The 72089-nt window shown below is 40.9% G+C and overlaps 4 protein-coding genes across 6 annotated transcripts in view; all 4 read left to right on the forward strand.

Annotated features, from left to right (window-relative positions):
- The first annotated feature begins 5349 nt into the window (after positions 1-5349).
- LOC133632712 (actin, cytoplasmic 1-like) lies at positions 5350-18874 on the forward strand. Its single transcript, XM_062025318.1, has 9 exons — positions 5350-5436; positions 7735-7859; positions 7925-8053; positions 8118-8228; positions 8294-8378; positions 8440-8601; positions 17142-17333; positions 17398-17579; positions 18538-18874. The coding sequence occupies exons 2-9, from the start codon at positions 7737-7739 to the stop codon at positions 18679-18681; spliced, it is 1128 nt and encodes a 375-aa protein (XP_061881302.1). The 5' UTR covers positions 5350-5436; positions 7735-7736; the 3' UTR covers positions 18682-18874.
- A 3158-nt stretch (positions 18875-22032) lies between these two features.
- On the forward strand, positions 22033-27191 carry LOC133631950 (uncharacterized). Of its 3 annotated transcripts, none has more exons than XM_062024154.1 (4): positions 22033-22108; positions 22215-22272; positions 25801-26757; positions 26816-27191. In XM_062024154.1, the coding sequence occupies exons 3-4, from the start codon at positions 25826-25828 to the stop codon at positions 27057-27059; spliced, it is 1176 nt and encodes a 391-aa protein (XP_061880138.1). In that variant the 5' UTR covers positions 22033-22108; positions 22215-22272; positions 25801-25825; the 3' UTR covers positions 27060-27191. The 3 variants fall into 3 exon arrangements, with proteins under 3 accessions (XP_061880138.1, XP_061880137.1, XP_061880136.1); XM_062024153.1 differs by having other exon boundaries at positions 22048-22107; positions 22195-22272; XM_062024152.1 differs by lacking the exon at positions 22033-22108 and having other exon boundaries at positions 22115-22272.
- Positions 27192-46920: 19729 nt separating this feature from the next.
- On the forward strand, positions 46921-47770 carry ier3 (immediate early response 3). Its single transcript, XM_062024155.1, has one exon. The coding sequence runs from the start codon at positions 46973-46975 to the stop codon at positions 47477-47479; it is 507 nt and encodes a 168-aa protein (XP_061880139.1). The 5' UTR covers positions 46921-46972; the 3' UTR covers positions 47480-47770.
- Positions 47771-68342: 20572 nt separating this feature from the next.
- LOC133632713 (discoidin domain-containing receptor 2-like) overlaps positions 68343-72089 on the forward strand; it is a 32136-nt gene continuing 28389 nt past the window's right edge. Inside the window, exons 1-2 of the mRNA XM_062025319.1 lie at positions 68343-68572; positions 71438-71524. Of these exons, the coding sequence (XP_061881303.1) occupies positions 71461-71524 (64 nt within the window). The 5' untranslated portion in view covers positions 68343-68572; positions 71438-71460. The remainder of the gene's footprint in view (positions 68573-71437; positions 71525-72089) is intronic.

Here is a 72089-nt window from a genome sequence, read left to right on the forward strand (position 1 = left end):
CTTTGCATGAGTCCATCTTAGATGATCTCGGGCCCAGAGAAGCCGGCGGAGTTTCTGGGTGTTGTTGATAAATGGCTTTGGCTTTGCATAGTAGAGCTTTAACTTGCACTTACAGATGTAGCGACCAACTGTATTTAGTGACAGTGGTTTTCTGGAGTGTTCCTGAGCCCATGTGGTGATATCCTTTACAGATTGATGTCGCTTTTTGATACAGTGCCGTCTGAGGGATGGAAGGTCACGCTCATTCAATGTTGGTTTCCGGCCATGCTGCTTACCTGCAGTGATTTCTCCACATTCTCTGAACCTTTTGATGATATTATGGAGCGTAGATGGTGAAATCCCTACATTTCTTGCAATTGCACTTTGAGAAACTTTGTTCTTAAACTGTTCAACAATTTGCTCACGCAGTTGTGGACAAAGTGGTGTACCTCGCCCCATCCTTTCTTGAGAAATATATATACATATATATATATATATATATATATATATATATATATATATATATATATATATTCTGCTTTAGCATTTTATTTTGGTGTTCTTTATAAAGTAAAAATGGCCCCTGCATACTTTGACTTTTCAACATGTGGCCCTTGGGGAAAGAAGTTTGGACTAAGATGTAAGGTATTGAAAAAAAAACCTTGTTTTTTGGTTGTTGTTGTTTTTTTACATAAAAAATGTGTATATAAAATACAATAAATGAGGAAATAGAAAAGAAAGGGGCGTGCACAATATTACGAGGGCGGGACTTACCTTTTCACCTGGTTATAGATTTTTTAACAAAATGATTTTCATGGCAATAGTCATTTATTGACAGCCCCTAAGTAGGAGGGAATATGTGGTGCTGCCCCCGACTCTGAATAGTACATGCGAGTGTAATAAGTACACCTCTGCTGGATCTGCATGAAGCTTAAAGACAAGGAATATAGTTGGAAGAAGAAGTCTTCTTGGTCGCTACTTGAGAAGCTTCTGGAAGGTTGCTGCGTGTCCGGGGGCCTCGGATCAGACACGTCTCAACCAGCTGGAGAATGTGGACTATGTTCTCTCCCTGCAGCCTCAGGCCCAGTCAGACCGGATCCCAGCGAGTCTACCAGAAGACACTTTGTGCCCCAGCTGTCAATCACCTAGCAGTGCTTTTTTAGCTGTGACCATGGACCCTCATGCCCAGGTGTGACCATGGACCCTCATGCCCAGGTGTGACCATGGACCCTCATGCCCAGGTGTGACCATGGACCCTCTGGTTAAGTCAACCAGACTCATGCCCAGGTGTGACCGTGGACCCTCTGGTTAAGTCCACTAGACTCATGCCCAGGTGTGACCATGGACCCTCTGGTTAAGTCAACCAGACTCATGCCCAGGTGTGACCGTGGACCCTCTGGTTAAGTCCACTAGACTCATGCCCAGGTGTGACCATGGACCCTCTGGTTAAGTCAACCAGACTCATGCCCAGGTGTGACCGTGGACCCTCTGGTTAAGTCAACCAGACTCATGCCCAGGTGTGACCGTGGACCCTCTGGTTAAGTCAACCAGACTCATGCCCAGGTGTGACCGTGGACCCTCTGGTTAAGTCAACCAGACTCATGCCCAGGTGTGACCGTGGACCCTCTGGTTAAGTCAACCAGACTCATGCCCAGGTGTGACCATGGACCCTCTGGTTAAGTCAACCAGACTCATGCCCAGGTGTGACCGTGGACCCTCTGGTTAAGTCAACCAGACTCATGCCCAGGTGTGACCGTGGACCCTCTGGTTAAGTCAACCAGACTCATGCCCAGGTGTGACCGTGGACCCTCTGGTTAAGTCAACCAGACTCATGCCCAGGTGTGACCGTGGACCCTCTGGTTAAGTCAACCAGACTCATGCCCAGGTGTGACCGTGGACCCTCTGGTTAAGTCAACCAGACTCATGCCCAGGTGTGACCGTGGACCCTCTGGTTAAGTCAACCAGACTCATGCCCAGGTGTGACCGTGGACCCTCTGGTTAAGTCAACCAGACTCATGCCCAGGTGTGACCGTGGACCCTCTGGTTAAGTCAACCAGACTCATGCCCAGGTGTGACCGTGGACCCTCTGGTTAAGTCAACCAGACTCATGCCCAGGTGTGACCATGGACCCTCTGGTTAAGTCAACCAGACTCATGCCCAGGTGTGACCGTGGACCCTCTGGTTAAGTCAACCAGACTCATGCCCAGGTGTGACCGTGGACCCTCTGGTTAAGTCAACCAGACTCATGCCCAGGTGTGACCATGGACCCTCTGGTTAAGTCAACCAGACTCATGCCCAGGTGTGACCGTGGACCCTCTGGTTAAGTCAACCAGACTCATGCCCAGGTGTGACCAAACATATTGCTGGGTATTGTGACCAAACAGCTCACTTTTTGTTTCATCTGACCACAGAACTTTCCTCCAGGTCTTATCTTTGTCCATGTGATGTCACATTGTCTTAGGAGACCCTACACCTAGGACCTGTTTGTCTTAGGAGACCCTACACCTAGGACCTGTTTGTCTTAGGAGACCCTACACCTAGGACCTGTTTGTCATAGGAGACCCTACACCTAGGACCTGTTTGTCTTAGGAGACCCTACACCTAGGACCTGTTTGTCATAGGAGACCCTACACCTAGGACCTGTTTGTCTTAGGAGACCCTACACCTAGGACCTGTTTGTCTTAGGAGACCCTACACCTAGGACCTGTTTGTCTTAGGAGACCCTACACCTAGGACCTGTTTGTCATAGGAGACCCTACACCTAGGACCTGTTTGTCATAGGAGACCCTACACCTAGGACCTGTTTGTCTTAGGAGACCCTACACCTAAGACCTGTTTGTCTTAGGAGACCCTACACCTAGGACCTGTTTGTCTTAGGAGACCCTAGCAGGGGGCCTAGAATCCCCCGGACAACAACATCACAGAAACTCACACAGGAGATGTATTTATTGTTTTATTTTGAAAACAAAATGGAGTTTCATCAAATCATTTTATTAATCAAAAATATTTATTTATTTAGCTTTTAGAAGAAAATGAAACATTTTTATTCATTATTTTACTTTTTACACAATAAGTTTAATAATTATTTAAACAACAAGGTAATTATTTTATTTTTTAACCGAAGACGTCTGTTGAATACAACATATTTATTATCATCTTATCTTTTAATACAACATATTTAATAATGATCTATTTTAGTTTGAAAAACAACAAGTTAATTATTTCATTGTTAAATACAACATGTGTGTTAAATACAACATATTTATCATTATTTTATTTCTTAATACATATATGTATTTTTGATAAAAAAATATCTAAATACTGTTTTAGTAATACAATATATTTATTATGAAAGTTTTTATTTGTATTCATTATTTTAGTTTTGTATACATTATATTTTATTTTAGATGTTTTTATACAAATTGTTAATTCTTTCATTTTGTATATATATATATATATATATATATATATATATATATATATACTTTTTAATACAACATATTTATTAATTATTTATTTCAAGTTTTATTACAATAAGTTAATTATTTCATTGTTAAATACAACATGTATGTTGAATACAACATATTTATTATTATTTTATTTCTTAACACAACATATTTAATAATGATCTATTTTATTTTTAAAAACAACAAGTTAATTATTTTATTGTTAAATACAACATATTTATCATTATTTTATTTCTTAATACATATATGTATTTTTGATTAAAAAAAATATCTAAATACTGTTTTAGTAATACAATATATTTATTATGAAAGTTTTTATTTGTATTCATTATTTTAGTTTTGTATACATTATATTTCATTTTAGATGTTTTTATACAAATTGTTAATTCTTTCATTTTGTATATATATATATATATATATATATATATACTTTTTAATACAACATATTTATTAATTATTTATTTCAAGTTTTATTACAATAAGTTAATTATTTCATTGTTGAATACAACATGTATGTTGAATACAACATATTTATTATTATTTTATTTCTTAACACAACATATTTAATAATGATCTATTTTATTTTTAAAAACAACAAGTTAATTATTTTATTGTTAAATACAACATATTTATCATTATTTTATTTCTTAATACATATATGTATTTTTGATAAAAAAAATATCTAAATACTGTTTTAGTAATACAATATATTTATTATGAAAGTTTTTATTTGTATTCATTATTTTAGTTTTGTATACATTATATTTCATTTTAGATGTTTTTATACAAATTGTTAATTCTTTCATTTTGTATATAAATATAAATATATATATATATATATATATATATATATATATATATATATATATATATATATATATATATATATATATATATATATACTTTTTAATACAACATATTTATGAATTATTTATTTCATGTTTTATTACAATAAGTTAATTATTTCATTGTTAAATACAACATGTATGTTGAATACAACATATTTATTATTGTTTTATTTCTCAATACAACATATTTAATAATGATCTATTTTATGTTTTAATCCAACATGCTAATTATTGTATTGTCAAATACAACATGTATGTTGAATAAAACATGTTTGTTATTATTTGAATCTTTTATGCAACATATTTAATAATGATGTATTCTATATTTTATACATGCTAATTATTTTATTTTTAAAGGGAACACATGTGTTGAGTACAACATGGATGATCATTATTTGATGTCCAAAGTGAACGTGTGTGTGTGTGTCTGTGTGTGTCTGTGTGTGTGTGTGTGTGTGTGTGTGTGTGTGTGTGTGTGTGTGTGTGTGTGTGTGTGTGTGTGTGTGTGTGTGTGTGTGTTATTGGGAGAGTGTGTGAAAATGTGGAAGAACTGGTTGTCAGTGAACCCCCCAGTTGACCTGGTTCTGTGACTTCCTGGCGTCCCCTCAGGACTCTGATCCTACAAAATAAAAGTCCCATACATACATCATTGTGACCTGCAGAGACAGGAAGTGAGCACACGGAGGTCAGAGGTCAGTTGATTATTCCCTTTCTGCTTGTCGTTTCTTGGTCAGGCCGCTCATTTGCATACGGCCCAGAAATGCTGGCCTCCCATTGGCTGTTGGCTCCACGACAACAACAACACACACAGGAAGTGCACTTTTTCACATTTGGCAACGCAACTCGCCCCAGGAGCTTCTTGGCGGTATGTGAAGTACACACACACACACACACACACACACACACACACACACACACACACACACACACACACACACACACACACACACACACACACACACACACACACACACACGCCCACACACACTAATTGGAGGAGGGGCTCCCAGGTGTTGAGAGAGGTGCACCAATCAGAGAGGATGTTACCTTTTATGGACAACACCTGTGTCACACATGTCAATAAAACCAAAGCTGCGCTGCCACATTCCCACTCAGCTGCACCCAGACGCTCACCTGCACAGGTAAGACCTTTCCGCGGTCACTTCATTAGGGACAGCCGACTCAGCCAACACCCACTTCTTGGTGGCCATTTTGGCAAAATAGTTATTGTTGATATAAGATGGTATGGACTTACATTACCCTTCCTTACACCGTGTGTGTGTGTAGGTGTGTGTAAGTGTGTAGGTGTGTGTGTGTGTGCGTGTGCGTGTGCAAGATGGCCGCCTCCTGTATGTAGATCTACTTGAACAATGTTGCAACAATCCTGACTCAAGGAAACTAAAACGACATTATCCTTCTTTATTCAATACTTATTTCATCTTTGCTTTACAAACTTATTCATTGATGCACAGACACTTGAGAGTATGACATTTAACATATATATATATATATATATATATATATATATATATATATATATATATATATATATATATATATATAATTATTTAAATGAGCAATTTTTTAAAAAATTAGTCAGCCTTGTTTCATTTTTTTTGTTTAATTTAATTATTTAATTTGCCTTCATTTGATTCATTAAAAAAAAAAAATTGCTATAATGAATTCAACAAGCAAATGTATTCAAACAAATGCAATAAAAAAGTGCATGAACATTAATAATTATTTTTATTAGCAATCAGTGTTTTATTATTTTAATTTGGTGAGTGTTGCCATCAATAAGTACTTGTTGTATGTATTGTATTTTTGTGGGTAAAAAGATTATTGATGATATATTGTAATAAGACCGGTATGTTGTATAAAGTACTGATAATGATCAAAGAAAAATATTTGAGGTCTAAAATAAGTTTCACTTCCTGCCACTCCTTTTTTGGAGATGGAAAAAAAGCCATGATGTGTTTTCACTGTGAAATATTACTTCTACTTTGCTTAATGTTATCAAGATTAATGTATTTATTTTGATTTGCTTTTTAACATGTCAAAAAATAAACTGCTATTTTAGAAAATAAGTTGGTTTGAATTCTGCCTGGTGACACTAAGTTTTAGTAGCCCAGCTTTAACTGCAGAATATTGAGAATTATTTTTTTTTTTTAAATGCTAAGCTAGCAAATTATTTAGTTTAAAAAAAAAAGGAATAGAATAAAGAAGAAAATTTAATACAAAGAATTAAGCCATTTTTTTTTAATAATGTGCATACAATTAGCCAAAATGAGCCAGTAAATGTGGCAATTAATTAAAAATAAATAAATAAACAAGCGAATTATTTTATAAAGTAATTCATTTTCACTAAAAGGATCCTCTGATACAAAAATATTTATTTTATGATGAAACAAGTGCAGAAAATATGCTAATTTAATTCTGGAAGTTGAGCATTTAAATGCATAAAATGTGCTTCTTCCTACTCCTTTTCGGGCGTGTAAAGAAATGAAAATGTGATTCATCTTTGTTTGGAATTAATCAAATTTTTAATGAAAAATTACAACAAATTAGTGGATTTTAAAAACGCAAAAAAGCAGCTAATTATGTTTTAGATAATATTGAAGAAATATAGATCCTATTTGATACAAAATTAACAAGCCAATTTCTTTAATAACTAAATAACAAAAAATTGCCAATTTTATTTTAGAAATCTACACAAACACATAAAATAAACAAGCAAATTGGTTATTTTGAAAAATGGAATAAAGAGCCAATTACTTCACTTAAAATGATCCTATTTGATACAAAAATAAAAAACAAGCCATTTTTTATTTTGTAACTAATAAAATAAAATGAGTGCATAAAATGTGCCAATTTCAATCGAAAAATTGTGTTCATTAAATACATAAAATCATTTTTTATTAAATATTTAGAAAAATAAAGATACTATTTGATAAAACATTTTATAACAAATAAAATAAAATGAGTATATAAAGTTGCCAATTAAATACAAACTTTTTATGAAAAAAACTGAAATTATTTTACAAAAAATAACAAAGGCACCAATTTATTTTAGTAAACTAAATCAAATAACGATCCTATTTGATGCTAAAATAAACAAACACATTTCTTTATAATATAACAAATAAAATAAGTGCAAAAAATGTGCTAATTTCAATTTAAAAAATGTGTGCATTAAATATAGAATTTTTCTTTATTAAAAATTTTGAAAGAATAAATGTGCCTCTACTTTGTTTTAGAAAAATAAAGATCCTATTTGATAGAAAAATGTAAGTTTATTTTCTTATGACAAATAAAATGAGCTGATTTCCATTAAATACATAAATGTAAATAAACTGGACGAGCTAATTTCCTATTCTGAAAGAGTGACAGTCCATTAAATGTGGGCGGGGCTTGCAATCATTTGAACTTTGACCTTCCAGAGATGGAAGACGACGTGGCTGCCCTGGTGGTGGACAATGGCTCCGGCATGTGCAAGGCCGGTTTTGCCGGGGACGACGCCCCCCGCGCGGTCTTCCCCTCCATTGTGGGCCGCCCCAGGCATCAGGTAGGTAGGTGGGCGGGGCCGGCGGGGAGAAGGCGTGACGGCGTGTGTGTGTGTGTGTGTCGCAGGGCGTGATGGTGGGCATGGGCCAGAAGGACTCCTACGTGGGCGACGAGGCTCAGAGCAAGAGGGGCATCCTGTCCCTCAAGTACCCCATCGAGCACGGCATCGTCACCAACTGGGACGACATGGAGAAGGTGAGCGCCTGGGCGGGTGGGGCGCCTTTTAGGGGCGGGGCTTACCCACTGTGTTGTGGCTTAGATCTGGCATCACACCTTCTACAACGAGCTGCGCGTGGCCCCCGAGGAGCACCCCGTCCTGCTGACCGAGGCGCCGCTCAACCCTAAGGCCAACCGGGAGAAGATGACGCAGGTGAGTTTCTCGGCCCCGCCCACCACGCCCCCCCCCCCCCCCCGCTGACCTGCGCCGCCTTGCAGATCATGTTCGAGACCTTCAACACGCCCGCCATGTACGTGGCCATCCAGGCCGTCCTCTCGCTGTACGCGTCTGGTCGCACCACAGGTGAGCCGCCGTCCCCAGCGGCGGGTCCGTGCGGCGTGCTAACGTGCTAATGTGCTAACAGGCATCGTGATGGACTCCGGCGACGGTGTTAGCCACACGGTGCCAATCTACGAGGGCTACGCTCTTCCCCACGCCATCCTGCGTCTGGACCTGGCGGGCAGAGACCTGACGGACTACATGATGAAGATCCTGACCGAGCGCGGCTACAGCTTCACCACCACCGGTACCGCCCACTTCCTGCCCAGCACGCCTTCATACCACCTTCGTGCAACGTCCTTTGAAACACGCTTTCAAACAACGATGCAAAATAGTTGTCAGTTCAGACAACGTTGGTGGTGGGGAAATGAACACAACTGTCAGAAGCCAACGTTGATTAAACGTCATTAAGCATGTTTCAATGTTAGTGTTCAGTTGACCAAAATTAAATGTCGTCATTAAGCATGTTTCAATGTTAGTGTTCAGTTGACCAAAATTAAATGTCGTCATTAAGCATGTTTCAATGTTAGCGTTCAGTTGACCAAAATTAAATGTCGTCATTAAGCATTTTTCAATGTTAGGGTTCAGTTAACCAAAATTAAATGTCGTCATTAAGCATGTTTCAATGTTAGCGTTCAGTTGACCAAAATTAAATGTCATTAAGCATGTTTCAATGTAAGGTTTGAGTTGACCAAAATTAAATGTCGTCATTAAGCATGTTTCAATGTTAGCTTTCAGTTGGCCAATATTAAATGTCGTCATTAAGCATGTTTCAATGTTAGCTTTCAGTTGACCAAAATTAAATGTCGTCATTAAGCATGTTTCAATGTAAGGTTTGAGTTGACCAACATTAAATGTCGTCATTAAGCATGTTTCAATGTTAGCTTTCAGTTGACCAAAATTAAATGTCGTCATTAAGCATTTTTCAATGTTAGGGTTCAGTTAACCAAAATTAAATGTCGTCATTAAGCATGTTTCAATGTTAGCGTTCAGTTGACCAAAATTAAATGTCATTAAGCATGTTTCAATGTAAGGTTTGAGTTGACCAAAATTAAATGTCGTCATTAAGCATGTTTCAATGTTAGCTTTCAGTTGGCCAATATTAAATGTCGTCATTAAGCATGTTTCAATGTTAGCTTTCAGTTGACCAAAATTAAATGTCGTCATTAAGCATGTTTCAATGTAAGGTTTGAGTTGACCAACATTAAATGTCGTCATTAAGCATGTTTCAATGTTAGCTTTCAGTTGACCAAAATTAAATGTCGTCATTAAGCATGTTTCAATGTTAGCTTTCAGTTGACCAAAATTAAATGTCGTCATTAAGCATGTTTCAATGTAAGGTTTGAGTTGACCAAAATTAAATGTCGTCATTAAGCATGTTTCAATGTTAGCGTTCAGTTGACCAAAATTAAATGTCATTAAGCATGTTTCAATGTAAGGTTTGAGTTGACCAAAATTAAATGTCGTCATTAAGCATGTTTCAATGTTAGCTTTCAGTTGGCCAATATTAAATGTCGTCATTAAGCATGTTTCAATGTTAGCTTTCAGTTGACCAAAATTAAATGTCGTCATTAAGCATGTTTCAATGTAAGGTTTGAGTTGACCAACATTAAATGTCGTCATTAAGCATGTTTCAATGTTAGCTTTCAGTTGACCAACATTAAATGTCGTCATTAAGCATGTTTCAATGTTAGCTTTCAGTTGACCAAAATTAAATGTCGTCATTAAGCATTTTTCAATGTTAGGGTTCAGTTAACCAAAATTAAATGTCGTCATTAAGCATGTTTCAATGTTAGCGTTCAGTTGACCAAAATTAAATGTCATTAAGCATGTTTCAATGTAAGGTTTGAGTTGACCAAAATTAAATGTCGTCATTAAGCATGTTTCAATGTTAGCTTTCAGTTGGCCAATATTAAATGTCGTCATTAAGCATGTTTCAATGTTAGCTTTCAGTTGACCAAAATTAAATGTCGTCATTAAGCATGTTTCAATGTAAGGTTTGAGTTGACCAACATTAAATGTCGTCATTAAGCATGTTTCAATGTTAGCTTTCAGTTGACCAAAATTAAATGTCGTCATTAAGCATGTTTCAATGTTAGCTTTCAGTTGACCAAAATTAAATGTCGTCATTAAGCATGTTTCAATGTAAGGTTTGAGTTGACCAAAATTAAATGTCGTCATTAAGCATGTTTCAATGTAAGGTTTGAGTTGACCAAAATTAAATGTCGTCATTAAGCATGTTTCAATGTTAGCTTTCAGATGACCAAAATTAAATGTCGTCATTAAGCATGTTTCAATGTTAGCTTTCAGTTGACCAAAATTAAATGTCGTCATTAAGCATGTTTCAATGTAAGGTTTGAGTTGACCAACATTAAATGTCGTCATTAAGCATGTTTCAATGTTAGCTTTCAGTTGACCAAAATTAAATGTCGTCATTAAGCATTTTTCAATGTTAGGGTTCAGTTAACCAAAATTAAATGTCGTCATTAAGCATGTTTCAATGTTAGCGTTCAGTTGACCAAAATTAAATGTCATTAAGCATGTTTCAATGTAAGGTTTGAGTTGACCAAAATTAAATGTCGTCATTAAGCATGTTTCAATGTTAGCTTTCAGTTGGCCAATATTAAATGTCGTCATTAAGCATGTTTCAATGTTAGCTTTCAGTTGACCAAAATTAAATGTCGTCATTAAGCATGTTTCAATGTAAGGTTTGAGTTGACCAACATTAAATGTCGTCATTAAGCATGTTTCAATGTTAGCTTTCAGTTGACCAAAATTAAATGTCGTCATTAAGCATGTTTCAATGTTAGCTTTCAGTTGACCAAAATTAAATGTCGTCATTAAGCATGTTTCAATGTAAGGTTTGAGTTGACCAAAATTAAATGTCGTCATTAAGCATGTTTCAATGTTAGCGTTCAGTTGACCAAAATTAAATGTCATTAAGCATGTTTCAATGTAAGGTTTGAGTTGACCAAAATTAAATGTCGTCATTAAGCATGTTTCAATGTTAGCTTTCAGTTGGCCAATATTAAATGTCGTCATTAAGCATGTTTCAATGTTAGCTTTCAGTTGACCAAAATTAAATGTCGTCATTAAGCATGTTTCAATGTAAGGTTTGAGTTGACCAACATTAAATGTCGTCATTAAGCATGTTTCAATGTTAGCTTTCAGTTGACCAAAATTAAATGTCGTCATTAAGCATTTTTCAATGTTAGGGTTCAGTTAACCAAAATTAAATGTCGTCATTAAGCATGTTTCAATGTTAGCGTTCAGTTGACCAAAATTAAATGTCATTAAGCATGTTTCAATGTAAGGTTTGAGTTGACCAAAATTAAATGTCGTCATTAAGCATGTTTCAATGTTAGCTTTCAGTTGGCCAATATTAAATGTCGTCATTAAGCATGTTTCAATGTTAGCTTTCAGTTGACCAAAATTAAATGTCGTCATTAAGCATGTTTCAATGTAAGGTTTGAGTTGACCAACATTAAATGTCGTCATTAAGCATGTTTCAATGTTAGCTTTCAGTTGACCAAAATTAAATGTCGTCATTAAGCATGTTTCAATGTTAGCTTTCAGTTGACCAAAATTAAATGTCGTCATTAAGCATGTTTCAATGTAAGGTTTGAGTTGACCAAAATTAAATGTCGTCATTAAGCATGTTTCAATGTTAGCGTTCAGTTGACCAAAATTAAATGTCATTAAGCATGTTTCAATGTAAGGTTTGAGTTGACCAAAATTAAATGTCGTCATTAAGCATGTTTCAATGTTAGCTTTCAGTTGGCCAATATTAAATGTCGTCATTAAGCATGTTTCAATGTTAGCTTTCAGTTGACCAAAATTAAATGTCGTCATTAAGCATGTTTCAATGTAAGGTTTGAGTTGACCAACATTAAATGTCGTCATTAAGCATGTTTCAATGTTAGCTTTCAGTTGACCAACATTAAATGTCGTCATTAAGCATGTTTCAATGTTAGCTTTCAGTTGACCAAAATTAAATGTCGTCATTAAGCATTTTTCAATGTTAGGGTTCAGTTAACCAAAATTAAATGTCGTCATTAAGCATGTTTCAATGTTAGCGTTCAGTTGACCAAAATTAAATGTCATTAAGCATGTTTCAATGTAAGGTTTGAGTTGACCAAAATTAAATGTCGTCATTAAGCATGTTTCAATGTTAGCTTTCAGTTGGCCAATATTAAATGTCGTCATTAAGCATGTTTCAATGTTAGCTTTCAGTTGACCAAAATTAAATGTCGTCATTAAGCATGTTTCAATGTAAGGTTTGAGTTGACCAACATTAAATGTCGTCATTAAGCATGTTTCAATGTTAGCTTTCAGTTGACCAAAATTAAATGTCGTCATTAAGCATGTTTCAATGTTAGCTTTCAGTTGACCAAAATTAAATGTCGTCATTAAGCATGTTTCAATGTAAGGTTTGAGTTGACCAAAATTAAATGTCGTCATTAAGCATGTTTCAATGTAAGGTTTGAGTTGACCAAAATTAAATGTCGTCATTAAGCATGTTTCAATGTTAGCTTTCAGATGACCAAAATTAAATGTCGTCATTAAGCATGTTTCAATGTTAGCTTTCAGTTGACCAAAATTAAATGTCGTCATTAAGCATGTTTCAATGTAAGGTTTGAGTTGACCAACATTAAATGTCGTCATTAAGCATGTTTCAATGTTAGCTTTCAGTTGACCAAAATTAAATGTCGTCATTAAGCATTTTTCAATGTTAGGGTTCAGTTAACCAAAATTAAATGTCGTCATTAAGCATGTTTCAATGTTAGCGTTCAGTTGACCAAAATTAAATGTCATTAAGCATGTTTCAATGTAAGGTTTGAGTTGACCAAAATTAAATGTCGTCATTAAGCATGTTTCAATGTTAGCTTTCAGTTGGCCAATATTAAATGTCGTCATTAAGCATGTTTCAATGTTAGCTTTCAGTTGACCAAAATTAAATGTCGTCATTAAGCATGTTTCAATGTAAGGTTTGAGTTGACCAACATTAAATGTCGTCATTAAGCATGTTTCAATGTTAGCTTTCAGTTGACCAAAATTAAATGTCGTCATTAAGCATGTTTCAATGTTAGCTTTCAGTTGACCAAAATTAAATGTCGTCATTAAGCATGTTTCAATGTAAGGTTTGAGTTGACCAAAATTAAATGTCGTCATTAAGCATGTTTCAATGTTAGCGTTCAGTTGACCAAAATTAAATGTCATTAAGCATGTTTCAATGTAAGGTTTGAGTTGACCAAAATTAAATGTCGTCATTAAGCATGTTTCAATGTTAGCTTTCAGTTGGCCAATATTAAATGTCGTCATTAAGCATGTTTCAATGTTAGCTTTCAGTTGACCAAAATTAAATGTCGTCATTAAGCATGTTTCAATGTAAGGTTTGAGTTGACCAACATTAAATGTCGTCATTAAGCATGTTTCAATGTTAGCTTTCAGTTGACCAACATTAAATGTCGTCATTAAGCATGTTTCAATGTTAGCTTTCAGTTGACCAAAATTAAATGTCGTCATTAAGCATTTTTCAATGTTAGGGTTCAGTTAACCAAAATTAAATGTCGTCATTAAGCATGTTTCAATGTTAGCGTTCAGTTGACCAAAATTAAATGTCATTAAGCATGTTTCAATGTAAGGTTTGAGTTGACCAAAATTAAATGTCGTCATTAAGCATGTTTCAATGTTAGCTTTCAGTTGGCCAATATTAAATGTCGTCATTAAGCATGTTTCAATGTTAGCTTTCAGTTGACCAAAATTAAATGTCGTCATTAAGCATGTTTCAATGTAAGGTTTGAGTTGACCAACATTAAATGTCGTCATTAAGCATGTTTCAATGTTAGCTTTCAGTTGACCAAAATTAAATGTCGTCATTAAGCATGTTTCAATGTTAGCTTTCAGTTGACCAAAATTAAATGTCGTCATTAAGCATGTTTCAATGTAAGGTTTGAGTTGACCAAAATTAAATGTCGTCATTAAGCATGTTTCAATGTAAGGTTTGAGTTGACCAAAATTAAATGTCGTCATTAAGCATGTTTCAATGTTAGCTTTCAGATGACCAAAATTAAATGTCGTCATTAAGCATGTTTCAATGTTAGCTTTCAGTTGACCAAAATTAAATGTCGTCATTAAGCATGTTTCAATGTTAGCTTTCAGTTGACCAAAATTAAATGTCATTAAGCATGTTTCAATGTTAGCTTTCAGTTGACCAAAATTAAATGTCGTCATTAAGCATTTTTCAATGTTAGGGTTCAGTTAACCAAAATTAAATGTCGTCATTAAGCATGTTTCAATGTTAGCGTTCAGTTGACCAAAATTAAATGTCATTAAGCATGTTTCAATGTAAGGTTTGAGTTGACCAAAATTAAATGTCGTCATTAAGCATGTTTCAATGTTAGCGTTCAGTTGACCAAAATTAAATGTCGTCATTAAGCATGTTTCAATGTAAGGTTTGAGTTGACCAAAATTAAATGTCGTCATTAAGCATGTTTCAATGTTAGCTTTCAGTTGGCCAAAATTAAATGTCGTCATTAAGCATGTTTCAATGTTAGCTTTCAGTTGACCAAAATTAAATGTCGTCATTAAGCATGTTTCAATGTAAGGTTTGAGTTGACCAAAATTAAATGTCGTCATTAAGCATGTTTCAATGTTAGCTTTCAGTTGACCAAAATTAAATGTCGTCATTAAGCATGTTTCAATGTTAGCTTTCAGTTGACCAAAATTAAATGTCATTAAGCATTTTTCAATGTTAGGGTTCAGTTAACCAAAATTAAATGTCGTCATTAAGCATGTTTCAATGTTAGCGTTCAGTTGACCAAAATTAAATGTCGTCATTAAGCATGTTTCAATGTTAGCTTTCAGTTGACCAAAATTAAATGTCGTCATTAAGCATGTTTCGATGTAAGGTTTGAGTTGACCAAAATTAAATGTCGTCATTAAGCATGTTTCAATGTAAGGTTTGAGTTGACCAAAATTAAATGTCGTCATTAAGCATGTTTCAATGTTAGCGTTCAGTTGACCAAAATTAAATGTCGTCATTAAGCATGTTTCAATGTAAGGTTTGAGTTGACCAAAATTAAATGTCGTCATTAAGCATGTTTCAATGTTAGCTTTCAGATGACCAAAATTAAATGTCGTCATTAAGCATGTTTCAATGTAAGGTTTGAGTTGACCAAAATTAAATGTCGTCATTAAGCATGTTTCAATGTTAGCTTTCAGTTGACCAAAATTAAATGTCGTCATTAAGCATCTTTCAATGTTAGCTTTCAGTTGACCAAAATTAAATGTCGTCATTAAGCATTTTTCAATGTTAGGGTTCAGTTAACCAAAATTAAATGTCGTCATTAAGCATGTTTCAATGTTAGCGTTCAGTTGACCAAAATTAAATGTCGTCATTAAGCATGTTTCAATGTAAGGTTTGAGTTGACCAAAATTAAATGTCGTCATTAAGCATGTTTCAATGTTAGCGTTCAGTTGACCAAAATTAAATGTCGTCATTAAGCATGTTTCAATGTAAGGTTTGAGTTGACCAAAATTAAATGTCGTCATTAAGCATGTTTCAATGTTAGCTTTCAGTTGGCCAAAATTAAATGTCGTCATTAAGCATGTTTCAATGTTAGCTTTCAGTTGACCAAAATTAAATGTCGTCATTAAGCATGTTTCAATGTAAGGTTTGAGTTGACCAAAATTAAATGTCGTCATTAAGCATGTTTCAATGTTAGCTTTCAGTTGACCAAAATTAAATGTCATTAAGCATTTTTCAATGTTAGGGTTCAGTTAACCAAAATTAAATGTCGTCATTAAGCATGTTTCAAAGTTAGCGTTCAGTTGACCAAAATTAAATGTCGTCATTAAGCATGTTTCAATGTTAGCTTTCAGTTGACCAAAATTAAATGTCGTCATTAAGCATGTTTCAATGTTAGCTTTCAGTTGACCAAAATTAAATGTCGTCATTAAGCATGTTTCAATGTAAGGTTTGAGTTGACCAAAATTAAATGTTGTCATTAAGCATGTTTCAATGTTAGCGTTCAGTTGACCAAAATTTAATGTCGTCATTAAGCATGTTTCAATGTTAGCTTTCAGTTGACCAAAATTAAATGTCGTCATTAAGCATGTTTCAATGGTAGCTTTCAGTTGACCAAAATTAAATGTCGTCATTAAGCATATTTCAATATTAGCTTTCACATGATCAAAATACAAAAGTCAGAACCCAACATTGATTAAATGTCGTCAAGGGAGTGTTGTTTCAACGTTAGGTTTGGGTTGACCAAATGACCTAAATTCAATGGTCAGAATCAACATTGATTAAACGTTGTCAAAAGGAATGTTGTTTTAACGTTGGGTTTGAGATGACCAAAATTCAACGTCGTCATTAAGCATGTTTCAACGTTAAGTTTGAGTTGACCAAATGACCAAAATTCAATGGTCAGAATCAACATTGATCAAATGTTGTCAAAAGGAATGTTGTTTCAATGTTGGGTTAGAGTTGTTCAAAATTCAAAGGTCAGAACCAAACATGGATTAAAGGTCATTAAGTTGAGTTGTTCAATGTCAGGATCTAATCATTGAGTTGAGTTGTTCAATGTCAGGATCTAATCATTGAGTTGAGTTGTTCAATGTCAGGATCTAATCATTGAGTTGAGTTGTTCAATGTCAGGATCTAATCATTGAGTTGAGTTCAGGATCTACTTCAACAAGTTCTCAACGTTGTTTCAATGTCTTGTGTCAGGCTCCGCCTCCTACTCCCGCTTATTGTGTCTAACTCCCGCCTCTCTCCCGCAGCCGAGCGTGAGATCGTGCGTGACATCAAGGAGAAGCTCAGCTACGTGGCGCTGGACTTCGAGCAGGAGATGCAGACGGCGGCGTCGTCGTCCTCGCTGGAGAAGAGCTACGAGCTTCCTGACGGACAGGTCATCACCATCGGCAACGAGCGCTTCCGATGTCCCGAGGCCATCTTCCAGCCCTCCTTCCTCGGTCTGTCCCACTTCCTCCCTTTTTTGATGTCTTCTCCTGTAACACTTCCTGTGGTGTGGCGCAGGCATGGAGTCTGTGGGTGTGCACGAGACCACCTACAACAGCATCATGAAGTGTGACGTGGACATCCGCAAGGACTTGTACGCCAACACCGTGCTGTCTGGCGGCACCACCATGTTCCCCGGCATCGCTGACAGGATGCAGAAGGAGATCACCGCCTTGGCCCCGCCCACCATGAAGATCAAGGTAAACTTCTTGCCCCCCCTAGTGTCAGGTGGGAGTATTACCTGAGTGTGAATGTGTGTGCAGATCATTGCCCCCCCCCCCTAGTGTCAGGTGGGAGTATTACCTGAGTGTGAATGTGTGCAGATCGTTGCCCCCCCCCCTAGTGTCAGGTGGGAGTATTACCTGAGTGTGAATGTGTGCAGATCATTGCCCCCCCCCCCCTAGTGTCAGGTGGGAGTATTACCTGAGTGTGAATGTGTGCAGATCGTTGCCCCCCCCCCTAGTGTCAGGTGGGAGTATTACCTGAGTGTGAATGTGTGCAGATCATTGCCCCCCCCTAGTGTCAGGTGGGAGTATTACCTGAGTGTGAATGTGTGCAGATCATTGCCCCCCCCCCCTAGTGTCAGGTGGGAGTATTACCTGAGTGTGAATGTGTGCAGATCATTGCCCCCCCCCCTAGTGTCAGGTGGGAGTATTACCTGAGTGTGAATGTGTGCAGATCATTGCCCCCCCCCCCCCTAGTGTCAGGTGGGAGTATTACCTGAGTGTGAATGTGTGCAGATCGTTGCCCCCCCCCCCTAGTGTCAGGTGGGAGTATTACCTGAGTGTGAATGTGTGTGCAGATCATTGCCCCCCCCCCCCCCTAGTGTAAGGTGGGAGTATTACCTGAGTGTGAATGTGTGCAGATCATTGCCCCCCCCCCCCTAGTGTCAGGTGGGAGTATTACCTGAGTGTGAATGTGTGTGCAGATCATTGCCCCCCCCCCTAGTGTCAGGTGGGAGTATTACCTGAGTGTGAATGTGTGCAGATCATTGCCCCCCCCTAGTGTCAGGTGGGAGTATTACCTGAGTGTGAATGTGTGCAGATCATTGCCCCCCCCTAGTGTCAGGTGGGAGTATTACCTGAGTGTGAATGTGTGCAGATCATTGCCCCCCCCTAGTGTCAGGTGGGAGTATTACCTGAGTGTGGATGTGTGCAGATCATTGCCCCCCCGGAGAGGAAGTACTCTGTGTGGATCGGAGGCTCCATCCTGGCCTCGCTGTCCACCTTCCAGCAGATGTGGATCAGCAAGCAGGAGTACGACGAGTCCGGCCCCGCCATCGTCCACCGCAAGTGCTTCTAGAACCATCCTCTGCTAGCATTAGCACACTTAGCGCCCTCTGCTGGCTGCTCAAAACAATAACATGTATTTTCACTTTTTTACAATCTGCTGCAATAAATGTTCATACTTTGTAACGGCACAAGTAGACAAATGCCTTCATGAGTGTACGTCTTTCTACCGCCATACCTTTCAATAAAGCATCACCTGCACAATACTCACACCAAGATCATACTTTCACACTACTTCAACAATTACACCAAGATCATACTTTCACACTACTTACTTCAACAATTACACCAAGATCATTCTTTCACACTACTTCAACAATTACACCAAGATCATACTTTCACACTACTTCAACAATTACACCAAGATCATTCTTTCACACTACTTCAACAATTACACCAAGATCATTCTTTCACACTACTTAACAATTACACCAAGATCATACTTTCACACTACTTACTTCAACAATTACACCAAGATCATACTTTCACACTACTTACTTCAACAATTACACCAAGATCATACTTTCACACTACTTACTTCAACAATTACACCAAGATCATACTTTCACACTACTTACTTCAACAATTACACCAAGATCATACTTTCACACTACTTACTTCAACAATTACACCAAGATCATACTTTCACACTACTTACTTCAACAATTACACCAAGATCATACTTTCACACTACTTACTTCAACAATTACACCAAGATCATACTTTCACACTACTTACTTCAACAATTACACCAAGATCATACTTTCACGCTACTTACTTCAACAATTACACCAAGATCATACTTTCACGCTGCTTACTTCAACAATTACACCAAGATCATACTTTCACGCTGCTTACGTCAACAATTACACCAAGATCCTACTTTCACACTACTTACGTCAACAATTACACCAAGATCATACTTTCACACTACTTACGTCAACAATTACACCAAGATCATACTTTCACACTACTTACGTCAACAATTACACCAAGATCCTACTTTCACACTACTTACGTCAACAATTACACCAAGATCCTACTTTCACACTGCTTATGTCAACAATTACACCAAGATCATACTTTCACACTGCTTACTTCAACAATTACACCAAGATCATTCTTTCGCACTACTTACAATTACACCAAGATCATTCTTTCACACTACTTCAACAATTACACCAAGATCATACTTTCACACTACAACAATTACACCAAGATCATACTTTCACACTACTTACGTCAATTACACCAAGATCATACTTTCACACTGCTTACTTCAACAATTACACCAAGGTCATACTTTCACACAACTTACTACAATTACACCAAGATCATTCTTTCACACTACTTACAACAATTACACCAAGATCATACTTTCACACAACTTACAACAATTACACCAAGATCATTCTTTCACACTACTTCAACAATTACACCTAGATCATACTTTCACACAACTTACTACAACAATTACGATGGAAACAAAGTTAATATGACACAAAGTCAACAGGAAGTCCCGCCTCCCCTAAACCGGAAGTGTCTTTATACTTCAAATGCATAGTATCATTTGTTACATTAAGATATTTACATGACTGAAACAGAGTCAATAAGACCCAAACCTCCACAGGAAGTCCCGCCCCACCTAAACCGGAAGTGACTTAATACATCAAATGTATACTACTATTTATAATAGATGAATACATTTGTACGAGTTCCACTCAGGTTGAAATATGATTGATGTATGAAACATGGAGCAAATATGACACAAATCTCCACAGGAAGTCCCGCCCCACAGAAATTGGAAGTGACTTTTAATAAATGTATACTATCTTTATTTTGTTAGTTACACTAAGAATAATACATTTATACAAGTTACACTTAGGTTGAAATATGAATTATGTATGAAACATCGACTTAAAGAAGTTGGAATAACTTATTGGGGTGTTACCATTTAGTGGTCAATTGTACGGAATATGTACTGTACTGTGTAATCTACTAAAAGTCTCAATCAATCAATCAATGACACAAACCTCCACAGGAAGTCCCGCCCCACATAAACCGGAAGTGTCTTAATACATCAAATGCATATAGTTACACTAACATTTACCCAAGTTACTTCAACAGTTTGATCGAAATGTGAATTATGTAGCAAGTAAATGACACAAACCTTAACAGGAAGTCCCGCCCCACCTAAACCGGAAGTGTCTTTATAAATCAAATGCATAGTATTAAAATGAAAACATTCACATAAACATTAAGTCAAAATATAAATTGTGTATGAAACACGGAGAAAATGTAACAAACCTCAACAGGAAGTCCCGCCCCACATAAACCGGAAGTTACTTTTAAAGAATCAAGTGCATATATATTTTGTTAATAGTTACATTAAGATTAATTTACACAAGTTACTTCAACAGTCAAGTCAAAATATGATTTGTTTATGAAACATCGAGTGAATATACGACACAAACCTCCACAGGAAGTCCGACCCCACTTAAACAGGAAGTGACTTTTAATAAATCAAATGCATACTATTTATTTCGATAGTAGTTACACTAAAATCCAAACAAGTTACAGTTAGGTTGAATTATGAATTATGTATGAAACATTGAGTAATTATGACACAAACCTTAACAGGAAGTCCCGCCCCACATAAACCGGGAGTGACTTTGAATAAATCAAATGCATATAATCATTTATGTTAGTAGTTACACTAAGGATAATATATTTACACAAGTTAAGTGGGAATATTAATCGAGTAAATATGCCTCAAACCTTAACAGGAAATCACGCCTGACCAAAACCGGAAGTGACAAAACATTGAAACGCAGACTCACATTTATTGCGGACTATCATTCACATTTGATGTTAGTAGTTACACTGAGAAGAATAAATTGTTTTACACACTTTACTTTCATCAGCAGTACAGGAATTCTGTTTAAAAATGACACAAACGTCAACAGGAAATACCGCCCTTCCTAAACCGGAAACCACTGATTTGAGCCAGCATTAAATCGAATGTTTCTATCCAGAATTGTATCTATAAATAATTCCTTCACTTATTACAATTTATTGTGATTATTTAATGAGTTTATCAGCTCCGTTGAATCAACGTTTAAAAGTTGCTCAGCCAGCTAGGCTAGCTCACCGCTATGCCACAGCGCCCCCTGCAGCACTGGAGAACAACAGCTATGACACAGCGCCCCCTGCAGCACCGGAGAACAACAGCTATGACACAGCGCCCCCTGCAGCACCGGAGAACAACAGCTATGACACAGCGCCCCCTGCAGCACCGGAGTACAACAGGCGCTCGACTGCCAAAGATTTCGCTACAAAGGCCAGAAAAGGAGCAAAAGTGTAATCAGGTGTGACTGCCATCAGGTGCGCAGCAGGTGAACTCATGCTTGGCTTTTCATCATTTAAATGACGTCCGGCAGGTGAGGGCCAGACTGCCTTCAAAATATTACCTTTTTAAACGTTTTTTTTTTTTGCTGTGTGTAAACATTTTATCTTCGCACGATTTGATCCCTCGTCTCGTTCCAGCCGACATCGTGTTGGACTCCACTCGGCGTGTGTGACTCTCTTCAGCGTCTTTGAAAAGGTAAGTTTTATTTGTAATGAAGGCAATGACGGCAACTATTAAGTCGGCGTTGATCACGGGTGTCCTAACTTTCTCCACTGAGGGCCGCATTCTGAAAAATGAAAGCAAGCGGGGGCCATTTTGATATTTTTTATTTTAAAAAGCAATACAATATATGTATAAAAAAGATACATTCAGGCCTCCACTCAGGCTTGATCCCGGGGACCCCAAAGGGTTTTGGTCAAAAAAATATTAAAAATGTGTCATTATTCAGTATTATTATTTTTATTATTGTTCAGGTTTTAAATCTCTAGAGCAGGGGTCACCAACGCGGTGCCCGCGGGCACCAGGTAGCCCGTAAGGACCAGATGAGTAGCCCGCTGGCCTGTTCTAAAAATAGCTCAAATAGCAGCACTTACCAGTGAGCTGCCTCTATTTTTTAAATTGTATTTATTTACTAGCAAGCTGGTCTCACTTTGCCCGACATTTTTAATTCTAAGAGAGACAAAACTCAAATAGAATTTGAAAATCCAAGAAAATATTTGAAAGACTTGGTCTTCACTTGTTTAAATAAATTCTTTTTTTTTTTTTACTTTGCTTCTTATAACTTTCAGAAAGACAATTTTAGAGAAAAAATACAACCTTATAAATGATTTTAGGATTTTTAAACACATATACCTTTTTACCTTTTAAATTCCTTCCTCTTCTTTCCTGACAATTTAAATCAATGTTCAAGAAATTTTTTTTTTTTTATTGTAAAGAATAATAATTACATTTTAATTTAATTCTTCATTTCAGCTTCTGTTTTTTCGACGAAGAATATTTGTGAAATATTTCTTCAAAACGTATTATGATTAAAATTCAAAAAAATTATTCCGGCAAATCTAGAAAATCTGTAGAATCAAATTTAAATCTGATTTCAAAGTCTTTTGAATTTCTTTTAAAATTTTTGTTCTGGAAAATCTAGAAGAAATAATGATTTGTCTTTGTAAGAAATATAGCTTGGTCCAATTTGTTACATATTCTAACAAAGTGTAGATTGGATTTTAACCTATTTAAAACATGTCATCAAAATTCTAAAATTAATTTTAATCAGGAAAAATGACTAATGATGTTCCATAAATTATTTTTTAAATTTTTTCAAAAAGATTCGAATTAGCTAGTTTTTCTCTTCTTTTTTTCGGTTGAATTTTAAAGAGTCGAAATTGAAGATAAACTATGTTTCAAATTTTAATTGTCATTTTTTTCATGTTTTCTCCTCTTTTAAACCGTTCAATTAAGTGTAAATATCATTAATTATTAATAATAACATAGAGTTAAAGGTAAATTGAGCAAATTGGCTATTTCTGGCAATTTATTGAAGTGTGTATCAAACTGGTAGCCCTTCGCATTAATCACTACCCAAGAAGTAGCTCTTGCTTTCAAAAAGGTTGCTGACCCCTGCTGTAGATCAACATTAGGTCTATCTGTCAATATAACGCTTGTAAAGATTGAAGTTGTATGCTCTTTTTGTCAAAGAAAACAGTTTTTTTATGGAAAAATACAAAATATGCAATATTTTCACACTAAAATTTTTAAGTGCAATATTTGAGATTATATAATAATTGGAGCCTTAAAAAGGTCAATAACTCATAACAACATTGATTTTAATTCATTATTATTTTTTGAGCAATGACACTTAAAAACAAATCACACTAAAATGATTGGGGATCCAAATAATTATAGTGTTAAAAAATAAATTATAGATTTTTTGTACGGTTTACTTTTAACACAATAATCTCGAGATCAACTTCAAGGGCCGTACTTATCAAGCTTCTTAGAGTGCCATTTTACACTTAAGTCCTGAGAATTTGCCAAATTTAGTCCTACTCTCAAACTTAAGAATAAAAGCTTTTTATCAACGTTCTTAAGTCTAAGAATCACTCCTACTCTCCACGATATTTAAGAGACCTTCAGAGTCTTAAGTGGTTAGGAGTTGCCAGCAGGGGGCGGCACTGAGGCGAGAGAGACGTGCGCCAACGTTCAGGGAACGGAACAATGTTTTTGTTTTTGAAAGAGGCTCCACAGGCCACAGGAAAGAGGTGTAGTGTGTGTCAGGCCACATGAAAGAGGCTCCACAGGCCACAGGAAAGAGGTGTAGCGTGTGTCAGGCCACATGAAAGAGGCTCCACAGGCCACATGAAAGAGGTGTAGCGTGTGTCAGGCCACAGGAAAGAGGTGTAGCGTGTGTCAGGCCACAGGAAAGAGGTGTAGCGTGTGTCAGGCCACATGAAAGAGGTGTAGCGTGTGTCAGGCCACATGAAAGAGGTGTAGCGTGTGTCAGGCCACCTGAAAGAGGTGTAGCGTGTGTCAGGCCACAGGAAAGAGGTGTAGCGTGTGTCAGGCCACAGGAAAGAGGTGTAGCATGTGTCAGGCCACATGAAAGAGGTGTAGCGTGTGTCAGGCCACATGAAAGAGGCTCCACAGGCCACAGGAAAGAGGTGTAGCGTGTGTCAGGCCACAGGAAAGAGGTGTAGCGTGTGTCAGGCCACATGAAAGAGGCTCCACAGGCCACAGGAAAGAGGTGTAGCGTGTGTCAGGCCACATGAAAGAGGTGTAGCGTGTGTCAGGCCACATGAAAGAGGTGTAGCGTGTGTCAGGCCACATGAAAGAGGCTCCACAGGCCACAGGAAAGAGGTGTAGCGTGTGTCAGGCCACATGAAAGAGGTGTAGCGTGTGTCAGGCCACATGAAAGAGGCTCCACAGGCCACAGGAAAGAGGTGTAGCGTGTGTCAGGCCACATGGAAGAGGTGTAGCTTGTGTCAGGCCACCTGAAAGAGGTGTAGCGTGTGTCAGGCCACATGAAAGAGGTGTAGCATGTGTCAGGCCACATGAAAGAGGTGTAGCGTGTGTCAGGCCACCTGAAAGAGGTGTAGCGTGTGTCAGGCCACCTGAAAGAGGTGTAGCGTGTGTCAGGCCACATGAAAGAGGTGTAGCGTGTGTCAGGCCACTTGAAAGAGGCTCCACAGGCCACATGAAAGAGGTGTAGCATGTGTCAGGCCACATGAAAGAGGTGTAGCGTGTGTCAGGCCACTTGAAAGAGGCTCCACAGGCCACATGAAAGAGGTGTAGCGTGTGTCAGGCCACATGGAAGAGGTGTAGCTTGTGTCAGGCCACAGGAAAGAGGTGTAGCGTGTGTCAGGCCACATGGAAGAGGTGTAGCATGTGTCAGGCCACATGAAAGAGGTGTAGCGTGTGTCAGGCCACCTGAAAGAGGTGTAGCGTGTGTCAGGCCACATGAAAGAGGTGTAGCGTGTGTCAGGCCACATGAAAGAGGCTCCACAGGCCACATGAAAGAGGTGTAGCATTTGTCAGGCCACATGAAAGAGGTTCTTCACATTTAAGCCTTGAATAAAATCTGAATTATTTCTACCATTTTTCTGGGTCCCCAGCACCAAAGGGGAGGAGCCAAAAATATGCATATTGGTTTTGAATCCATCAAAATGGCCACCGTGTCAAGATGCAGCGTTGCATCATGGGAGTGCTGTTCACCAATGTTTGTTCTTTTAGGCTGGCTGTCAAAAGTCCCACGCTGATGTGGCAAGTGAACGTCTCACCGGTGGAGGTTGTTGAGCCGTTTGACTCCGCCCTCTTTTGGCCTTCCTCCCCCCCGGCCATGAATCCTGGCCCAGACCGTGTTGACCCCTGGCCCTGCACCCCCTCCCCCCCTCCCCCGGCCATGAATCCTGGCACAGACCGTGTTGACCCCCGGCCCTGCACCCCCCCTCCACCGCCCCCGGCCATGAATCCTGGCACAGACCGTGTTGACCCCTGGCCCTGCACCCCCTCCCCCCCTCCCCCGGCCATGAATCCTGGCACAGACCGTGTTGACCCCCGGCCCTGCACCCCCCCTCCACCGCCCCCGGCCATGAATCCTGGCACAGACCGTGTTGACCCCTGGCCCTGCACCCCCTCCCCCCCTCCCCCGGCCATGAATCCTGGCACAGACCGTGTTGACCCCCGGCCCTGCACCCCCCCTCCACCGCCCCCGGCCATGAATCCTGGCACAGACCGTGTTGACCCCTGGCCCTGCACCCCCTCCCCCCCTCCCCCGGCCATGAATCCTGGCACAGACCGTGTTGACCCCCGGCCCTGCACCCCCCCTCCACCGCCCCCCGCCGTGTCCGTCTTGTCGCCAGACCTGCGCCCGTGCCCCCTCCCGCATGGCGAGGAGGCGGAGCTGGAGTGCTCGGTGTGCTACAGCCAGTTCAACAACGTGTTCCGCTGCCCCAAAGTGCTGACGTGCCGCCACACCTTCTGCCTGGAGTGTCTGGCCCGCATCAACGTCAAGTCCCTGCAGCCCGCCGCCATCCGCTGCCCGCTGTGTCGCCGCCCCACGCCGCTGCCCGCCCTCGGCCTGCCCAGGCTGACCACCGACGTGGGCGTGTTGGCGTCGCTGCCGGCCGCCATGCAGCGAGTTTACAGCATCCGCTTCCAGCGCAGCAAGGGCAGGCTGCAGGTCAAAAGGTCAGTGGCGCGGCGGGAAGGACGCCATGATGTCACTAACGCTTGTTTTTCCCTTCAGGTTGTCTGACGGTCAGCCGTGTTGGGGTGAGAGGTCGCTGGCTGCCACCCGCTCCCTGGACGTGGGCCTTCCCAGCCCCCTGGTGAGGGGCGGCGCTGGCGAGGAGGCGGTGGGCGGGGCTTTCTTCAGGCTGATGGGCCGGCCAGTGTGCCGCGCCCTGCTGCTGACGCTGGTGCTGATGATGACGGTGGTGCTGACCGCCGTGGTCGTCTTCTACCTCACGCACGACACGCACGCCCTCTAGCTCCGCCCTCTAGCTCCGCCCTCTAGCTCCGCCCACGCTGACTGGCATCAACAAAACTGGGAAGTGTCAAATGTAAAAATTGTGTTTTAGAAAACATTTCAAATATTTTAATATTTGTACAAAATAAATAAATGTGTTTCATTTTAAACTGCGTCCTTGTAATATCCAGCAGGTGGCGCTGCGCTGCCAACTAACACATTACGTCATAACCAGGTGTGTCCACGGGGGGGCAGGAGACCCCGCGTGTGTTCAGAGCCGGACCCAACATGGCGCCCTGTGGTCACGTGACAGACTTTGGACCATAGCCACAAAGAACCCTTAAATGATTGGTCCAAAGTCCCTCACGTGACCACAGGGCGCCATGTTGGGCCCAGGTGGTGGTGGGCGGGGCCAAGGTCACTTTATTAGGAACACTACTCACTCATTCACACTTCATGGTGTCATTAAGTGCACATGTTGATGTTTGTCTTCTTCAAAAACAACACATTTTATACTTTGTGGCTCCCTGAAGTCTGAAAATGTTCAATCATTCATTTGTTTCAAGTCTTAGTAATACTTTATTTCATGTAGTCACCTACTCTATTTCATGTCGTCACCTCAACTTAGTAATACTCTATTTCATGTAGTCACCTACTCTATTTCATGTAGTCACCTACTCTATTTCATGTCGTCACCTCAACTTAGTAATACTCTATTTCGTGTAGTCACCTACTCTATTTCATGTCATCACCTCAACTTAATAATACTCTATTTCATGTCAAATAATTGCAGCCTTAAATAAAACATATATATATATATATATATATATATATATATAATTTTTTTATGAATTTAGCATGATGTCACCACATGACCATTGCTGGAGCAGTGAGCAGCAGATGTGTCCACGCTCGGGAATCATTTTTGGTGATTTAACCCCCAATTCCAAGCCTTGATGCTGAGTGCCAAGCAGGGAGGTAATGGCTCCCATCTTTATAGTCTTTGGTATGACTCGGCCGGGGTTTGAACTCACAACCTACCCATCTCAGGGCGACACTCTAGTCCAATATGGCTCTTTCAGTGTTTTTGGTTGCTGACCCTTGAGCTAGCGCCTCATCTGTGGTCACCTAATAACAACCTCTCCACGCAGGAGAGGGGGGCAGAGCATAAAAGAGACGGCAGATCAACTGGTCTGAAAGGGGTCTAGTTAAAGGCTAGAGTATAGAAATGACTTTTAAGATGGGACTTAAAGGCCTACTGAAATGATTTTTCTTTATTTCAACGGGAATAGCAGATCCATTCTATGTGTCATACTTGATCATTTGGCGATATTGCCATATTTTTGCTGAAAGGATTTAGTAGAGAAAATCGACGATAAAGTTCGCAACTTTTGCTCGCTGATAAAAAAAAAAGCCTTGCCTGTAGCGGAAGTAGCGTGACGTCACAGGAGCTAGTATTCCTCACAATTCCCCGTTGTTTACAATGGAGCGAGAGAGATTCGGACAGAGAAAGTGACGATTACCCCATTAATTTGAGCGAGGATGAAAGATTTGTGGATGAGGAACGTGAGAGTGAAGGACTAGATAGATAGAAAATCAACAATACTATTAAACCGTGGACATGTAAATACACGGTTAATGCTTTCCAGGCTGGCGAAGGTTAACAATGCTGTGCTAACGACGCCATTGAAGCTAACTTAGCAACCGGACTGCACAGAGCTATGCTAAAAACATTAGCTCTCCACCTACGCCAGCCAGCCCTCATTTGCTCATCAACACCCGTGCTCACCTGCGTTCCAGCGATCGGCAGAAGGACGAAGGACTTCACCCGATGCGTTTGGCGGCCCGGAGACGTAGGAAGTCAAGGTGAAGTCGGCGGCTAGCGCGGCTAGCGCTCCAACAAAGTCCTCCTGGTTGTGTTGCTGTAGTCCGCTGCTAATACACCGATCCCACCTACAACTGTCTTCTTTGCAGCCTTCATTGTTCATTAAACAAATTGCAAAAGATGTCCAGAATACTGTGGAATTATGAAATGAAAACAGAGCTTTTTGTATAGGATTTTACGGGGTACCATAACTTCCGTTACTCGGACTTCATTACGCGCATACGTCATCATACCGCGATGTTTCAGCCGGATATTTCCCGGGAATTTTAAAATGTCACTTTCTAAGTTAACCCGGCCGTATTGGCATGTGTTGCAATGTTAAGATGTCATCATTGATATATAAACTATCAGACTGCGTGGTCGCTAGTAGTGGCTTTCAGTAGGCCTTTAAATGCTTTTACTGAGAACTGTTCCTGCTAGAACATTCCAGACCAAAAGAAGACGCTCTATAGCCCGCAGACTTTTTCTGGGCTCTGGGAATCACTAATAAGTTCTCAGAACTTGGATTTGTCACCGGGACATACAGTATATGCTAACAACTTGGATTTGTCACCGGGACATACAGTATATGTTACACTACTTGGATTTGTCACCGGGACATACAGTATATGCTACACTACTTGGATTTGTCACCGGGACATACAGTATATGCTAACAACTTGGATTTGTCACCGGGACATACAGTATATGCTACACTACAATCAGCAAGATAGGATAGCATTGTTTTACTTTCAGCGCTTCAATTTGGAGGTTAAATTCAGATCTATTTGTCCATTACATGTTGTTTTTTTAAATGTTTTTTGTGTGTTTTATGCCCTTTAGTCAAAGAACACTTTCTTTTTGATGGCAAACACACAAAATATGCAAGAAATATTTCAAAGTGGAATTTTTGACGTGAAGTCATTGGAGCCTTAAATACGTCCATAATTCATACCCATATATTTCATATAAATATATTAAATATACATATATATCATATTTAGCAATGACAGTTTCAATCAAATCCTTGGCCATCGAAAAGGGTCCCACTCATAAAAGTCTTAAAAATAATATTTTCAAAGCTTAAATCTGTAGATCAACTTCACATCTGTCAATTGTAAGTTTATTTTTTATGTTGGATTTATGCTCATGTCAAACAAAACCTTGTTTTTTGTTTAATGGCAAAAACACCAAATATGCAATATTTTCCCCATGAAAATATTTCAAAGTGGAATTTTTGATGTGAAGTCATGAAATAATCATATCAGTGATTTTGATGCATTATTATTTTTGGAGCGATGCCAGTTTTAAAGAAAAACTGTTTTTATCGATACATTTCACCACTTTTATTCCACTTTTTATGTTTTTTTAAAATATTTTTAGATTGGCCACACACACACACACACACACACACACACACACACACACACACACACACACACACACACACACACACACACACACACACACACACACACACACACACACACACACACACACACACACACACACACACACATGTATTTGTTACCTTCTTGAGACCTCTGATAAATGCCTTTCTAGATATAAAAAGAAGTGTATTTACAACACTAATAATATATACATGCTATGCAAATATAAAAAAGTTTGTTGTGAAAAATGAGTTGGAATTTCACGAGAAAAACTTTGAATTTTGGCAGTATTATAATAAAAGTCGTCATTTTACTCAACGCAAGTCAAACTTTTACAAGAAAAACTGAACATTTGTGCAATATTATGATCAAAGTTGGAATTTTACTCAACAGTCGCAATTTTACAAGAAAAAGCTTAACATTTTTGCAGTTTTACGAAAAGAGTCATTTTACTCGACAAAAGTCACAATTTTATAAGAAAACTAACATTTTGGCAATATATTAATAATAATCAGAATTTTACTTAGCAAAATTAGGACAAAAGTCATAATTGTACTCAAAAAATGTCACTATTTCACAAGAACAACAAAAAAAATGGGCAATATTGTGATAAAATGCAGAATTTTCTAGGACAGATGTCACCATTTGGCAGTAAAAAGTCATCATTTTACATAAAGTAATTTTACATTAAAAAAAAGTTTCTAATTTTCCGGGAAAATATTGCAATGTTACAGAAAGAATATGAGAAATTGTTCCTAATTTTAAAAGAAAAAAGTCGACACATTGTGAGAAAGACTGCTTTAAGTTCATTTATTGTTTTATTTATTTTTTGTTTGTAATAGTTTTTTAATCTTCATTATTTACTTCAAGTCATGACAGTGTGTCTCTATATACATATTTATTTATTTATTTGAAATTATTTTAGCCAAAGGGGGCGCATTTCAATTTCTTACACACACTTGTTATTTCATATGTTGGCCAGAGGGGGAACACTTCTTGTTATTTCATATGTTGGCCAGAGGGGGAGCACTTCTTGTTATTTCATATGTTGGCCAGAGGGGGAGCACTTCTTGTTATTTCATATGTTGGCCAGAGGGGGAGCACTTCTTGTTATTTCATATGTTGGCCAGAGGGGGAGCACTTCTTGTTATTTCATATGTTGGCCAGAGGGGGAGCACTTCTTGTTATTTCATATGTTGGCCAGAGGGGGAGCACTTCTTGTTATTTCATATGTTGGCCAGAGGGGGAGCACTTCTTGTTATTTCATATGTTGGCCAGAGGGGGAGCACTTCTTGTTATTTCATATGTTGGCCAGAGGGGGAGCACTTCTTGTTATTTCATATGTTGGCCAGAGGGGGAGCACTTCTTGTTATTTCATATGTTGGCCAGAGGGGGAGCACTTCTTGTTATTTCATATGTTGGCCAGAGGGGGAGCACTTCTTGTTATTTCATATGTTGGCCAGAGGGGGAGCACTTCTTGTTATTTCATATGTTGGCCAGAGGGGGAGCACTTCTTGTTATTTCATATGTTGGCCAGAGGGGGAGCACTTCTTGTTATTTCATATGTTGGCCAGAGGGGGAGCACTTCTTGTTATTTCATATGTTGGCCAGAGGGGGAGCACTTCTAATTTTACACACACTTGTTATTTCATATGTTGGCCAGAGGAGGAGCACTTCTTGTTATTTCATATGTTGGCCAGAGGGGGAGCACTTCTTGTTATGTCATATGTTGGCCAGAGGGGGAGCACTTCTTGTTATTTCATATGTTGGCCAGAGGGGGAGCACTTCTTGTTATGTCATATGTTGGCCAGAGGGGGAGCACTTCTTGTTATGTCATATGTTGGCCAGAGGGGGAGCACTTCTTGTTATTTCATATGTTGGCCAGAGGGGGAGCACTTCTTGTTATTTCATATGTTGGCCAGAGGGGGAGCACTTCTTGTTATTTCATATGTTGGCCAGAGGGGGAGCACTTCTAATTTTACACACACTTGTTATTTCATATGTTGGCCAGAGGAGGAGCACTTCTTGTTATTTCATATGTTGGCCAGAGGGGGAGCACTTCTTGTTATGTCATATGTTGGCCAGAGGGGGAGCACTTCTTGTTATTTCATATGTTGGCCAGAGGGGGAGCACTTCTTGTTATGTCATATGTTGGCCAGAGGGGGAGCACTTCTTGTTATTTCATATGTTGGCCAGAGGGGGAGCACTTCTTGTTATTTCATATGTTGGCCAGAGGGGGAGCACTTCTTGTTATTTCATATGTTGGCCAGAGGGGGAGCACTTCTAATTTTACACACACTTGTTATTTCATATGTTGGCCAGAGGGGGAGCCCTTCTTGTTATTTCATATGTTGGCCAGAGGGGGAGCACTTCTAATTTTACACACACTTGTTATTTCATATGTTGGCCAGAGTGGGAGCACTTCTTGTTATTTCATATGTTGGCCAGAGGGGGAGCACTTTTTGTTATTTCATATGTTGGCCAGAGGGGGAGCACTTCTAATTTTACACACACTTGTTATTTCATATGTTGGCCAGAGGGGGAGCACTTCTTGTTATTTCATATGTTGGCCAGAGGGGGAGCACTTCTTGTTATTTCATATGTTGGCCAGAGGGGGAGCACTTCTTGTTATTTCATATGTTGGCCAGAGGGGGAGCACTTCTACTTTTACACACACTTGTTATTTCATATATTGACCAGAGGGGGAGCACTTTTAAAAGCGACACACAGTCAATGTGAAAAGTCCCTCCTATTTGGGAGCGCCCTCATGTGGACAGATGTCACCACCAATGAGACATTGTCTATTAGATGCAATGTTATTGATTTATGTCATCACTTGTTCACACCTCCTCATATGGAAGATACTTTTCCTTCTCCATGTCTCAAGAAGGGGAGCAATACAAGAACACACACACACACACACACACACACACACACACACACACACACACACACACACACACACACACACACACACACACACACACACTGTCAGTGTTTTGTCCCTACTTGAAGTTGAATATTTCCAATCACTATCACGGAAGCAACCATCACAACAAATGATAACAAGCACTGGAGGTCAAAGGTGACGCTGAGGTTCCTGTGTTCTCCTTCCAGAGCTTTTCTTCCGGCCGCACACGCTATAACGGCGTGGCCCGGGGCTGGCGGCGGCGTGTCTGACTTTCATCCTGACGCCTGAACACATCACCGCAGCTAATTTCCTCCTGGCAGGTGATCCAGCGAGCGTGAGGTGTTTGCGGCTCAGGGCGGGGCCGGCAGGTGTGCGAGTGTGGCTGGCCAGGAAAGGAAACAAGGAATTAAGGAAAACAAAAATAATGCTGGGAGGAGTGGGCGTGGCCCAGGTGAGCAGAGGTCAGCAGGCCACACCCCCTGCGTTATTTAAGAGGCGAGAGGAGCAGCAGGCGAGGGAGAACATCATCATCATCATCATCATCATGACCACCTGCTGCACCTGCACGCTGGCCCCGCCCCCTCGCCGCCGTCGCTGCCGGGTCTTGTACCCCCCCTCACGGTGCCGCAGGCCCCGCCTAACGGAGGCCCCCGACCAGGCGGCGCGCTGGCTCCTCCTCCTCAGCGCGCTGCTCCTGCTGCAGATCTACACAGAGGACACCTGCGCAGGTGAGTGGCGCGCACGTCGCCGCGTGAGCGCCCCCGCTGGGCCGATGCTAACGTTTGTGCGTCTTTGCTCCTTGGCGAAGACGACGACGCGGAGGATGTGCCGGCTGTGGAGCGCGACGTCGAGGGGGAGGAGCTTTGGAGGGTCCAAGTGGTGGGCGGAGCTTCAGAGCAGCTTGTTGGACTGTCTCAACCGACCACACCTGGAGTGGGCGGGGCTGCAGAAGCACCTGTGTGACGTGACTTCTCCTGGTTCCTGGTTCAATCCCCACCTTCTACCATCCTAGTCTTGAGCAAGACACTTCACCCTTGCTCCTGATGGCTGCTGGTTAGCGCCTTGCATGGCAGCTCCCGCCATCAGTGTGTGAATGTGTGGGTGAATGTGGAAATACTGTCAGTGTGTGAATGGGTGAATGTGGAAATACTGTCAGTGTGTGAATGTGTGGGTGAATGTGGAAATACTGTCAGTGTGTGAATGGGTGTGTGAATGGGTGAATGTGTAAATACTGTCAGTGTGTGAATGTGTGGGTGACTGGGTGAATGTGGAAATACTGTCAGTGTGTGAATGTGTGGGTGAATGTGGAAATACTGTCAGTGTGTGAATGGGTGAATGTGGAAACACTGTCAGTGTGTGAATGTGTGGGTGAATGTGGAAATACTGTCAGTGCGTGAATGGGTGAATGTGGAAATACTGTCAGTGTGTGAATGGGTGAATGTGGAAACACTGTCATTGTGTGAATGTGTGGGTGAATGTGGAAATACTGTCAGTGCGTGAATGGGTGAATGTGGAAATACTGTCAGTGTGTGAATGTGTGGGTGAATGTGGAAATACTGTCAGTGTGTGAATGTGTGGGTGAATGTGGAAATACTGTCAGTGTGTGAATGTGGAAATACTGTCAGTGTGTGAATGTGTGGGTGAATGTGGAAATACTGTCAGTGCGTGAATGGGTGAATGTGGAAATACTGTCAGTGTGTGAATGGGTGAATGTGGAAATACTGTCAGTGCGTGAATGGGTGAATGTGGAAATACTGTCAGTGTGTGAATGGGTGAATGTGGAAATACTGTCAGTGCGTGAATGGGTGAATGTGGAAATACTGTCAGTGTGTGAATGGGTGAATGTGGAAACACTGTCAGTGTGTGAATGTGTGGGTGAATGTGGAAATACTGTCAGTGTGTGAATGGGTGAATGTGGAAATACTGTCAGTGTGTGAATGTGTGGGTGAATGTGGAAATACTGTCAGTGTGTGAATGGGTGAATGTGGAAATACTGTCAGTGCGTGAATGGGTGGGTGAATGTGGAAATACTGTCAGTGTGTGAATGGGTGAATGTGGAAACACTGTCAGTGTGTGAATGTGTGAATGTGGAAATAGTGTCAAAGCGCTTTGAGTTCCTTAAAAAGGTAGAAAAGCGCAATACAAGTATAACCCATTTACCATTTACCATTTACCTTTTACTTTGACCCTTCAAGTGTTTCTGACATCTTGTGTAAAAATGTAAAATGTACTTAAATATATTTCTATATATAAACTGTATATTATGAATAAAAATGTTGTTGTGCATTTGTACCTTCATTATTTGTCATCAAGAATATTACAACAACACACGAGGAACAATACATTAATAATAACCACGTTACCAACTGTTCACTACATTAATAATAATCACGTTACCAACTGTTCACTACATTAATAATAACCACGTTACCAACTGTTCACTACATTAATAATAATCACGTTACCAACTGTTCACTACATTAATAATAACCACGTTACCAACTGTTCACTACATTAATAATAACCACGTTACCAACTGTTCACTACATTAATAATAATCACGTTACCAACTGTTCACTACATTAATAATAATCACATTACCAACTGTTCACTACATTAATAATAATCACATTACCAACTGTTCACTACATTAATAATAACCACGTTACCAACTGTTCACTACATTAATAATAATCACGTTACCAACTGTTCACTACATTAATAATAACCACGTTACCAACTGTTCACTACATTAATAATAACCACGTTACCAACTGTTCACTACATTAATAATAACCACGTTACCAACTGTTCACTACATTAATAATAATCACGTTACCAACTGTTCACTACATTAATAATAATCACGTTACCAACTGTTCACTACATTAATAATAACCACGTTACCAACTGTTCACTACATTAATAATAATCACGTTACCAACTGTTCACTACATTAATAATAATCACGTTACCAACTGTTCACTACATTAATAATAACCACATTACCAACTGTTCAATTAAATTGTTCATCTTCATGCATTCATTATCAACATTTATTGTAAATATTGATGTATATTATGTAAGTAATAAATATGCAACATAATGCATAATATAATTTAATATGTGTTATTTAATATTTATATATTGTTTGTTTTTTAATGTATTATTCAAGATATATAATAAATACCCTGCATGACATAATACAATAAACACAAATAATCATATTAGCACAAATAATTGTGATTTAAAAACATTTTCATAAATTAAAAAAATGATACATGGCTCAAGTGCAAATTAAATTGTTTATCTTAATTCATCTATCATTGTGACACATATTTAGATAATACATACATTAGACAATACATAATATCATTTACTATAAATATTTCATAATTATACATATTATTTCTATGTTTACATAATATATAAATAATTGCATACATGCAACATCCTGTGTTATTTAATATTGTTATACTATTTGCTTATTGTTGTATTTATTATTCAAAATATATAATAAATACTTTGCATGACATAATACTATAAATAAATACTAACCATGTTACCGTAATTAATTGTGATTTAAGATTTTTATTTTTTTTTAACTTAAGAAATGATACACCTTAAACTGCTACAATTGCACATTAAATTGTTTATCTTTATTCATTTATTAATATCAAATATATTTACTTAATAAATACACATGACATATCATCTATGACAATTATGTATTCATTTAGATATTATTTAAAAATATTTATAGAATTCAAAATATACAAATAATAATTACATAATGCGTAATATAGTTTTATATGTGTTATTTAATATTTATATATTATTTGTTTTATTTATTATTCAAAATATATAAGAAATATCCAATGACTTGTTCAACATTTGTATATTATTATTACTTGTTTATTATGTTTTGTTTTTACTGTTTAATCAACACACACACACACACACACACACACACACACACACACACACACACACAGTTATACACAATAATGATAGATATTATTTATAACCCCCTGACGGAGGCAAATGAGTCCATGTGAGAACATAATAAGTACAAAGTGCACAATGAAAGAAAGTGGGCGGGGCCTAACTGTACCTCAGGTATGTTACCTGAGAGAGCAAGGAGGTAATCCCTCGTTCGCCCAGGGGCACACACACACACACACACACACACACACACACACACACACACACACACACACACACACACACACACACACACACACGCACACACAGGTAGAAACATGTCTGCCTTGGTTCAGATGTGAAAGTTTCGATTGGGTGGACTCACCGTCTGCAGCTTTGAGGCCTGCTTTGTTGCCATGACAACGTGATCCTCCCCAACACGCCAGCACAGGTGAGGAGGGACGGGCGTTGTCGGTGGGCGCCACATTCCATTCCGTACAGGAACCGCCATGAGAACCTGCTGACTCAGCTGTCAGTCACCCGGCGGGACACGCCCACATCTGCAAACATTCCTGACATTCCTGACATTCCAGACTACTTTTAGCTTTGCTTGTTCCAATAGCCTCCATTCACACGCTTTCCTGAAGCCCCGCCCACTTTGCTTGTTCCAATAGCCTCCATTCACAAGCTTTCCCGAAGCCCCGCCCACTTTGCTTGTTCCAATAGCCTCCATTCACACGCTTTCCTGAAGCCCCGCCCACTTTGCTTGTTCTAATAGCCTCCATTCACATGCGTCTTAGGAAGCCCCGCCCACTTTGGAATGTACCTGACTCCTTGTGTGCGGGTCATGTGACCGCAGGTCTGGTCCAAGGCAAGAGTTTCTACCTTGAAACAGGAAGTGGATTTAAAAAGAGCTGATTGACTAAACACCTGCGCAGTGGTCTAGTGGTTAGAGTGAGATGGCGAGGTTGTGAGTTCAAACCCCGGCCGAGTCATACCAAAGACTATAAAGATGGGAGCCATTACCTCCCTGCTTGGCACTCAGCATCAAGGCTTGGAATTGGGGGTTCAATCACCAAAAATGATTCCAGAGCGTGGCCACATCTGCTGCTCACTGCTCTCCTCACCTCCCAGGGGGTGATCAAGGGGATGGGTCAAATGCAGAGAACAATCTCACCACTGTGACTATCATTGCTTCTTTAACTTCACTTTGACTTCACTTTGACTTCGCTTTGACTTCACTTTGACTTCACTTTAAACTTCACTTTAAACTTCACTTTGACTTCACTTTGACTTCACTTTAAAATTCACTTTGACTTCACTTTAAACTTCACTTTAAACTTCACTTTGACTTCACTTTAAACTTCACTTTGACTTCACTTTGACTTCACTTTAAACTTCACTTTGACTTCACTTTGACTTCACTTTAAACTTCATTTTGACTTCACTTTGACTTCACTTTGACTTCACTTTGACTTCACTTTGACTTCACTTTTGACTTCACTTTAAACTTCACTTTGACTTCACTTTAAACTTCACTTTGACTTCACTTTGACTTCACTTTAAACTTCACTTTGACTTCACTTTAAACTTCACTTTAAACTTCACTTTGACTTCACTTTAAACTTCACTTTGACTTCACTTTGACTTCACTTTAAACTTCACTTTGACTTCACTTTGACTTCACTTTGACTTCACTTTGACTTCACTTTGACTTCACTTTAAACTTCACTTTAAACTTCACTTTGACTTCACTTTGACTTCACTTTAAACTTCACTTTGACTTCACTTTGACTTCACTTTGACTTCACTTTAAACTTCACTTTGACTTCACTTTGACTTCACTTTGACTTCACTTTAAACTTCACTTTAAACTTCACTTTGACTTCATTTGACTTCACTTTAAACTTCACTTTAAACTTCACTTTGACTTCACTTTAAACTTCACTTTGACTTCACTTTGACTTCACTTTGACTTCACTTTAAACTTCACTTTAAACTTCACTTTGACTTCACTTTGACTTCACTTTAAACTTCACTTTGACTTCACTTTAAACTTCACTTTGACTTCACTTTGACTTCACTTTGACTTCACTTCACTTCACTTTGACTTCACTTTGACTTCACTTTGACTTCACTTCACTTCACTTTGACTTCACTTTGACTTCACTTTGACTTCACTTTAAACTTCACTTTAAACTTCACTTTGACTTCACTTTGACTTCACTTTAAACTTCACTTTGACTTCACTTTGACTTCACTTTGACTTCACTTTAAACTTCACTTTGACTTCACTTTGACTTCACTTTGACTTCACTTTGACTTCACTTTAAAGTTCACTTTGACTTCACTTTGACTTCACTTTGACTTCACTTTGACTTCACTTCACTTCACTTTGACTTCACTTTGACTTCACTTTGACTTCACTTTGACTTCACTTTGACTTCACTTCACTTTGACTTCACTTTGACTTCACTTTGACTTCACTTTGACTTCACTTTAACTTCACTTTGACTTCGCTTTGACTTCACTTTGACTTCACTTTGACTTCACTTCACTTCACTTTGACTTCACTTTGACTTCACTTTGACCTCCTATTGTGTGTTCCTGCAGGGAAGGTCCCGCCCCCTTCCTGTGATTGGTCAGTGTGCCGGCCAATGGGACACCTCTGGGGCTTTCCTGGGTCAGAGTGAGTCCAGTGGTTCCAGGAAGAGGCTATAGCTCCGCCCACAGGCCGGTGGGAGGAGTCACAGCATCCTACCATCTCCTGCTGGACCAATCAGAAGCACATGAAGAAATACAACACAACTAACACCTTCATGTGTGTTGTGTTGTGTTGTGTTGTATTCTCTCATATACTGTTGTGTTGTGTTGTGTTCTCTCACATACTGTTGTGTTGTGTTCTCTCACATTCTGTTGTGTTCTCTCATATAGTGTTGTGTTGTGTTCTCTCATATACTGTTGTGTTGTGTTCTCTCATATACTGTTGTGTTGTGTTCTCTCACATTCTGTTGTGTTCTCTCACATTCTGTTGTGTTCTCTCATATAGTGTTGTGTTGTGTTCTCTCATATACTGTTGTGTTGTGTTCTCTCACATACTGTTGTGTTGTGTTCTCTCACATACAGTTGTGTTCTCTCATATAGTGTTGTGTTGTGTTCTCTCATATACTGTTGTGTTGTGTTCTCTCACATTCTGTTGTGTTCTCTCATATAGTGTTGTGTTGTGTTCTCTCATATACTGTTGTGTTGTGTTCTCTCACATTCTGTTGTGTTCTCTCACATTCTGTTGTGTTCTCTCATATAGTGTTGTGTTGTGTTCTCTCATATACTGTTGTGTTGTGTTCTCTCACATACTGTTGTGTTGTGTTCTCTCACATACAGTTGTGTTGTGTTCTCTCACATTCTGTTGTGTTCTCTCATATAGTGTTGTGTTGTGTTCTCTCATATACTGCTGTGTTGTGTTCTCTCATATACTGTTGTGTTGTGTTCTCTCACATACTGTTGTGTTGTGTTCTCTCACATTCTGTTGTGTTCTCTCATATACTGTTGTGTTGTGTTCTCTCACATACTGTTGTGTTGTGTTCTCTCATATAGTGTTGTGTTCTCTCATATACTGTTGTGTTGTGTTCTCTCACATACTGTTGTGTTGTGTTCTCTCATATACTGTTGTGTTGTGTTCTCTCACATACTGTTGTGTTGTGTTCTCTCACATACTGTTGTGTTGTGTTCTCTCATATACTGTTGTGTTGTGTTCTCTCACATACTGTTGTGTTGTGTTCTCTCACATACTGTTGTATTGTGTTCTCTCATATACTGTTGTGTTGTGTTCTCTCACATACTGTTGTGTTGTGTTCTCTCACATACTGTTGTGTTGTGTTCTCTCATATACTGTTGTGTTGTGTTCTCTCACATTCTGTTGTGTTCTCTCATATAGTGTTGTGTTGTGTTCTCTCATATACTGTTGTGTTGTGTTCTCTCACATTCTGTTGTGTTCTCTCATATAGTGTTGTGTTGTGTTCTCTCACATTCTGTTGTGTTCTCTCACATACTGTTGTGTTGTGTTCTCTCATATAGTGTTGTGTTCTCTCATATACTGTTGTGTTCTCTCACATACTGTTGTGTTGTGTTGTGTTGGATTGTGTTGTGTTCTCTCATATACTGTTGTGTTGTGTTGTGTTGTGTTGTGTTCTCTCATATACTGTCGTGTTGTGTTGTGTTGTGTTGTATTGTGTTGTGTTCTCTCATACACTGTTGTGTTGTGTTGTGTTGTGTTCTCTCATATACTGTTGTGTTGTGTTGTGTTGTGTTCTCTCATATACTGTTGTGTTGTGTTGTGTTCTCTCACATACTGTTGTGTTGTGTTCGCTCACATTCTGTTGTGTTCTCTCATATAGTGTTGTGTTGTGTTCTCTCACATACTGTTGTGTTGTGTTCTCTCATATACTGTTGTGTTGTGTTCTCTCATATACTGTTGTGTTGTGTTCTCTCACAGTCTGTTGTGTTCTCTCATATAGTGTTGTGTTGTGTTCTCTCATATACTGTTGTGTTGTGTTCTCTCACATACAGTTGTGTTGTGTTCTCTCACATACTGTTGTGTTCTCTCATATAGTGTTGTGTTGTGTTCTCTCACATTCTGTTGTGTTCTCTCACATACTGTTGTGTTGTGTTCTCTCACATACTGTTGTGTTGTGTTCTCTCATATAGTGTTGTGTTCTCTCATATACTGTTGTGTTGTGTTGTGTTCTCTCATATAGTGTTGTGTTGTGTTCTCTCACATACTGTTGTGTTCTCTCATATAGTGTTGTGTTGTGTTGTGTTCTCTCACATACTGTTGTGTTGTGTTCTCTCACATCCTGTTGTGTTCTCTCATATACTGTTGTGTTCTCTCACATCCTGTTGTGTTCTCTCATATACTGTTGTGTTGTGTTCTCTCACATACTGTTGTGTTGTGTTCTCTCACATACTGTTGTGTTGTGTTCTCTCATATACTGTTGTGTTATGTTCTTTTCTCACATACTGTTGTGTTGTGTTCTCTCATATAGTGTTGTGTTCTCTCATATACTGTTGTGTTGTGTTGTGTTCTCTCTTATAGTGTTGTGTGGTGTTCTCTCATATTGTGTTGTGTTGTGTTCTCTCACATACTGTTGTGTTGTGTTCTCTCACATTCTGTTGTGTTGTGTTCTCTCACATACTGTTGTGTTGTGTTCTCTCATATACTGTTGTGTTGTGTTCTCTCATATACTGTTGTGTTGTGTTGTGTTCTCTCTTATAGTGTTGTGTTGTGTTCTCTCATATACTGTTGTGTTATGTTGTGTTCTCTTACATTCTGTTGTGTTGTGTTCTCTCACATACTGTTGTGTTGTGTTCTCTCATATACTGTTGTGTTCTCTCATATACTGTTGTGTTGTGTTTTGTTCTCTCATACACTGTTGTGTTGTGTTGTGTTCTCTCACATACTGTTGTGTTGTGTTCTCTCACATACTGTTGTGTTGTGTTGTCTCGTATACTGTTGAGTTGTGTTGTGTTCTCTCACATACTGTTGTGTTGTGTTGTGTTCTCTCACATACTGTTGTGTTGTGTTGTGTTCTCTCACATACTGTTGTGTTGTGTTCTCTCACATACTGTTGTGTTGTGTTCTCTCACATACTGTTGTGTTGTGTTCTCTCACATACTGTTGTGTTGTGTTCTCTCATATATTGTTGTGTTGTGTTGTGTTCTCTCACATACTGTTGTGTTGTGTTCTCTCACATACTGTTGTGTTGTGCTCTCTCACATACTGTTGTGTTGTGTTCTCTCATATACTGCTGTGTTGTGTTCTCTCACATACTGTTGTGTTGTGTTCTCTCATATACTGTTGTGTTGTGTTGTGTTCTCTCACATACTGTTGTGTTGTGTTCTCTCACATACTGTTGTGTTGTGTTCTCTCACATACTGTTGTGTTGTGTTCTCTCATATACTGTTGTGTTGTGTTCTCTCACATACTATTGTGTTGTGTTCTCTCACATACTGTTGTATTGTGTTCTCTCATATACTGTTGTGTTGTGTTCTCTCACATACTGTTGTGTTGTGTTCTCTCACATACTGTTGTGTTGTGTTCTCTCACATACTATTGTGTTGTGTTCTCTCATATACTGTTGTATTGTGTTCTCTCATATACTGTTGTGTTGTGTTCTCTCACATACTGTTGTGTTGTGTTCTCTCACATACTGTTGTGTTGTGTTCTCTCATATACTGTTGTGTTGTGTTCTCTCACATACTATTGTGTTGTGTTCTCTCACATACTGTTGTATTGTGTTCTCTCATATACTGTTGTGTTGTGTTCTCTCACATACTGTTGTGTTGTGTTCTCTCACATACTGTTGTGTTGTGTTCTCTCATATACTGTTGTGTTGTGTTCTCTCATATACTGTTGTGTTGTGTTCTCTCACATACTGTTGTGTTGTGTTCTCTCACATACTGTTGTGTTGTGTTCTCTCATATACTGTTGTGTTGTGTTCTCTCATATACTGTTGTGTTGTGTTCTCTCATATACTGTTGTGTTGTGTTCTCTCATAATGTGTTGTATAGTGTTGTGTCATGTAGTGATGTGTCATGTTGTGTCGTCTAGTGTTTTGTCATATTGTGTAGTTTAGTATTGTATTTTGTAGTGTAGTGTAGTGTAGTGTTGTGTCATGTGGTCTTTTGTCATGTTGTGTTGTGTGGTGTCATATTGTGTAGTATAGTGTTGTGTCATGTGGTCTTTTGTCATATTGTGTAAATAGTTTAGTATTGTGTAGTGTAGTGTAATGTTGTGTCATGTGGTGTTTTGTTGTGGTGACTCAGCGTTTGTGCAGAATTCCCACAGGAGCCAGGATGCTGGTTGCTATGGAAACATTAGACAAACAGGAAGTGAATATGTTTACCTGTGCAAACAGGATACAGTTCAACATGTGACCAAGCTGTGGGCGTGGCCTTGGTGAAGTGTGTGCGTGTGACCTCGCTCGGAAGGTCAGCACCTGCTGGACGACGCCCGGGTCTGCACGTAGGCCCGTTCCCATGGCAACCAGCCAGCGCTGCCAATCAAAAGGAGCTTTGATACCACACGGTCGTGACCCACATGGCGCCGTCGCCATGACGACCGTGTGGCGAAGACAGCAAGTTTAGCCTTTTTTTGTTCACAGCCAGGCCTCCGAAATGGAGGAAAAGGTCACCTGATGCTGTGTGTCGCACTACACACACACACACACACACACTCACACACACTCACACACACGCACACGCACACACGGAGTAACACAATACACACACACAGTAACACACTGCACAGAGTGAGTGACACACTACACACACACAGTCAGTAACACACTACACAGAGTCAGTGACACACTACACACACACACAGTAACACACTGCACAGAGTGAGTGACACACTAACACAACATTTCCCGCCATGGAAAAGTTGCTGCCTTCATTTACAGTCAGAGAGGAAAAAGGACACGACTCTCACTCTGACCTCAAACTGCTGACTAGTGGATTGTTTCCTGCAAACAAACCTTGGAAAAGACCAGAAGGGACTCTCTCCATAAGACCACCACGTGATGTCATCATCCATAAGACCACCACGTGATGTCATCATCCATAAGACCACCACGTGATGTCATCATCCATAAGACCACCACGTGAGACCACCACGTGATGTCATCATCCATAAGACCACCACGTGATGTCATCATCCACAAGACCACCACGTGATGTCATCATCCATAAGACCACCACGTGATGTCATCATCCATAGTCACATCCTCTCACTGTGTCATCATCAAACTTCTGCTTTTTAACAACTTCACATTTTACTGTAACAACTCTGTGTTGCAAACCAAAAGACATGAACACATGACTACAACATTCACCTGGTCACACATCAATACATTAAAACATACATCAACACATGAATACAACATGTGTTCATACACGAATACACTAAAACATACATACATGAAGACGTGAACACATGACTACAGCATTACAGTCGTCACATGTTCATACATGAATACATTAAGACATACATGAACAAATGAATACAAAATTCTAGCAGTCACGTGTTCATACATGAAGACATGAACACATGACTACAACATTCTAGTAGTCACGTGTTCATACATGAAGACATGAACACATGACTACAACATTCTAGTAGTCACGTGTTCATACATGAAGACATGAACACATGACTACAACATTCCAGTAGTCACGTGTTCATACAGGAATATATTAAAACATACATACATGAAGACATGAACACATGACTACAACATTCTAGTAGTCACATATTCATACAGGAATACGTTAAAACATACATGAAAACATGAATACAACACGTGTTCATACATGAATACATTAAAACATACATGAAAAAATGAATACAACATTGCTGTATTCTTGTGTTCATACATGAACATATGAATACAACGCTCATGTATTCATTTGTTCATACATGAACATATGAATACAACGTTCATGTGTTCATTTGTTCATACATGAATACATTAAAACATACATGAAAACATGAACACATGACTACAACATTCTAGTAATCACATTGTTTATACATGAATACATTAAAATATACATGGAGACATGAGTACAAAATTCATGCATTCATGTTTTCATTCATGGATACATTGAAACATATGTGAAAACGTGAATACAACATTCATGTGTTCATACTTGAATACATGAACAGAACATTTATGTATTCATACGTAAATACTACATGAATGTATTCATGGTTGACACATGAATACATTAAAACATGAACACATGAATGCAAGATGAATGTTTCCATGTGTTCATCCATGAAGACATTAAAACATGAACACATGAATACAGCATGTGTAAATCATTAATACAGCATGCATGTGTTATACATGAACAAATTAAAAGATGAATACATGAAAATAACATGCATGTGTGAAAACATTAATACTACATTCATGTGTTGTACATCAATAAATTAAAACATGAATACATGAAATCAACATTGATGAATATTTACACATGTATTCAACACTCATGTATTCATACATGAATTAAACATGCATGAATACAACATTATCATACACAAATACTACATTCATGTATTCCTACATGAATATATTAAAACATGAACACATGAATACGAAAAGTATGTATCCACATGAATAGTTTAACACGTAAATTAAACATTCATGTGTTCATACACTAAAACAACACTCATGTGTTATACATGAATATATCAAAATATGACTACATGAATACAACATGTGTCTATTTACGGGTTCATACATGAATACATTAAAACATGAACATACATCCATTTTGTCTACCGATTGTTGCTCTCTATTGCAAATTAATGTATTCACGTGTTCATTCATAAATGCGATAAAACAGGAATACATGAATACAACATTCCTGTGTTCTTATATGAATGAATGAAAACATGCATACATGAATTCATAAACAGATGAATAGAACATTCATGTGTTCATATATGAATATACTAACTTATATGTTAGGTTTCTTCGTGTGAGGCTTTACTTTATGAATCATACAACAATTAATATTTGCTGAAAGTGATGATTGTTTGCTTAACGCGCATACTCAGGTGGTGACGTCATGACATTCCTTAAATACATCAAAGAAAAGGTTTTGGGGCTTTTTAGTTGAGCAAGAAAGGCACTGCCTGGGGGGGCGTGGTCTGCGCGCAGTGGGCGTGTCCACAGTCCGGTCAAGGTATAAAAGAGATTTTTGCAGCTGCACTCCAGACTCAATTCTTCTTGTCGAGAAAAAAAAAGAGGAAAGACTAAAAGAAACGAAAAGAAAAGAAAATGTTTCCTCCTTCAAGTCCCACGATGACAACTCTCCACAGGCGGGAGATGTTCGCCTCGTCTCGGCTGTGGAACCGCAGCACGCAGCCGGAAATCTTCACCTTCGAGCGGGTTGACTGCCAAGCCGCCGCCGGGCCCTCCTCGGTGGCAGGCCGGCCTAAGAAGCGCTGTACGCGGGTCATGTACCCCGCCAAGGTCCGCATGTACCTGCCGCCCCCGGAGAGGAGCCCGGCCAAGCGCTGGCTGCTCGTCCTCGTCCTGGTGCTCCTCTGGCAGATCTACACGGAGGAGCCCTGCCTGGACACGCCGCCCAGCGGTGCCCATGGCCCGGCCGACAACTACCAGGCCTTCCCCGCCGGCCCGGCGGCAACTCCCGCGGCCGCTGTGAGCGCCTGCGAGGCGGACGTCGTCCCAGCCGCGGACTGCCCGGCGGCCGGCCAGCAGAGCGCCGGCAACAGCTACATGGTGGCCCTGCTGGTCTACCACAGGCTGGGCGCGGACAAATAAAAGTCCGCACCTGCGGAAGACAACACGCCAAGAAGCTGAGCGGACTCTGCGCAGCCGAGGAAAGAGCTTCGTGCGCCGGCCAGCTGGCCGCCGGCGGCCCGGTGACGTCCTGGAGCCTCCAGGGGGGAAAGACCGGAGAAGAAGAAAGTTGTACTTGAATAATTGGTCACTAAGTGACTCACTGCACTGACACCTTTGTGCCGACAGGCCGAAATGACTCTTATTTAATTATTTATTCCGTCTTATTTGCTATTTATTACATCTTTCATAATAAAAACATGTGCAAAAGAATGACAAGTGCGTCTGTTTGGTTGATTGATGGAGACTTTTATTAGTAGATTGCACAGTACACTACATATTTATTAGTATAATTGCACAGTATAGTACATATTTATTAGTAGATTGCACAGTACACTACATATTTATTAGTATAATTGCACAGTACAGTACATATTTATTAGTAGATTGCACAGTACACTACATATTTATTAGTATAATTGCACAGTACAGTACATATTTATTAGTAGATTACACAGTACACTACATATTTATTAGTAGATTACACAGTACACTACATATTTATTAGTAGATTGCACAGTACAGTACATATTTATTAGTAGATTACACAGTACACTACATATTTATTAGTAGATTACACAGTACAGTACATATTTATTAGTAGATTGCACAGTACACTACATATTTACTAGTAGATTACACAGTACACTACATATTTATTAGTAGATTGCACAGTATACTACATATTTATTAGTAGACTACACAGTACAGTACATATTTATTAGTAGATTGCACAGTACAGTACATATTTATTAGTAGATTACACAGTACAGTACATATTTATTAGTAGATTGCACAGTACAGTACATATTTATTAGTAGATTGCACAGTACACTACATATTTATTAGTAGATTACACAGTACAGTACATATTTATTAGTAGATTGCACAGTACACTACATATTTATTAGTAGATTGCACAGTATACTACATATTTATTATTAGATTGCACAGTACAGTACATATTTATTAGTAGATTACACAGTACAGTACATATTTATTAGTAGATTACACAGTACAGTACATATTTATTAGCAGATTGCACAGTACACTACATATTTATTAGTAGTTTGCACAGTACAGTACATATTTATTAGTAGATTACACAGTACAGTACATATTTATTAGTAGATTACACAGTACACTACATATTAGTAGATTGCACAGTACACTACATATTAGTAGATTACACAGTACAGTACATATTAGTAGATTGCACAGTACAGTACATATTCCCTACAGTTGACCACTAAATGGTAACACCCCAATAAGTGTTTCCACTTCTTTAAGTCGGGGTCCACGTGTTCACTTTATTCCGATCAGGAAGATGAATAATGAATATTACACAAATATTCATTCAACTGCAGGCAAAGACAGGAATGTGTTTCAGCTCGTACAGTGTGATTCATTCATTCATTCATTCATTCGTGCCAATGATGTAACATGAATGAAGTCATGTCTCAGGCCTAAAGACAACACTCACATCCATACTGACATAACTTCATTTACCAATAACACATTTCTAAACACTTCCTATGACCATAAATGACGTATCAACACTAATATTATGCAAATATGATGACTTCCTGTTTAAAGATGTTTCCATCAAAAGTAAAGTGCACTTATTCTTCTGTTGTTGGACACTTTAGTGATACTGGATGCTGATACTTGACATGATTACATTTGCTGGTGTAACAACATCCATGAGGTATGTCAATGATCTTCTACTATTGGCTCTACATTCACTCCCCTGGAACTGCACTTTTTTAGCAGTCATTCACAATCCTCAAGTAAGACAAGATGGTTTTCTTTTTTTTTAACACATTCTAACCCCTAAAATACGGCAAGTACGAGGCGGCTAACAATGCAGCTAACGGCGGGAAAAAGGCACCAACAATCCTCCGTTTACACGTGGCGACCTGAATATTAGCCATATTGTTATTATTAGCGCTAACTCAGAGGAACTACTTTTAGCGGTGCCGTGATCGCGGCGAGCTAACTAGCTTTTGCTGCTATATGTTGACATATTGAGCTGCCGCATCGCCTCTGAGTTGGTGAAAGTTGATTGTAACTCAACAATGGCGCTCACCTGGATAGTAGAAGGTTGTGGACATAGACCCAGAAGTAGACAAAGTTACCAAAAAAGTACAGTTCCCTTTTTAAAGTCCTCCTAAAAGACTTATTTACTGAGTTTGTAAACAATAACAAAATGGACAGAAGATAGAAAAAAATATCACTTTAATATCGAGCGTATACTAATTCTTCCTTGGTATCGGTACTGTCGATATTTGTATCAAACAGCCTTGGTTTTGTGTACAGCCAAGAGTGCTAGCGTTTGGTTAGCGGTTAGCATACCCTCCTACAGTGTGTAGTGTAGCATGTTCAGCTATTCCTCGTCTTCCAGTGATAATGTTACTTGTAAAAAAGCATAGTTTCTTTGCCATCATGGAGGCAAGGATTGCTGACTTAGAAGTGGCTTTGCACTGTGGAGGCACATTAGCCACTAGCAAGAATGCTACATTGCGTTAACGTTGTGTTTGTTAGTTTGTTGAATCAACATGATGATTATTAAATGTATTCATCATTTATATACAGTACATATCTGGACCTGTGGGACCATAGTGGGACCTGTGGGACCATAGTCTGGACCTGTGGGACCATAGTCTGGACCTGTGGGACCATAGTGGGACCTGTGGGACCATAGTCTGGACCTGTGGGACCATAGTGGGGACCTGTGGGACCATAGTGGGGAGGTGTGGGACCATAGTGGGACCTGTGGGACCACAGTCTGAAAATGTGGGACCATAGTGGGACCTGTGGGACCATAGTCTGGACCTGTGGGACCATAGTGGGGAGGTGTGGGACCATAGTGGGACCTGTGGGACCATAGTGGGACCTGTGGGACCATAGTCTGAAAATGTGGGACCATAGTGGGACCTGTGGGACCACAGTCTGGACCTGTGGGACCATAGTGGGGAGGTGTGGGACCATAGTCTGGACCTGTGGGACCATAGTGGGGAGGTGCAGGGACCATAGTCTGGACCTGTGGGACCATAGTGGGACCTGTGGGACCATAGTCTGGACCTGTGGGACCATAGTGGGGACCTGTGGGACCATAGTGGGGAGGTGTGGGACCATAGTGGGACCTGTGGGACCATAGTCTGGACCTGTGGGACCATAGTGGGACCTGTGGGACCATAGTCTGGACCTGTGGGACCATAGTGGGGACTTGTGGGACCATAGTGGGGAGGTGTGGGACCATAGTGGGGAGGTGTGGGACCATAGTGGGACCTGTGGGACCATAGTCTGAAAATGTGGGACCATAGTGGGACCTGTGGGACCATAGTCTGGACCTGTGGGACCATAGTGGGGAGGTGTGGGACCATAGTGGGACCTGTGGGACCATAGTGGGACCTGTGGGACCATAGTCTGAAAATGTGGGACCATAGTGGGACCTGTGGGACCACAGTCTGGACCTGTGGGACCATAGTGGGGAGGTGTGGGACCATAGTGGGACCTGTGGGACCATAGTCTGGACCTGTGGGACCATAGTGGGGAGGTGCAGGGACCATAGTCTGGACCTGTGGGACCATAGTAGGGAGGTGTATGACTATAGTGGGGAGGTGTATGACTATAGTGGGGAGGTGTGGGACTATAGTGGGGAGGTGTGGGACCATAGTGGGGAGGTGTGGGACTATAGTGGGGAGGTGTAGGACTATAGTGGGGAGGTGTGGGACCATAGTGGGGAGGTGTGGGACTATAGTGGGGAGGTGTAGGACTATAGTGGGGAGGTGTGGGACCATAGTGGGGAGGTGTGGGACCATAGTGGGGAGGTGTGGGACTATAGTGGGGAGGTGTGGGACCATAGTGGGGAGGTGTGGGACTATAGTGGGGAGGTGTGGGACCATAGTGGGGAGGTGTGGGACTATAGTGGGGAGGTGTGGGACTATAGTGGGGAGGTGTGGGACCATAGTGGGGAGGTGTGGGACTATAGTGGGGAGGTGTGGGACTATAGTGGGGAGGTGTGGGACTATAGTGGGGAGGTGTGGGACTGTAGTGGGGAGGTGTGGGACCATAGTGGGGAGGTGTGGGACTATAGTGGGGAGGTGTGGGACTATAGTGGGGAGGTGTGGGACCATAGTGGGGAGGTGTGGGACCATAGTGGGGAGGTGTGGGACTATAGTGGGGAGGTGTGGGACTGTAGTGGGGAGGTGTGGGACCATAGTGGGGAGGTGTGGGACTATAGTGGGGAGGTGTGGGACTGTAGTGGGGAGGTGTGGGACCATAGTGGGGAGGTGTGGGACTATAGTGGGGAGGTGTGGGACTATAGTGGGGAGGTGTGGGACCATAGTGGGGAGGTGTGGGACCATAGTGGGGAGGTGTGGGACTATAGTGGGGGGGTGCATGATGTCAGTGATGTAAAGAAGCTGAGAAGTTTCACCACACATTCTTTGAATGCTCAGACACTTTGTTGTCTTGTGATGACATCGCCATGTTTGTGATGATGTCATCACAAGAAAGCAATGACATCACCAGATAGACGGTCTTGGACTAAGCCAAGTAAGAAGTCCAGACCCACACATGAATCATGTGGACCTGACCAATCATGTGTGTGTTCCTCATGTCAATCACAAGTCATGTGTGTGTTCCTCCTGTCAATCACAAGTCATGTGTGTGTTCCTCCTGTCAATCACAAGTCATGTGTGTGTTCCTCCTGTCAATCACAAGTCATGTGTGTGTTCCTCCTGTCAATCACAAGTCATGTGTGTGTTCCTCCTGTCAATCACAAGTCATGTGTGTGACCTGTGTGTGGCGGGGGTCAGAGGTCACCAAACTCCTCCCAGCAGGTCTTCATGTGTTGTCAACACAAAAGTTCTCCAAAAGTTCCCACAATGTTGGAAGTAAGATCCAAGTCTTCACCATTCATTCATTCATAGTGTGTGTGTAAGTAGCTTGAGGAAAGTAGCAAATGTGACAACACACACACACACACACACACACACTCACACACACACACACACTCACACACACACACACACACACACACACACACACTCACACACACACACACTCACACACACACACACACACACACACACACACACACACACACACACACACACTCACACACACACACACACACACAAACAAACACACACACACACACACACACACACACACTCACACACGCACACACACACACACACATACACTCACACACACACTCACACACACACACACACTCACACACACACACTCACACACACACACACACACACATACACTCACACACACACTCACACACACACACACACACACACTCACACACACACATACTCACTCACACACACACACTCACACACACACACACACACACTCACACACGCACACACACACACACACATACACTCACACACACACTCACACACACACACACACACACACTCACACACACACACACTCACACACACACACACACACACACACTCACACACACACACACACACACACTCACACACACACACACACTCACACACACACACACACACACACACACACACACACACACACACTCAGCAGTTAGTGTGTGAGTGCGTAGGAGGGCAAGATGACAGAAAAGATGAGGTCACATGGTGGTCACATGACGTGTGTTCAAGTGGCACAAAGAGCAGGAAAATAAAGTTTGCAGAGCCACTTCCTGCTGCTCCTCCTCCCCTCATTGCTGCACCGTGACTCACACACCTCAGTCTGGACTCACTTCCTGCTGGGGAAGACCGGGGGGGGGGGGGGGAGGGTGGAACATTCCACTGCCCCGTGGGACTGGAAGAAGACATGAAGACATGAATGATATGGATGACAAGAAGACATGAATGATATGAAGACATGAATGATATGAAGACATGAATGATATGGATGACAAGAAGACATGAATGATATGAAGACATGAATGATATGGATGACAAGAAGACATGAATGATATGAAGACATGAATGATATGGATGACAAGAAGACATGAATGATATGAAGACATGAATGATATGGATGACAAGAAGACATGAATGATATGAAGACATGAATGATATGGATGACAAGAAGACATGAATGATATGAAGACATGAATGATATGAAGACATGAATGATATGAAGACATGAAGACATGGATGACAAGAAGACATGAATGATATGAAGACATGAATGATATGAAGACATGAATGATATGAAGACATGAATGATATGAAGACATGAATGACATCATGATTCAGGTTGGATTGTTGAGTGGAAACTTCAACTAATAACCGTCATCATCATCATCATCATCATCATCATCATCATCATCATCATCATCATCATTATCATTTGGAAACAGAAAAGTATTTTTAGGTCTTTAATAACTTTCATTATAGTTATTTTTAACTTTCATTATAGTTATTTTTAACTTTCATAGTTATTTTGATCATGTTCACATGTGAGCCACTATGGCAGCTAAGCTACAACACATGTCAGTGACATCATTATGCTGTATAACATGTTCATTGGACAATAACAACATGCTTGTTATCTTCATTGTTTAATAAGAACATGTATAGTATTATATGCATATAATAAAACATACATTTTATGTTCATTGTTTAAGAAAAACATACTTGTTATGTTTTTTAAACAAAAACAGACATGTTGTGTTTATTGTAAAGTAAAAAGAGTCATGTTGTGTTTATTGTATGATAAAAAGAGTCATGTTGTGTCCATCAATTGCGGAATAAAAAGTTGTATGATTGAAACATGTTTGTTGTGTTCATTGCAGCATAAAAAGATGTGTGTTCTGTTCCATAAAATGTATTTTTTCTGAGGTGGTGCTTGGTGACCACTGGCAGACTTTCTTCAAGTCAACAACACCCAGATAGTCTGGATGAAAGTGTCCCAAACAGGGTCGCTCGTGTACGCAGTACTGCCACCGCCCTGCAGGGGGGCAACAGTGAGGCATGTGTGTCACAATGAAGCAGCAGTGGGTGAGTAGAAGAAGATCCACCCTGAACAAATCCAAATAAAAAGCGACAAAGCTACACCTCAGGTTTAATTGTGTTAAAGCACATGTGTGCAATGTTTGCTGTGTGTGTTAACACTAATGCTATTTTATTGATGTGACGCCTTCTACTTTTATCATGTTTCTATTTTCAGTCTTACAAGCCTAAATGTACTTTTATCATGTTTCTATTTTCAGTCTTACAAGCCTAAATGTACTTTTATCATGTTTCTATTTTCAGTCTTACAAGCCTAAATGTACTTTTATCATGTTTCTATTTTCAGTCTTACAAGCCTAAATGTACTTTTATCATGTTTCTATTTTCAGTCTTACAAGCCTAAATGTACTTTTATCATGTTTCTATTTTCAGTCTTACAAGCCTAAATGTACTTTTATCATGTTTCTATTTTCAGTCTTACAAGCCTAAATGTACTTTTATCATGTTTCTATTTTCAGTCTTACAAGCCTAAATGTACTTTTATCATGTTTCTATTTTCAGTCTTACAAGCCTAAATGTACTTTTATCATGTTTCTATTTTCAGTCTTACAAGCCTAAATGTACTTTTATCATGTTTCTATTTTCAGTCTTACAAGCCTAAATGTACTTTTATCATGTTTCTATTTTCAGTCTTACAAGCCTAAATAACAAAATAAAAGAGGGGAAGAAAAATAATTCAAAAGAAGGAACATCAATCATCAAGAAAACACTTTCTTCATGCTGTTAACTATCTGCGCACGCTGGGGAGGACTAGAACTAAGAACTTAGTGACCGTGTGAAAGATCATGTGTAGATAAGTAAACACTCTTAAAGGACATCACCACTTCTTCAAGAAACATCCTGAGACCTTGGACTCTAGACAGTCTTCATGACCTGGTCCACCAGCCCCGGTCTAAGGTATGTGACCCTGACACCTTGGACTCTTGAGAGTCTTCATGACCTGGTCCACCAGCCCCGGTCTAAGGTATGTGACCCTGACACCTTGGACTCTTGACAGTCTTCATGACCTGGTCCACCAGCCCCGGTCTAAGGTATGTGACCCTGAGACCTTGGACTCTTGACAGTCTTCATGACCTGGTCCACCAGGACAGCCTTCCCAGAAGATATAAACACACTCCGCAACCTTGTGGACAGCCTTCCCAGAAGAGTAGAAGCTGTAATATCTGCAAAAGGTCATATTGACCCCTATGGGTTAGGAATGGGATGGCACTTCAAGGTCATATGTGAGTCAAGGCAGGTGTCCAAATACTTTAGTCAATATGGTGTATATGAGGAGAAACATGACTCACCACCACACTGACATGAAACATGTGCAACAAACACCTCTTGATGAGTGGTGGGTTTGGTGTCGGGCAAGTCGCAGCAAGACCAACTTGGACCCAGCAGGAAGTAGTATTGTACTTCCTGCTGGGTTGCTCAACAGCACTTAGTCAGGTGGAGAAACCCAACACACCCTGGACGCTCCCTGGCCACCACACATTCTTCTCATTCTTCTTCCTTCTCTCAGGACCATGAAAGTCTTTCTTGTCCAGGAGGAAAGTCTTCTCACACCTAACCTTCTTCTTCTTCTTCTTCTTCTTCTTCTTCTTCTTCTTCTTCTTCTTCTTCTTCTTGTATGTCAAACATCATGTACACATGCCAGAAGATGATCATACATAACATCTACCAGTGAAGTTGTGTAAATGCTAAATAAAAAGAGAATACAACAAATCCTTTCCAACTTATATTCAATAGAATAGACTGCAAAGACAAGATATTTCAATTAGATGGCAGCAACACATGTCAAAAAAGGCATTTTTAGCAGTGTGTTACATGGCCTTTCCTTTTAACAACACTCAGTAAAGGTTTGGGAAGTGAGGAGACACATTTTTGAAGTGGAATTCTTTCCCATTCTTGCTTGATGTACAGCTTAAGTTGTTCAACAGTCTCCCTTCTCATATTTTAGCTGCCACACATTTTCAATGTCTGGACTACAGGCAGGCCAGTCTAGTACCCACACTCTTTTACTACGCTGTTGTAACACCTGGCTTGGCATTGTCTTGCTGAAATAAGCAGGGGCGTCCATGATAACAACATATGTTGCTCCAAAAGCTGTATGTACCTTTCAGCATTAATGTTGCCTTCACAGATGTGTAAGTTACCCATGTCTTGACCACTAATACACCCCCATACCATCACACATGCTGCCTTTTACACTTTCACCCTAGAACATGTCTTGACCACTAATACACCCCCATACCATCACACATGCTGCCTTTTACACTTTCACCCTAGAACATGTCTTGACCACTAATACACCCCCATACCATCACACATGCTGCCTTTTACACTTTCACCCTAGAACATGTCTTGACCACTAATACACCCCCATACCATCACACATGCTGCCTTCTACACTTTCACCCTAGAACATGTCTTGACCACTAATACACCCCCATACCATCACACATGCTGCCTTCTACACTTTCACCCTAGAACATGTCTTGACCACTAATACACCCCCATACCATCACACATGCTGCCTTCTACACTTTCACCCTAGAACATGTCTTGACCACTAATACACCCCCATACCATCACACATGCTGCCTTTTACACTTTCACCCTAGAACATGTCTTGACCACTAATACACCCCCATACCATCACACATGCTGCCTTCTACACTTTCACCCTAGAACATGTCTTGACCACTAATACACCCCCATACCATCACACATGCTGCCTTTTACACTTTCACCCTAGAACATGTCTTGACCACTAATACACCCCCATACCATCACACATGCTGCCTTCTACACTTTCACCCTAGAACATGTCTTGACCACTAATACACCCCCATACCATCACACATGCTGCCTTTTACACTTTCACCCTAGAACATGTCTTGACCACTAATACACCCCCATACCATCACACATGCTGCCTTCTACACTTTCACCCTAGAACATGTCTTGACCACTAATACACCCCCATACCATCACACATGCTGCCTTTTACACTTTCACCCTAGAACATGTCTTGACCACTAATACACCCCCATACCATCACACATGCTGCCTTTTACACTTTCACCCTAGAACATGTCTTGACCACTAATACACCCCCATACCATCACACATGCTGCCTTTTACACTTTCACCCTAGAACATGTCTTGACCACTAATACACCCCCATACCATCACACATGCTGCCTTTTACACTTTCACCCTAGAACATGTCTTGACCACTAATACACCCCCATACCATCACACATGCTGCCTTTTACACTTTCACCCTAGAACATGTCTTGACCACTAATACACCCCCATACCATCACACATGCTGCCTTCTACACTTTCACCCTAGAACATGTCTTGACCACTAATACACCCCCATACCATCACACATGCTGCCTTTTACACTTTCACCCTAGAACATGTCTTGACCACTAATACACCCCCATACCATCACACATGCTGCCTTCTACACTTTCACCCTAGAACATGTCTTGACCACTAATACACCCCCATACCATCACACATGCTGCCTTCTACACTTTCACCCTAGAACATGTCTTGACCACTAATACACCCCCATACCATCACACATGCTGCCTTCTACACTTTCACCCTAGAACATGTCTTGACCACTAATACACCCCCATACCATCACACATGCTGCCTTTTACACTTTCACCCTAGAACATGTCTTGACCACTAATACACCCCCATACCATCACACATGCTGCCTTCTACACTTTCACCCTAGAACATGTCTTGACCACTAATACACCCCCATACCATCACACATGCTGCCTTTTACACTTTCACCCTAGAACATGTCTTGACCACTAATACACCCCCATACCATCACACATGCTGCCTTTTACACTTTCACCCTAGAACATGTCTTGACCACTAATACACCCCCATACCATCACACATGCTGCCTCTTACACTTTCACCCTAGAACATGTCTTGACCACTAATACACCCCCATACCATCACACATGCTGCCTTCTACACTTTCACCCTAGAACATGTCTTGACCACTAATACACCCCCATACCATCACACATGCTGCCTCTTACACTTTCACCCTAGAACATGTCTTGACCACTAATACACCCCCATACCATCACACATGCTGCCTTCTACACTTTCACCCTAGAACATGTCTTGACCACTAATACACCCCCATACCATCACACATGCTGCCTTCTACACTTTCACCCTAGAACATGTCTTGACCACTAATACACCCCCATACCATCACACATGCTGCCTTTTACACTTTCACCCTAGAACATGTCTTGACCACTAATACACCCCCATACCATCACACATGCTGCCTTCTACACTTTCACCCTAGAACATGTCTTGACCACTAATACACCCCCATACCATCACACATGCTGCCTTCTACACTTTCACCCTAGAACATGTCTTGACCACTAATACACCCCCATACCATCACACATGCTGCCTTCTACACTTTCACCCTAGAACATGTCTTGACCACTAATACACCCCCATACCATCACACATGCTGCCTTCTACACTTTCACCCTAGAACATGTCTTGACCACTAATACACCCCCATACCATCACACATGCTGCCTCTTACACTTTCACCCTAGAACATGTCTTGACCACTAATACACCCCCATACCATCACACATGCTGCCTTCTACACTTTCACCCTAGAACATGTCTTGACCACTAATACACCCCCATACCATCACACATGCTGCCTTCTACACTTTCACCCTAGAACATGTCTTGACCACTAATACACCCCCATACCATCACACATGCTGCCTTTTACACTTTCACCCTAGAACATGTCTTGACCACTAATACACCCCCATACCATCACACATGCTGCCTTTTACACTTTCACCCTAGAACATGTCTTGACCACTAATACACCCCCATACCATCACACATGCTGCCTCTTACACTTTCACCCTAGAACATGTCTTGACCACTAATACACCCCCATACCATCACACATGCTGCCTTCTACACTTTCACCCTAGAACATGTCTTGACCACTAATACACCCCCATACCATCACACATGCTGCCTTCTACACTTTCACCCTAGAACATGTCTTGACCACTAATACACCCCCATACCATCACACATGCTGCCTTTTACACTTTCACCCTAGAACATGTCTTGACCACTAATACACCCCCATACCATCACACATGCTGCCTTCTACACTTTCACCCTAGAACATGTCTTGACCACTAATACACCCCCATACCATCACACATGCTGCCTTCTACACTTTCACCCTAGAACATGTCTTGACCACTAATACACCCCCATACCATCACACATGCTGCCTTCTACACTTTCACCCTAGAACATGTCTTGACCACTAATACACCCCCATACCATCACACATGCTGCCTTCTACACTTTCACCCTAGAACATGTCTTGACCACTAATACACCCCCATACCATCACACATGCTGCCTCTTACACTTTCACCCTAGAACATGTCTTGACCACTAATACACCCCCATACCATCACACATGCTGCCTTCTACACTTTCACCCTAGAACATGTCTTGACCACTAATACACCCCCATACCATCACACATGCTGCCTTCTACACTTTCACCCTAGAACATGTCTTGACCACTAATACACCCCCATACCATCACACATGCTGCCTTTTACACTTTCACCCTAGAACATGTCTTGACCACTAATACACCCCCATACCATCACACATGCTGCCTTCTACACTTTCACCCTAGAACATGTCTTGACCACTAATACACCCCCATACCATCACACATGCTGCCTTCTACACTTTCACCCTAGAACATGTCTTGACCACTAATACACCCCCATACCATCACACATGCTGCCTTCTACACTTTCACCCTAGAACATGTCTTGACCACTAATACACCCCCATACCATCACACATGCTGCCTCTTACACTTTCACCCTAGAACATGTCTTGACCACTAATACACCCCCATACCATCACACATGCTGCCTTTTACACTTTGCACCTAGAACATGTCTTGACCACTAATACACCCCCATACCATCACACATGCTGCCTTCTACACTTTCACCCTAGAACATGTCTTGACCACTAATACACCCCCATACCATCACACATGCTGCCTTCTACACTTTCACCCTAGAACATGTCTTGACCACTAATACACCCCCATACCATCACACATGCTGCCTTTTACACTTTCACCCTAGAACATGTCTTGACCACTAATACACCCCCATACCATCACACATGCTGCCTTCTACACTTTCACCCTAGAACATGTCTTGACCACTAATACACCCCCATACCATCACACATGCTGCCTTCTACACTTTCACCCTAGAACATGTCTTGACCACTAATACACCCCCATACCATCACACATGCTGCCTCTTACACTTTCACCCTAGAACATGTCTTGACCACTAATACACCCCCATACCATCACACATGCTGCCTTTTACACTTTCACCCTAGAACATGTCTTGACCACTAATACACCCCCATACCATCACACATGCTGCCTTTTACACTTTCACCCTAGAACATGTCTTGACCACTAATACACCCCCATACCATCACACATGCTGCCTTCTACACTTTCACCCTAGAACATGTCTTGACCACTAATACACCCCCATACCATCACACATGCTGCCTTCTACACTTTCACCCTAGAACATGTCTTGACCACTAATACACCCCCATACCATCACACATGCTGCCTTTTACACTTTCACCCTAGAACAGTCCGGATGGTTCTTTTCCTCTTTGGTCCACAGTTTCCAAAAACAATTTGAAATGTGGACTCGTCAGACCACAGAACACTTCTCCACTTTGCATCAGTCCATCTTAGATGAGCTCGGGCCCAGCGAAACGTTTCTGGGTGTTGTTGATAAATGGCTGTGGCTTTGCATAGTAGAGTTTTAACTTGCACTTACAGATGTAGCGACCAACTGTAGTTACTGACAGTGGTTTTCTGAAGTGTTCCTGAGCCCATGTGGTGATATCCTTTACACACTGATGTGGCTTTTTGATGCAGTAGCGCCTGAGGGATCCAAGGTGTGTAATATCATGGCTTACCTGCAGTGATTTCTCCACATTCTCTGAACCTTTTGATGATATTACGGAGTGTAGATGGTGAAATCCCTCAATTCCTTGTTGAGAAATGTTGTTCTTAAACAATTTGCTCAGGCATTTGTTGACAAAGTGGTGACCCTCGCCCCGTCCTTGTTGGTGAATGGAAGCTGCTTTTATACCCAATCATGGCACCCACCTGTTCCCAATTAGCCTGTTCACCTGTGGGATGTTCCAAATAAGTCTTTGATGAGCATTCCTCAACTTTCTCACTCTTTTTTGCCACTTGTGCCAGCTTTTTTAAATCGTGTTGCAGGCATCAATTTCAAAACGAGCTAATATTTGCAAAAAATAACAAAGTTTACCAGTTTGAACGTGAAATATCTTGTCTTTGCAGTCTATTCAATTGAATATAAGTTGAAAAGGATTTGTTGTATTCTCTTTTTCTTTACCATTTACACAACGTGACAACTTCACTGGCTTTGGGGTTTTGTAATCCAAGAACAAAAAGTGTGGTAAAGTTGTCATCCTCAAGGTGAACACCAGCATGTCCTGACGTGTCAGCACTGTGCCCCGCCTTTTGTCTGCCAGGCAGCAAGACAAATCAGGGTGTTATCAACATTAGAAGAGACTATTTTTGTCCTAGAACATTCTAGTCTCCCAGTGGATGTTTTTTGTTTGACAAAAATACATAGCTGCTGTTTCCATGTAAAGCCTGACAACATGTGTTGTGTTAGCGTACAGTCACGCCACCTCCTGCAGGGTTGTTACGTATTAGCCCGCCACACATTCTGAGCATCATTTTTTTAAAAACATTCCGGATTAGAACATTACAGCAAAAAAAAAAACAAAAAAAAAAACGAGAATATGCAATTTTGGAGAACTTGCGTGTGAATGCTGAAAAGTGAATGCTAATGTTAGCATGCAAGGAGTTAGAATGCAGCAAGTCATGACATTAGAGAGCTCACTCATGTAGAATTAGCTGAAAAAAAGTTAGCATGTTATCTGCTAGCATGTATCCAGTACCAAGTTAAATGACTCGGAGGTGTAAAGTTGCCAATGTTAATATGCTAATGTTAGCATGCTAACAGTTAACAAGTGTCAGGTAGCAAGTTATAGGACTGCTCGCCTGTAAAGTTGGCCAAAATCAAGTTAGCTCGCTAGAATGCTAATGTTAGCATGCTAACAGTTAGCATGTGTCAAGTACCACGCTGCATGAGTCTGAGGCGTTTGCAAAATCGGCACAAAAAAGTCAGCATGTTAACAGTTAGCATGTGTTAAGTACTAAGGTATATGACTCTGAGGTGTTTGGCTGTAAAATTGACATAAAAAAAGTTATGAATGCTAATGTTAGTATGCTGCAATGCTAATATTAGCATGCTAACAGTTAGCATGTGTCAGGTACCAAGTTATACGAGTCTAAGGTCTTTGGCTACAAAATTGGTGAAAAAAGTTAGCATGTTAACATTTAGCATGTGTCAAGTAGTACCAAGTTATATGACTCTGAGGTGTTCGGCTTAATTGCCTTAAAAAGTTACGACGCTAATGTTAGCATGCTACAATGCTAATATTAGCATGCTAACAGTTAGCATGTGTCAAGTACCAAGTTGTACGAGTCTAAGCAGCCCTGGTGTAATATGCACATTTAGGAGGGACAGCCCTGGTGTAATATGCACATTTAGGAGGGACAGCCCTGGTGTAATATGCACATTTAGGAGGGACAGCCCTGGTGTAATATGCACATTTAGGAGGGACAGCCCTGGTGTAATATGCACATTTAGGAGGGACAGCCCTGGTGTAATATGCACATTTAGGAGGGACAGCCCTGGTGTAATATGCACATTTAGGAGGGACAGCCCTGGTGTAATATGCACATTTAGGTGGGACAGCCCTGGTGTAATATGCACATTTAGGAGGGACAGCCCTGGTGTAATATGCACATTTAGGAGGGACAGCCCTGGTGTAATATGCACATTTAGGAGGGACAGCCCTGGTGTAATATGCACATTTAGGAGGGACAGCCCTGGTGTAATATGCACATTTAGGAGGGACAGCCCTGGTGTAATATGCACATTTAGGAGGGACAGCCCTGGTGTAATATGCACATTTAGGAGGGACAGCCCTGGTGTAATATGCACATTTAGGAGGGACAGCCCTGGTGTAATATGCACATTTAGGAGGGACAGCCCTGGTGTAATATGCACATTTAGGTGGGACAGCCCTGGTGTAATATGCACATTTAGGAGGGACAGCCCTGGTGTAATATGCACATTTAGGTGGGACAGCCCTGGTGTAATATGCACATTTAGGAGGGACATCCCTGGTGTAATATGCACATTTAGGAGGGACAGCCCTGGTGTAATATGCACATTTAGGAAGGACAGTCCTGGTGTAATATGCACATTTAGGAGGGACAGCCCTGGTGTAATATGCACATTTAGGAGGGGACAGTCCTGGTGTAATATGCACGTTTAGGAGGGACAGCCCTGGTGTAATATGCACATTTAGGAGGGACAGCCCTGGTGTAATATGCACATTTAGGAGGGACAGCCCTGGTGTAATATGCACATTTAGGAGGGACAGCCCTGGTGTAATATGCACATTTAGGAGGGACAGTCCTGGTGTAATATGCACATTTAGGAGGGACAGCCCTGGTGTAATATGCACATTTAGGAGGGACATCCCTGGTGTAATATGCACATTTAGGAGGGACAGCCCTGGTGTAATATGCACATTTAAGAGGGACAGCCCTGGTGTAATATGCACATTTAGGAGGGACAGCCCTGGTGTAATATGCACATTTAGGAGGGACAGCCCTGGTGTAATATGCACATTTAGGTGGGACAGCCCTGGTGTAATATGCACATTTAGGAGGGACAGCCCTGGTGTAATATGCACATTTAGGAGGGACAGCCCTGGTGTAATATGCACATTTAGGAGGGACAGCCCTGGTGTAATATGCACATTTAGGAGGGACAGCCCTGGTGTAATATGCACATTTAGGAGGGACAGCCCTGGTGTAATATGCACATTTAGGTGGGACAGCCCTGGTGTAATATGCACATTTAGGAGGGACAGCCCTGGTGTAAAATGCACATTTAGGAGGGACAGCCCTGGTGTAATATGCACATTTAGGTGGGACAGCCCTGGTGTAATATGCACATTTAGGAGGGACAGCCTTGGTGTAATATGCACATTTAGGAGGGACAGCCCTGATGTAATATGCACATTTAGGAGGGACAGTCCTGGTGTAATATGCACATCTAGGTGGGACAGTCCTGGTGTAATATGCACATTTAGGAGGGACAGCCCTGGTGTAATATGCACATTTAAGTGGGACAGTCCTGGTGTAATATGCACATTTAGGAGGGACAGCCCTGGTGTAATATGCACATTTAGGTGGGACAGCCCTGGTGTAATATGCACATTTAGGAGGGACAGCCCTGGTGTAATATGCACATTTAGGTGGGACAGCCCTGGTGTAATATGCACATTTAGGAGGGACAGCCCTGGTGTAATATGCACATTTAGGAGGGACAGCCCTGGTGTAATATGCACATTAAGGAGGGACAGCCCTGGTGTAATATGCACATTTAAGAGGGACAGCCCTGGTGTAATATGCACATTTAGGAGGGACAGCCCTGGTGTAATATGCACATTTAGGAGGGACAGCCCTGGTGTAATATGCACATTTAGGAGGGACAGCCCTGGTGTAATATGCACATTTAGGAGGGACAGCCCTGGTGTAATATGCACATTTAAGAGGGACAGCCCTGGTGTAATATGCACATTTAGGAGGGACAGCCCTGGTGTAATATGCACATTTAGGAGGGACAGCCCTGGTGTAATATGCACATTTAGGTGGGACAGCCCTGGTGTAATATGCACATTTAGGAGGGACAGCCCTGGTGTAATATGCACATTTAGGAGGGACAGCCCTGGTGTAATATGCACATTTAGGAGGGACAGCCCTGGTGTAATATGCACATTTAGGAGGGACAGCCCTGGTGTAATATGCACATTTAGGAGGGACAGCCCTGGTGTAATATGCACATTTAGGTGGGACAGCCCTGGTGTAATATGCACATTTAGGAGGGACAGCCCTGGTGTAAAATGCACATTTAGGAGGGACAGCCCTGGTGTAATATGCACATTTAGGTGGGACAGCCCTGGTGTAATATGCACATTTAGGAGGGACAGCCCTGGTGTAATATGCACATTTAGGAGGGACAGCCCTGATGTAATATGCACATTTAGGAGGGACAGTCCTGGTGTAATATGCACATCTAGGTGGGACAGTCCTGGTGTAATATGCACAATTAGGAGGGACAGCCCTGGTGTAATATGCACATTTAAGTGGGACAGTCCTGGTGTAATATGCACATTTAGGAGGGACAGCCCTGGTGTAATATGCACATTTAGGTGGGACAGCCCTGGTGTAATATGCACATTTAGGAGGGACAGCCCTGGTGTAATATGCACATTTAGGTGGGACAGCCCTGGTGTAATATGCACATTTAGGAGGGACAGCCCTGGTGTAATATGCACATTTAGGAGGGACAGCCCTGGTGTAATATGCACATTAAGGAGGGACAGCCCTGGTGTAATATGCACATTTAAGAGGGACAGCCCTGGTGTAATATGCACATTTAGGAGGGACAGCCCTGGTGTAATATGCACATTTAGGAGGGACAGCCCTGGTGTAATATGCACATTTAGGAGGGACAGCCCTGGTGTAATATGCACATTTAGGAGGGACAGCCCTGGTGTAATATGCACATTTAGGAGGGACAGCCCTGGTGTAATATGCACATTTAGGAGGGACAGCTCTGGTGTAATATGCACATTTAGGAGGGACAGCCCTGGTGTAATATGCACATTTAGGAGGGACAGCCCTGGTGTAATATGCACATTTAGGAGTGACAGCTCTGGTGTAATATGCACATTTAGGAGGGACAGCCCTGGTGTAATATGCACATTTAGGAGGGACAGCCCTGGTGTAATATGCACATTTAAGGAGGACAGCCCTGGTGTAAATATGTCACATTTAGGAGGGGGGTAATGATCGGAGGGCCCAGCTGGTGTAATATGCACGGGGGGGATATGAATAAGAGGGACAGCCACCTGGTGTAATTTGCACATTTAGGAGGGACAGCCCTGGTGTAATATGCACATTTATGGAGGGACAGCCACAGGTGTAATATGCACATTTAGGAGGGACAGCCCTGGTGTAATATGCACATTTAGGAGGGACAGCCCTGGTGTAATATGCACATTTAGGAGGGACAGCCCTGGTGTAATATGCACATTTAGGAGGGACAGCCCTGGTGTAATATGCACATTTAGGAGGGACAGCCCTGGTGTAATATGCACATTTAGGAGGGACAGCCCTGGTGTAATATGCACATTTAGGAGGGACATCCCTGGTGTAATACGCACATTTAGGAGGGACAGCCCTGGTGTAATATGCACATTTAAGAGGGACAGCCCTGGTGTAATATGCACATTTAGGAGGGACAGCCCTGGTGTAATATGCACATTTAGGAGGGACAGCCCTGGTGTAATATGCACATTTAGGAGTGACAGCTCTGGTGTAATATGCACATTTAGGAGGGACAGCCCTGGTGTAATATGCACATTTAGGAGGGACAGCCCTGGTGTAATATGCACATTTAGGAGGGACATCCCTGGTGTAATATGCACATTTAGGAGGGACAGCCCTGGTGTAATATGCACATTTAAGAGGGACAGCCCTGGTGTAATATGCACATTTAGGAGGGACAGCCCTGGTGTAATATGCACATTTAGGAGGGACAGCCCTGGTGTAATATGCACATTTAGGAGGGACAGCCCTGGTGTAATATGCACATTTAGGAGGGACAGCCCTGGTGTAATATGCACATTTAGGAGGGACAGCCCTGGTGTAATATGCACATTTAGGAGGGACAGCCCTGGTGTAATATGCACATTTAGGAGGGACAGCCCTGGTGTAATATGCACATTTAGGAGGGACAGCCCTGGTGTAATATGCACATTTAGGAGGGACATCCCTGGTGTAATACGCACATTTAGGAGGGACAGCCCTGGTGTAATATGCACATTTAAGAGGGACAGCCCTGGTGTAATATGCACATTTAGGAGGGACAGCCCTGGTGTAATATGCACATTTAAGTGGGACAGTCCTGGTGTAATATGCACATTTAGGTGGGACAGCCCTGGTGTAATATGCACATTTAGGAGGGACAGCCCTGGTGTAATATGCACATTTAGGAGGGACAGCCCTGGTCTTTTGGCAACCTGGCCTGGCGTCTTTCTGTGAAGGGTTTGAGTGATGCGTTGCCATGGCGACCGGGCCAGGCTGCCGTAAAGCGTGCAACACGTGACCGGCAGCAGCCGCTGATGTAACAGTTAAGCTGACTGACGCTGCACTATGGCGCCCCCTGGTGTCAAACACACGCAGTGAAACACAAAGTGGTAAAAGACGCTCTTGGAGTGAAGTAAAAAGTGGACGAGAACATTCCAAGTATAATTGTATTCTCCCAGGTGATATGTAGCATCCATTCACCTGTTAGTGCTCAGGTGACGTCACAGAAGTGTAGGCCATAGTGAAGACGCAAACTACTTCCGGTTTGTCCCTCGCTCCGCCTCAGCAAGCGGATGTGACGTACGTGAATGTTTTTTTTTCTTCTTCTCCTCTGCTCGCGGACCAGCCGTCTGTCCTCCATCACACTTTTGTCTTCATCTCAGCGAACAACAAAGCGTCCATCTTACGAACAACAAAGCGTCCATCTTACGAACGCCTCCATCAGACTTCCTGTCCGAGCACGCGCGCGCGCCCCCCTCCACTACCACGACGACACGCACGCCGCGGTGGGCGCGCACGGGAGGAGCGCCAGGACAGGTAAGGAAAGACGCGCACTAAAAAAGGTGGTGACGTCACAAGTGGACGCGAGCTGCAAGAAGAGTGTGACGTCACGAGCGAGCGTGGAAAAAAAGTTTTGCTGACGTGCGCGCGCGCGCGGCTGGCAGTGCGGCGTGCACGAGCAGGGCCGGGCTGTTGTCGCTAACTTGTCACTTTGACGTCACTTTAGCGACACAAACACGCGGTCAGGAGCTACAGAAGCTAAGCTAGCGTGTGTGGACAAGCGGTAGCAATAGCTAAGAAGCTGTGCTAACGCAACATGGCGTTAAGTTAGCACAAGAAGCTAAAGTACAGGTCACGTGACTAACAACAACAGGAAGTGTTCTCCGTTTCCCAGTGCATCCTGGGATAGCTAGCTAAAGGACGGCTAAAGTATTGAGACGTTGTGACAAAATAAGCTTCTAAACTATTTATTCAGCAAGTTAGCATGTTTGTAACATGTTAGCATTAGGGACGTAACATTTCATGTCAAAGTTATCTGGGCAACAGGATAGAAGTCTTATATATCGCTTGATATTGATCATTACTCATATTTGTTATGACCTATGCAAAATAAGGAGCAGGAGAAAAATGAATTGAATGTAAGCATATTTATTTCAAATGTAACCTTCTTCTGTTTATAATCCTGTCAGGGCAGACCTTTCTGTCAACACAAGCATGGAAAACACTCAAACAATCCATGTAAACAAAAGTCCACCTAAATAACAAATAAAATGAAGGTTCAACAATAAGGAATATGTAAGAAATGCTTAATAAAGTGTAAGAAAATAGTATAAAAAATATAAGCATGTAGAAACCTGAGAATAAGTGTTTTCTGCAGGAAGTTACAGCTGTGCTCTAAAGGGTGGGCTGGTCATCATCACACCACATTGGTCTGACTACAGTTTGTTGAAAAAAAAATTCCCCCCCCTCCCAAAAAAAAACTGCCAAACTGTCCGGACGACTTTTCCTCTTTTACGCACAATTTCTTAAATTTTTCTCTTCTCTTCTCACTGCATGCAAAGAATGAACCGCACAACCACCTTTTGATACTTGATGCTGTTACCTGATTGGCTGTTAGCGTGTCACTCCCACTGCCTTTGTCCATGCAACCAACCTTTGCTTTGCAAATTAATCTATATTTGTGTATATTTCCGACGTTTTTTCAGAATCAGAAATACTTAAGGTTAATGAAGGTTTTCAGCACAATCCCATTCAAGAGCAGACAAATTACAGGGAGACATTTTCTTCCCACGAAGACAAACTATAAAAAAACCTGCCACTTATAGTCCGAAAAATAGGGTACATATCCAACGTTTTTTCGAACACATTTTTCATTGATATTCAGTACGTTTCGTGAATAAATGTATTTGCCTTAAAGAAGGAAGACAATTGAATATGATAGTTGCTGGGACAGCCATGTGTTAATGTCTTATGTTTATATGTTAGCATGCTAGCTGCTCCTCCAGGAAATGAGCAGTATCGCCTTGAGTTTGTCAAAGTTTGATCACGCTTTTACGATAATTAAGATTAGAAACGTAATACTAAGCGTTGCATCCCTAGTTAGCATACTATTATCGTTGTTTAGGTCTTTTATTGTGAGCGTTCTCAGCCAAACAAAAGAGTGTGTGTGCTCTGACATGTTGAGTCAAAGGCACACATTCCTCACATGCTCTCTGCAGGCCACGCCCCCCCCAGGTGCTGTTACTTCCTGCTCCGCCCCTAACCCTGCTAACTGACTGACACGCTAAACGGCCAGCTGTCAATCAAAGACGTGTGCGTTCTTGTCACACACCAGAAGAGAATGAAAAAGTGCTCAGGCTTGTGTTGAATGTCAGGAATGTTGAGGCATTTGGCACATGGAGGGAGGGGGCGGGACTAGTGAGTGCAAGAGGAGGGGCCCGTGAAGGGGCGGAGTCAGTCAAACAAGACAGCTAGATATGCTAATGCAGGGGTGCCCAAACTTTTTCCAGCGAGGGCCACAGACTGACCAATCAAAGGATGCGGGGGCCATTTTGGTAGTTTTCACCTTCCAAAATACTCAAATATTTAGATTTGGTTTTAAAGAACTCGAAAAGGCATGTTTGGTAGACATTTCTTGGGAATGCTCAAAAGCCAAAGCCAAACTGTTGTGAAATGCTAACAGTAAGTGGCCAGATAGTGTCAAGAAACAAGAAATATTAGCAAAATGAGCTAAAAATATGCTAACAATAGCATGTTTACAGTTAGCATTAGTGAAATACCTGACTTGTATACCTGCTAAATTAGCTATAAATGAAAAATCTAGCATGCTAATGTTGGCATACTGAAATGCTATCTGTAACATGCGTCAAGTACCAAAATGTGTTACTCTGAGGTGTCTACCTGAAAATGTATTTAAAATGCTAGCCTACCTACTTAGCATGCATCAAGTACCAAAATATGACTGAGGTGTATACCTACAAAATGAACTAAGAAAAAGATCAGGCACACTAAAGTTAGCATGCTAACAGGTCTCACTCGTCAAGTAAGAAAAAATATGAGCTAAAAAAGCTGGCATTCTAACAGTACTACGCTATCATGCTAACAGCCAGCATTAGTGAAATGCCAAAATATATAACACCAAGGTGTACACCCGCTAAACTAGCTGAAACAATCTAGCATGCTAATGTACCAAAATGTTTGACACCGCGGTGAATACTTGCAAAAGAAGTTAGCATGCTAATATTAGCTTGCTTACAATTGTTCCGATTAGCTACAACCCCGTGCTAATGCTAACCAGCTAGCATGTGTTGGCATCTTTCCGAAAGGGAATATTATGGGATGTTGCATGATAATAATACAGGATAGGTGTGTTCCTAATGAAGTGAGTGTTTGTGTTGGCAGAGATGTAGTGTGTGTGGAGCATCATGCACCTCCTCCTCCTGCTGATGATCCTGCACCCCCCAGCAGCCATCGCACAGATTGATCCAGGTACACAACACTAATAATATATACATACTATGCAAGTGTAAAGAAGCTTCTTGCGAAAAATGAGTTGGAATTTCACAAGAAAAACTTAGAATTTTGGCAGTATTACAATAAAAGTCCTCATTTTACTAAATGCAAGTGAAAATGTTACAAGAAAAACTGAACCTTTGTGCAATATTTTGATACAAGTTGGAATTTTACTGAATAACAGTCGCAATTTTACAAGAAAAGCTTAAAATTTGGGCAATTTTATGAAAAGAGTCGTAATTTTACTCGACAAGTCACAATTTTATAACAACACTTTAAAACGTTGGCAATATTATAATAATAATGTGAATTTTGCTTGGCAAAATTAGGACAAATGTCATCATTTTACTCCAAAAATGTCACTATTTTACAAGAACAACAAATAAATTGTCAATATTGTGATAAAGTCAGAATTTTATATGACAAATGTCACCATTTTGCATTCAAAAGTAATAAATTAACGTTAAAAAGTAGGGATGTCCGATAATGACTTTTTGCCGATATCCGATATGCCGATATTGTCCAACTCTTTAATTACCGA

This window comes from Entelurus aequoreus, linkage group LG17, assembly GCF_033978785.1.
Source record: "Entelurus aequoreus isolate RoL-2023_Sb linkage group LG17, RoL_Eaeq_v1.1, whole genome shotgun sequence".
NCBI lineage: Eukaryota > Metazoa > Chordata > Actinopteri > Syngnathiformes > Syngnathidae > Entelurus > Entelurus aequoreus.

Bases quoted from the DNA above. Each gene is read 5' to 3' on its own strand.
- LOC133632712 (XM_062025318.1), top strand. From the start codon at position 7,737: ATGGAAGACGACGTGGCTGCCCTGGTGGTGGACAATGGCTCCGGCATG. The intron at 8,229-8,293 runs GTGAGTTTCTCG...GCCGCCTTGCAG, and splicing joins ACCGGGAGAAGATGACGCAG to ATCATGTTCGAGACCTTCAA. The intron at 8,379-8,439 runs GTGAGCCGCCGT...ATGTGCTAACAG, and splicing joins CGCGTCTGGTCGCACCACAG to GCATCGTGATGGACTCCGGC.
- LOC133631950 (XM_062024154.1), top strand. From the start codon at position 25,826: ATGTGGCAAGTGAACGTCTCACCGGTGGAGGTTGTTGAGCCGTTTGAC. The intron at 26,758-26,815 runs GTCAGTGGCGCG...TTTTCCCTTCAG, and splicing joins GGCAGGCTGCAGGTCAAAAG to GTTGTCTGACGGTCAGCCGT.
- ier3 (XM_062024155.1), top strand. From the start codon at position 46,973: ATGTTTCCTCCTTCAAGTCCCACGATGACAACTCTCCACAGGCGGGAG.